At 34.7% G+C, this 60,414-nt stretch overlaps 3 protein-coding genes and 2 long non-coding RNA genes across 5 annotated transcripts; all 5 read left to right on the top strand.

Annotated features, from left to right (window-relative positions):
• Window positions 1–8,548: 8,548 nt before the first annotated feature.
• On the top strand, window positions 8,549–9,614 carry LOC123883624. The gene is made up of 3 exons (XR_006800335.1): window positions 8,549–8,617; window positions 8,878–8,957; window positions 9,416–9,614. It is a non-coding gene; the product is annotated as an uncharacterized LOC123883624 (long non-coding RNA).
• A 514-nt stretch (window positions 9,615–10,128) lies between these two features.
• Window positions 10,129–17,432, top strand: LOC123886410. Its single transcript, XM_045935728.1, has 10 exons — window positions 10,129–12,603; window positions 12,795–13,277; window positions 13,607–14,501; window positions 14,879–15,055; window positions 15,375–15,427; window positions 15,749–15,805; window positions 15,933–16,034; window positions 16,070–16,145; window positions 16,237–16,356; window positions 16,429–17,432. Exons 1-10 carry the CDS (start codon window positions 10,441–10,443, stop codon window positions 16,980–16,982), a joined length of 4,680 nt encoding a protein of 1,559 aa, XP_045791684.1. The 5' UTR covers window positions 10,129–10,440; the 3' UTR covers window positions 16,983–17,432.
• Window positions 17,433–24,908: 7,476 nt separating this feature from the next.
• Window positions 24,909–36,458, top strand: LOC123886409. The gene is made up of 17 exons (XM_045935727.1): window positions 24,909–25,152; window positions 25,252–25,324; window positions 27,014–30,115; window positions 31,042–31,533; window positions 32,178–33,093; window positions 33,414–33,628; window positions 33,730–33,804; window positions 33,915–33,980; window positions 34,077–34,119; window positions 34,202–34,254; window positions 34,390–34,473; window positions 34,599–34,658; window positions 34,765–34,818; window positions 34,951–35,052; window positions 35,151–35,193; window positions 35,283–35,432; window positions 35,511–36,458. The coding sequence occupies exons 3-17, from the start codon at window positions 27,014–27,016 to the stop codon at window positions 36,056–36,058; spliced, it is 6,003 nt and encodes a 2,000-aa protein (XP_045791683.1). The 5' UTR covers window positions 24,909–25,152; window positions 25,252–25,324; the 3' UTR covers window positions 36,059–36,458.
• LOC123883625 lies at window positions 34,072–34,818 on the top strand. The gene is made up of 4 exons (XR_006800336.1): window positions 34,072–34,119; window positions 34,202–34,254; window positions 34,390–34,473; window positions 34,765–34,818. It is a non-coding gene; the product is annotated as an uncharacterized LOC123883625 (long non-coding RNA).
• Window positions 36,459–44,887: 8,429 nt separating the features above from the next.
• Window positions 44,888–51,455, top strand: LOC123883612 (probable disease resistance protein At4g27220). The gene is made up of 5 exons (XM_045932508.1): window positions 44,888–45,157; window positions 45,396–45,474; window positions 46,315–46,381; window positions 47,089–50,118; window positions 50,361–51,455. Exons 4-5 carry the CDS (start codon window positions 47,089–47,091, stop codon window positions 50,892–50,894), a joined length of 3,564 nt encoding a protein of 1,187 aa, XP_045788464.1. The 5' UTR covers window positions 44,888–45,157; window positions 45,396–45,474; window positions 46,315–46,381; the 3' UTR covers window positions 50,895–51,455.
• The last annotated feature ends 8,959 nt before the right edge of the window (window positions 51,456–60,414 follow it).

Below are 60,414 nucleotides of genomic sequence, written 5' to 3'. Positions count from 1 at the left end.
ATTCTAATGCAAAAATAATCCAAAGTAGATACAAGGGAGATTGACAGAAACATCAGAGGATCAAAAAAACTCATAACAATTAGAAACATCAAAGTTATTAGTTTCATCATAGTGAGGGAATAGATACATTGTTTGGATTTAGAAACAGAAATAATCAGAGAATAATTATTAGTTTTCTTCCTTCTTCCTATAAGAAAACACATTTGAAAATTGTGTTAGAGAGGTTGGGGTTGGTGAAGAGGAGCAGTTGATGTGGATTTTTACGTGGAGGAGGCGGCTGTTCGATTATGCCTTCAAATTAATGTAAAAATCAGAAAATCATGTTTTTTGGTAGATTCTGCCTGCTCACGCCCAGACGTGGGATCTGGCGCCCAGGCGTGAAAAAACTGGGCTGCAATCTGACTGCTCACTCCCAGGCGTGGGAGGCTGCGCCCAGGCGTGGCTCTGCGTGCCTATATATATGTTATGCGTTTTTTGACTTTTTTAAGGTGTTTTTAGGGTTTCTAAAGCCAACAAAAGACTATGGTTTATTAGAGAACTTTTCTTGGGCATACTCTAGGGTTGGGAATTGATTCATCACCTTGGGAAACACTTTCATTGAAATCTCTTGGTCACGGGAAGAGATTTGGGAAAAGGGTAGAATTAGGGTTGAAGTCTAATTCTTGCAACTCTTGTATTGAATCTCTGTAATCAAGCTTTTTCATTGATAGTGGAACGGAGAGTGGCTCTCTCCCCCAGAGTAGGTCGGTTTTGACTGAACTGGGTAAACAATTGCTTCGTGTTCTTTACAGTTTTATCGTTATCTTTTGTTCGTGATTATTATTGCTATTTCCACGTTTTTGATTGCTTATTCGATTTGCTCCACACATCAAGATTATTGGTGTGATTCAATCCGAATTCACAACAATTGGCGCCCACCGTGGGGCAAAGGATCAAACGATTTAAGTATCATGGGTTCTAAGTGGGAGATTGAGAAATTCACCGGTAAAAATGACTTCGGTTTGTGGAAGGTGAAGGTACGAGCAATACTGACACAACAAAAGTGTGTTGAAGCATTGTTGGGCATATTGAATATGCCAAATACCCTCTCGAACGCAGAAAAGAGCGAGATGAATGATAAGGCTTTGAGCGTCATTATCTTGTGCCTCGCGGATAATGTGTTGAGGGAGGTAGCTAAAGAAAAAACTGCGGCGGCTATGTGGATCAAGCTGGATGCGTTGTATATGACGAAGTCTTTGGCACATAAGCAGTGTTTGAAAGAACGGTTGTTTTTCTTTCGAATGGTGGAGAACAAGCTTGTGGTGGAGCAACTTTCGGAGTTCAACAAGATCATTGATGGCTTGGCAAACATTGACGTGAATTTGGAAGACGAGGACAAGGCCTTTCATTTGTTGTGTGCTTTACCCAAGTCACTTGAAAATCTCAAGGATGCGTTGCTTTATGGCAAATAAGGTACTATCACCTTGGATGAAGTTCAATCGGCTTTGAGGACCAAGGAGTTGACAAAGTTGAGAGACTTGAGGGTTGATGATAGTGCGAAAGGGTTGAATGTGACGAGGGATAGAAGCGAGTTCGAAGGTAGAGGAAAGGGGAAGAAAAATTGGTCCAAGTCTAGGCCAAAAGGTGATAATGGTGGCAGGTTCAGATGCTTTCATTGTCAGGATCCGGGTCACTTCAAGAAGGACTGTCCTCAGAGAAGGGGCACTGGTAATTCGTCAGCTCATGTTGCTGTTGATGAGGAGGAAGGCTATGAGAGTGCGGGAGCACTCATAGTCACCAGTTGACAACCATAGTTTGCTGATCGGCCTGGAGAGGCGGTGGAATAATACTCAACCTCGGCCTGGAGAGGCGGTGGAATAATACTCAACATCAGCCTGGAGAGGCGGTGCTAAGAATACTCAGTTACAAGGTGGAAGACATAGTGGTTATACCGGTTTAAGACTTTGGTGGAGAAATCTCGGTTTGAGGTGGAGGTACACCAAAGTGGTATGGCTATGAAGACCTTGTGTGGAAGCAACGGTGATCAAGCTTGGTAACTTGTTAGACTGCTGGAGGAAGTTGGACACAAGGAGAGTTTGAGGTTGCAGCTTGTGAAACCACCAAAAATTCCAAGGTTGGTTGGAGGCAAGCATATCTTCAAGAGTACGGAAAGCTACAATCCGGGGTTTGAAGAGGGTACGGTGTAGCTTGTGGGTTGTCCTAAAAATCCAAGGGCAATTGGAGGCAAGCATTTTTCGGGAGTACGGAGAGGTAGACTCCGGGGGCCGAATAGGGTGGTGTAAATTTGGAGAGAGCGGCATGATGGTTGGTGGGAAGTTGACATCACCATCAATTTAAAGGCAAGGTGGAGATTGTTGGATTATGCCTTCAAATTAATGTAAAAATCAGAAAATCATGTTTTTTGGTAGATTCTGCCTGCTCACGCCCAGGCGTGAAAAAACTGGGCTGCAATCTGACTGCTCACGCCCAGGCGTGGGAGGCTGCGCCCAGGCGTGGCTCTGCGTGCCTATATATATGTTATGCGTTTTTTGACTTTTTTAAGGTGTTTTTAGGGTTTCTAAAGCCAACAAAAGACTAGGGTTTATTAGAGAACTTCTCTTGGGCATACTCTAGGGTTGGGAATTGATTCATCACCTTGGGAAACACTTTCATTGAAATTTGTTGGTCACGGGAAGAGATTTGAGAAAATGGTAGAATTAGGGTTGAAGTCTAATTCTTGCAACTCTTGTATTGAATCTCTGTAATCAAGCTTTTTCATTGATAGTGGAACGGAGAGTGGCTCTCTCCCCCAGAGTAGGTCGGTTTTGACTGAACTGGGTAAACAATTGCTTCGTGTTCTTTACAGTTTTATCGTTATCTTTTGTTCGTGATTATTATTGCTATTTCCACGTTTTTGATTGCTTATTCGATTTGCTCCACACATCAAGATTATTGGTGTGATTCAATCCGAATTCACAACAGCGGCTTTTCCAATGGGAGGAAGGTCAAGTCACTCAAGTTTTGGCAATCCTTCATAATGTGAGACTTTCGCAGAAAGTGGATAGTTGGCATTGGAATAAAGAGCCACAAGAGTGCTTTTCGGTGAAATCTGCTTACAGGTTGCTTGCAAAGGAACTCTTAGAGGTGGTTACTCTACATTCTTTTGAGGCTAAGATTTTCATTAACATTTGGGAGAGTCCGGCCCCCTCTAAAATTTTCATGATCGGATACCAACCAAGAATAATCTTCTTAAGACAGGAATCTTGCGAAATGAGGCTGATGGGGACTGTGTATGGTGTAACGGAATTTGGGAATCCTCAACTCATCTATTCCTCCATTGCAAGGTTGCCCTTGTGGTTTGGTATGAGATTTTTAGGTGTTGGGAGTTGTTATTATAATGCCGCCAAATTTGTTTTTTCTCTTTGATTGTGTGAGTGTGGCGGCGAAGAATAAAAAAGTGAGGAATGGATTTAGATTGGTGTGACATACTGCTCTTTGGACGATTTGGAACTCTAGGAACAATCACATTTTTAAATAAAAGCGGTTATCTTTGGAGGTGGAGCGCGGATAGATGGAAAATTCCTCCATGTCTTTTATATGAATCGTTATGGGATCCCGAAAATTGTTTCGAAAGATAATTTTGGTGCCATCGAGCTGTTCTGCGTTTTCCTGCTTTTGGGTAGGTTGCTGTGTGTTTTTTTTTCTTAGCCTCAATGTTGTTATTATTAGGCCTTCACTTGTCTTGATTTTGTTCGTAATAGTTGGTCTGTGTTTTTTGACTATGCCTTTGTGTTGGTTTTGTTTGGCAGGTGTTAAGGTTTGTCTCATGTCATTGCCTCCTTTCTACCTTGTGGTAGTTTTATTTCTACTTGTACCTCCAATCCAACCTTGGCATATGTCTTATGCTTAAGTGTTGTGTAGTAATAAATTTATTTGCGGTTAAAAAAAAAAATAACATTTGAAACTTTCAGCTTAATTTCTGCCACCGTACGTCTAAGTTTCAGTTTTGGATGAAAGCAACATAGAAATGACATAAAAAGCACAAAACCAAGTTGCTAGCAAAATGTTTGGGTGACAATTGAGAATCTAGACATCAGGCATAACTGGACATCTATAGATACTTGGAACCCTACTAATAAATGTTTCACCAATAATCTAGTTAAATTTAAGGATAGAATTAAGTGAGTTGCGATTAATTTAAGCTGCTATATACTATAGTAGCTAATCCCTCCGTCCCAAATTGAGTGACACAGTTGACTGTTTCACGCATGTCGATGCATAACTTTACGATTAATATTTTTAATTATATTATACGGTTTCAACAACTTTAGTTTTTCAAATATATATTAAATCTTATACGGTTTCAACAACAACTCCTAAATATTTGGAATTTACACGAGGATATAATAAACAAAATATAACCTCAACTAATTTTAAATAATTTTTTGGGTAAATAGTGTTATACCCCCTGCAAAATAGGCGAGTTTTGCGTTACCCCCTGCAAAATATTTTTTTGAGATTACCCCCCTGCAATGTCAAGATTCTTTGCGTTACCCCCCTGGCTTAACAAGTGGGCATATGACATGGAAGAATCTTGACGTGGCATGACACGTGGAAATTAATTTATTTTTTATTTATTTTTAATTGCCAACTCATTAATTAATGTGGGGTTTTAATTAAAAAAATGAAAAAAAAACTTAAAAGTTGTTATATTTTTATGAACTTACTTAAAAGAAAGTTTTGTTTTTTTTTTTTTTTGACTAAAAGTTGTTATTATATATATAAAAAAAATTCTTATATATATATATATATATATATATATATATATATATATATATAATAACTAATAATAGAGTAACAAAAAAAAAAACGAAGATGAAAAAAAACTAATAATAATAATAGTAACCAAAAAACTAATAATAATAATAATAATAACTAATATTATTATTAGTTAAAATATGTGATTGCAGTTTTTTTTTTTGGTTATATTAGTTAAAATATGTGACTGCAGTTTTTTTTTTTTTTATTACTCTATTATTATTATTATTATTATTAGTTTTTTGGTTACTATTATTATTATTATTATTATTATTATTATATATTATTATATATTATTATATATTATTATATATTATTATTATTATTACTATTATTATATATTACTATTATTATTACTGTTATTATATATTATTATTATTATTATTATTATTATTAGTTTTTTGGTTACTATTATTATTATTAGTTTTTTTTCATCTTCATTTTTTTTTTGGTTACTCTATTTTTAGTTATTATATATATATATATATATATATATATATATATATATATATATATATATATATAGAGTCAGGATCCGTTGACACCAACTAGTTTGACACCAAATGTTACACCTCTCAATAACGTTTTAACCGATATAAATTTTATAAAATCCACCGTTGGATTGAAAGTTTACATCATATAGATCATTTGTGTAAAATTTCAAATAAATCCAAAATCATTTGATATGTTATTGAGATACATCAAAATTAACGGTTTTTGTATTTTTTTAAATGCCGTTAATCTTTATGTGTCTCAATAGCATATCAAATGATTTTGGATTTGTCTGAAATTTTACACAAATGATCTATATGATGTAAACTTTCAATCCAACGGTGGATTTTATAAAATTTATATCGGTTAAAACGTTATTGAGAGGTGTAACATTTGGTGTCAAACTAGTTGGTGTCAACGGATCCTGACTCATATATATATATATATATATATATATATATATATAAGATTTTTTTTTATATATAATAACAACTTTTAGTCAAAAAAAAAAAACAAAACTTTCTTTTAAGTAAGTTCATAAAAATATAACAACTTTTAAGTTTTTTTTTTCATTTTTTTAATTAAAAACCCACATTAATTAATGAGTTGGCAATTAAAAATAAATAAAAAATAAATTAATTTCCACGTGTCATGCCACGTCAAGATTCTTCCATGTCATATGCCCACTTGTTAAGCCAGGGGGGTAACGCAAAGAATCTTGACATTGCAGGGGGGTAATCTCAAAAAAATATTTTGCAGGGGGGTAACGCAAAACTCGTCTATTTTGCAGGGGGTATAACACTATTTATCCTAATTTTTTCTTTGAAGTAATTTGAAACGGATGAAGTAGTTAATTAATCAGTGGAGTGAATGAACCCTTTCAAAAATATGTAGACTATCATTTTATTTTATTTTTGACCGCAAAATGTTAGAAAGAGGAGAGAGAAGCTCTGGTGAAAGTTCCCCTGTTCCACGCTAATCTCAAACCCTAGGCTATGTTTGGATTGATGGTACATAACGGAATGGAGCGGAATGGAATAAGATGGAATGGAGCGGAGCGGGATGGAATGGAGCATAAAATGTATTCCATTGTTTGGACATTTTGTATTCCATCCCATACACCCCAAATTGGAGGGGAAGAAAAATAAGAGAAAATGATGGAATGGGATGGAATCCATACCATCACATACCACTCCATTCCATTCATTTTTAAAGAATCCAAACAATGGAACTTCACTTCATACCACCACATACCACTCCATTCCATCTCATACCACCAATCCAAACAAAGCCTATTTCACACCTTCATCTTCTTCTGCTTCCTTCCTTCGGCTTCACCGTTCCTCTGTATCTGCTTATCATGTCTTCCATTGAGATCCCTTGGCCGTGTCTTGTTTCTCAATCGGCTCCCAAGGTCATCGATGCTTTGCGTAGTAAGCTATCTACTCTGTGGAAATCAATTGGTAAATGGGGAGTTACTTCATTAGGAAAGGGGTATTACGAATTTTGCTTTTCTTCTCCGGAAGATATGCAAAACGTGAGATCTTCAGGGTCATGGAACCTTAACCCAGGATTCGATAGAGAATTTGGTCATTTTGCCCGTGTCTTTAGTGGATATTGATTTGAAACTTGACTCTATTTATAGGGTGCTAGTGGAAATTTCACTTTTTTTGTGGATATTGAATATGAAAACATGCCTGCCTTTTGTAGTTAGTAGTTACTGCAAATATGCATTGGTCATGAGGTTAGTGTTTGCAAAAGAAATAAGGTCCCTCATGTTCAACATGATGGTGCAGCAAAGAAAAATGCAAGACAAGAGCACAAAGCAACTTACTTGGTGACTAAAGACAATAGGAATGAACAAAACAAAGTCACAGAACTCATTAACTTAGAAGGCTCAACATCAATTGGTGACAAGCAGGTTGCTAACAAAGAAACAATTGATGTTGCTTGCTGCAGGAAAACTTGTTTCAGTTACAGAACCAGTGGATTCAACAATTGTTGATACAAACAAGGGTAATTTGGAGATAAATCCGACGCAGTCAGATGATGAAAATAGCTGTTCTGAATTTGTAGAGGATATTCAAATTGTTAGTGTGAATGATGCTAACAATAAAGATATAGAAAGTCCTAACTCCAACACAGACAACCAACTTGATGAACCAAACATGACTGTTGAATTTTTGAAAAACTCATGGGCAAACATGACAGATCAAGCTGAGAAATTTAATGTAGATGTTGATGATCCACAAGCTAATGCTGATGAACAACATTTTCAATCAGTGAAGAAAAGAAACAAGAAAACTCCAAAAAAGAAAGGTAACCATGGTACTAGATCCAAGGTTGGTAATGCCAACAATTCCTCATGAAGTGCATCTTTTGGAATGTAAGGGGATTGGCCAATTCCCCAACAAAGTTGGCCTTAAAAAGGTTAATTAGAATTTACAACTTATAAACCTGATTTTTGTCTCATTGCGGCGCCATGGATGACTTTGCTAAGTTCCCTAAGACTTGGTTATCCCGTCTTAACCTCAGGTTGTTTGCCGTTAACACTAGGAATAATTTACTACCAAATATTTGGTGTTTTTGTTTATCTCATATTGTAAAAAACTATTTTTCCAATATTAATTTTGTCTTTAATTTCTTTTTTTATTATTATATTACCTATCACTACACATTATTATTACCTATCAGTATCACTAAACACTTTTATTTACTTTACCTTAAAAATAAAAATAAAACACTTTTATTTACTTACAATTCAAATATGGTTTTTTCTAATATATGCTTTCATAAATTGAGGGTATATGCCAACCAATGAGAATAAGCTATATGCAAATCCACATGTGCAAATTTAAAAGTTTGTTACAAGTTTATTGTAGGGACTACATGTAAATCCACTCATGTGGCTTGTTCTTATTGATTGATGGGCATATACCCTCAATTTATGAAAGGGTATAGTAGGCCTCACCTTCGAATAAAGGAGAGAAAAGAGGGACCTACAAGAAGAGAAAATTAGTGACTTTTTACTTTTTAGTGGGGCTGACAATGAACTGAGTGTCTATTTGATTACGCGTTTGTGGCACTAAAAATATTCCTGCAATAATTAGTTTGTTGTTTGTTGCTTTGTTCTGAAGCCTATACATTATTGGGATTAGTATATCCAGAAATGTTATAGTCTCTCTCTGCTACTATCTACTATTGTTTCTTTCGTGTTTCTGCTTGCAATTGGAGAAAGGGGAAAAGTTCATCTTTGTGCACTGAACGGAAATGAGTCATAAGTGGTAATCAAGCATTTCTTTCAGATCATATCTTTTTTTCCTGCTGTGTAAGCCTTCTTTTTTATAAATGCATTTTTTATGTGTATATTATCATTTATTTATATTATTAGTATTTTATTTGTGTTTCAGTAGATGTGATTTTCTCTTTTTAATTATACATGTTAGTAGTTAATCTGCATAGTTAATCTGGAAAATTTCTCTGGGAGAAAAAATTGATTATTTGTGATTTGCAAAGTTTATTTGCTGATGATTCAAGAAATCAATAAATCTAGTATTTATTTTTACTATTTTTGTTTAATTTTTTCAGGATCTGTAGGATTTGCTCTTAATTCAATATCTACCTCCACCGTTAACCAGTGCAGTTACTATTGGTACTATAATTAAAAGGTACAATTAAAAATAAAATAAACATATATTTTGTTAAACATCAAAGTTATGTGTAAAGAAAAAGATCAAAGTTTAGTGTGTTTCTGTCGAACCGTGGTCCTCCTCATTAAGTTCAGCGCCAATCACCACTGAACCAACTAACGATCGGTTAACTTGAACAAATCTTTAATGAATGACTTTTGCAAATTTTCCACTAAATTACTGAGTAGTGACTCATGGTTTTGCTCAATATAAGAAAGATTACTCACTCTTCACTTCAAGTTGTCCTTTATCTTCTCTTTACTATTTAATAATATTGAATGAAGGCCAAAAGTTATTATCCGCTTGCGTTTTTCTAACATTATTTGCACTGAAGATATTTGCGAAGTAAACACAACTGCAAATGTAGTGAATCATTATTTATATCAAATCTATCTGAAGTATATATACCTGACTTTGTTTTCTTGAAATTGATTTAGATGGCAAGTTTCCTCTGTGATTTGGTGAAGAAATATGTAGACAAATTGATTGATGGCGCAATAGCAGAAGCACGTTATGTATTTTGCTTCACATGCATTGTTAAGCAATTTGAAGAAGAAAGAGCTACGTTGGAACCACAAAGGATAACTATCGAGAAACGTGTCAAAGATGCAAGAGAAAGAGATAAAGATATTCAAGCTATAGTCAAGGTTTTAAATTGCGGTTGCGGTCGTGGATGCGGTTGCGGTTGCAGGTATTGCGATTGCGGCTAATGCGGACACTGCGATGCAATTGCGGTCGTTGCGGCGTGAAATAATTTTTTTATCCGCACAAACACAGAAAAAATACTATAATTATTGTAATTCCTTATATATCTTTTACTTATAATTCTATATAAATTTTAATTCATTTTTAAGTCATCGAGACATAAGAAGACAGAAACTCTAAAATGAAAGGACATAAAGGAAAAAATAAAGGTAAGATTCTCTGAATTTTTACGAAAAGGAATATTGGATTGAACCGTTGCGGCCGTTGCAGTCAAAACTCCGTTGTGTTGCGGTGAAATGCTGTTGCGTTGCGGTTGCGTTGCGGCATCACGTGTGATTTGAGTTCACACCGCAATTGCGGTCTGATGCGGTTGCAGTGCCTACCGCATCCGCAATATTGCGGCCGCATCAGGTGATGCGGTCCGCAATTTAAAACCTTGGCTATAGTTGGTTCTTGGGAAAAAGATATTGATGAGCTCAATCAAGTGGACACAAAAACAAAACAAACATGTTTTTTTGGATTTTGTCCTAATTGTATCTGGCGATATAAAAAGGGAAAGGAGTTAGCAAATAACTTGGAGAAGATCAAAGAGCTAAAGGGAGAGAAATTTGAAAATATTGAACTTCCTCGCCCTGTTCCAGGTGTTGAACGCTATTCATCCAAAGATTACATTTCTTTTGAAAGTAGAGAGGCAAAATACAAAGAACTGTTGGATGCATTAAAAGATGACAATAACTATATAACCGGATTGCAAGGGATGGGGGGCACTGGAAAGACAACAATGGCCAAAGAAGTGGGTAAAGAGCTAAAACAATCTGAAATATTTGCTTATGTCGTTGATACGACTGTGTCATTTACTCCTGATATAAAAAAAATTCAAGATGATATTGCTGGATCTTTAAGACTGGAATGGGGGGTTTGTAATGAATCAGACCGACCCAAAAAACTATGGAGTAGATTAACAAATGGTGACAAAATTCTTGTGATACTGGATGATGTGTGGGATCAAGGCCCACCCCTTGATTTTGATGCAATAGGAATTCCAAAACAAGACACACACAAAGGTTGTAGAGTTCTTGTAACCTCGCGTAATCAAGAAACTTTCAACAAGATGGATTGTGATAAGATAATTGAATTGGGTCTTTTATCAGAAGAAGCGTGGAACATGTTCAAAATGTATGCCAAGATAAGTGATAGCACCTCTCAAAAATTGATCGATAAGGGACGTAAAATTGCAAAGGAATGCAAACGATTACCTGTTGCAATTTCAGTTATTGCCAGTAGCTTAAAGGGCCACGAACATCGAGAGCACAAATGGGATGTGACATTGAAATCCTTGAAGAAGCCTGTATCCATGCATGGTGTTGATGATGATAAGGTTGGAATTTATAACTGTTTGAAGATTAGCTATGATAATTTGAAGGATGAAAAAGCAAAGGGGTTGTTTCTCTTATGTTCGGTGTTCCGAGAAGATGAAGAAAATTCTATTGAAGTTATAACAAGACTTTGCATAGGTGTGGGCCTTTTGGGGGAAGACGATTATGGTAGCTACGATGATGCTCGAAACCTAGTAGTTCTAGCCAAAGACAAGCTCGTAGATTCTTGTTTGTTGTTGGAGGACGGTGAAAAACGTCTAAAACTGCATGATTTGGTCCGTGAAGCAGCTCAATGGATAGCGAACAAAGAGATTCAATGTGTAAAATTGTTTGATAAAAATGAGAAGTCATCGGTTGAAAAGCAAACAAATATCAAATATTTATTATGTGAAGGGAAGCGCATGGATATTTTTAACTTAAAGTTTGATGGTTCCAAACTTGAGGCATTAATTATCAAGGCGGATAAAGATCGCGGATGTACAGAAGTTCCAAAGTCTATTTTTGAAAATGTTATCAAGCTTCGTGTTTTGAATTTTTCTGGCAATTATTTTGACTCGTCTTTATCATTACCAGATTCAATTCGGTCATTGACCAATATTCGATCTATGTCGGTTGATAAAGTGGATTTAGGTGACATCTCTATTTTGGGAAACCTACAAAGTCTGGAGACTCTTGATTTGGTTGAATGCACAATCAAAGAATTGACAGACCAAATTACAAAACTGAGGAAGTTTAAAGTGTTGAAGTTGAAATATTGTGAAATTAGAATGAATAATCCATTTGAAGTTATTAAAAGATGCTCATCACTTGAAGAGTTGTATTTCGAATTTAGTTTCAATCATTTTTGTAAGGAAATAACCTTACCTGAGTTGAAAAGATATCATATCAGTAGTAGAAGTTCCTTTTATTTGGAGAGAATTTCCAGATTTCCCAAATATGTTGTGTTTTGTGGTGATGAAAAGTGTCAATTTTCAGAAGAAACACTCAAGTACTGCATGCAAACAGCAGAGGCTCTTTTTCTAGAAGGAATTAAGGGGGAATGGAGAAATCTCATGCCTGAGATTGTTCCTTCAGAACATGGTATGAATGATCTTGTTGAACTTCATTTGGATGGGATTTCACAAGTACGGTGTCTCATTGACACCATTGGTTCTCATGTACCGATCTTGTCCAACTTGGTTGTACTAGAACTGAGATACATGGAAAATTTGGAACAACTATTCAATGGTAAGGTAAACCTCTGCAATCTAAAGAGCATCACACTTGAGAATTGCCCTATGTTAGTTTCTATACTAGCTTTTCTCTCTGCACAAGACCTTCCAGTACTAGAAGCTATCAGAATAAGAAAATGTGATGGATTGAAATATGTGTTTGGTCAATCCCAACATGTTGAACTGGTTTCACTAACTGAATTGAAGCTCTCTGAATTACCAAAGTTCATTGGTATTTTTGAAGAATGTGTGAAGGGATCATCTTCCAAAGCACAAATACAATTGGATCCTATGAGTGATAGGGATCAACCGCATGACTGTTCAGTGGCATCAGTAAGCCTTTCTTTCTAGTAGGTTGTATCTTATAGAGTTTGTGCATAATTACTATTAGTAAATAATCAATTATAATTACTATTATTACAATGTAATAATAACTTTTCCTTAATTTATGTGCACAGTATAACAATGTTTGCTTTGATTGAGTTGGATCCTTTTTTCATTGGGATTACATAAATACATTGCAGGAATCAAATTCATATGGTCATAACATATGGGAATGTCTTGGAATACAATCAAAGATCCTCTGCAATATTAAAGAGATTGTGCTGACTCATTTTCCGAAGATGAAATCAGTATTTATCCTATCTATTGATCTAATAATGCAGTTGGAAACTTTGAAAATTACGAACTGTGATGAACTGAAGCACATAATAATAGACACGGGAGATCATAACACTAGTGGCAACATCTGTGTCAATGTCTTCCCAAAATTGAAATACCTCCGTGTTGAAGATTGTGCACAATTGGAATACATCATATTTGGACCTGAGACTGATGATCATCAAAACCACATGGAGGTTCAACTTCATTTTCCGGAATTGAGACATCTCCATCTTGTCGGTCTACCAAGTTGGATCGCCATGTGTCCAAAACAATATCGAATAACATTTCCTTCTTTGAAAAGTCTTAAACTCGGGAAAAGTTCCCAGGATAGTACAATCATTAAGGTATCCCTCTTTCCATATATTTTTTTTTTTGTCAAAAAAAATATATCTTTTTTTGAACAACTTTCCATATATCTTTGTTTGATAATTTCTTAGCAATTAAAGTAAGTGAAATATGGCCTGACTAAGTGTTTATAAACTAGAGGCAATCCTCACTTTACAAGCCGGTTTTGTAAAGATGAGTTAGGCCCAATACTCAATTCTAAGACTTTTAACTGTTCATATTTAATTTTACAAATGTTTTTCTATTGAATTTTAGAAAATCTATTATCTTAAGTCAAAAAGAAAATCTATTATCTTAATGGTAATTTATTTTATGTACGTACATGTAGGATCATTTTCTCACTTTGGAACTGCTCTATCTCGATAATTCCAAAGTAGAAAATATATTTTCCCTGAATGAAATTGATGAACAGCAACTGGACTTAGCTTTGCGAAACATTATATTGACTGATCTGCCTATGATGACTTGTCTTTTTGTGGGTCCCAAATATTCATTTGCCCTCAAAAACCTTGCACGCATAGATATTGTGCGATGTGAAAAATTGAAAATTGCATTCTCCACTTCCATTTTAAGATTTCTACCACAATTAATTAATTTATGGATAGAAGAATGCAAAGAGTTGGAACATATTATTGAAGATGATTTGGAGAATAAACAAAATTCAAATTCCTTGTCTTCAACAACATGCTTCCCAAAGCTAGAAGAACTTGTTGTTAGAAAGTGCAACAAGTTGAAATTTGTTTTCTCCGCTTCCATGTTAAGATTTCTACCACAGTTGCGTTATTTAACAATAGAAGATTGCAAAGAGTTGGAACATATTATTGAAGATCATGATGGTTTGGAGAATAAACAAAATTCAAATTCTTTGTCTTCAACAACATTTTTCCCAAAGCTAGAAGTACTTGGTGTTATAAATTGCAACAAGTTGAAATATGTCCTTCCATTCTCCGTATGTAAAGAGCTTCCGAAGCTAAAGTTTCTGATGATAACAGAAGCAAATGAGTTAGAAGAAATATTCAAAAGTCAAGATGATCAGAATGTTCATATTCCAAATCTAAGTATTTTAGTATTTGATATGCTACCAAGCCTCAGTGATGTCCAGGGAAATCAATTTCAGGCTGTAAAAAGTCGCATCGTGCGGAATTGTGATAAAAAACTCACTCTCACTTCAGCATCAACAACCGACACCTTATCAGAAATTGGTGATTTACAGTTCTCCATAGGTACACGATATATCCAATATCTCAGTTTGATTTTACAAATATCTGATTTTTGTTTTACCATTATGTGATTTTAATCGCTTTCAATTCCATTAAATGGGGCGTGGCCTGCCCTTACTAGTTCCATGGCTGATTTTACAAATATGTGATTTTTGTTTTACCTTTATGTGATTTTAATTGCTTTTAATTAGTCCTTAACTACATTCTTGGCTGATTAAAAGTCATCTCTAATTGAATTTTATATAAAGTGGTAAATTCTAATGATTAGGCACACCTGGACTTCTTTAAATTTTAATTTACGATTGAAAGTAGTAGATATTTTGATTTTATAATATTAATGCTTATCTATCTAATGATGTTCATAATGTATTTTTCTATAGATTATGATTTGTTTGTGAAACTGGACGATCTATTTAAACAACTACGAAGTGCAGAATCCACCAAAGATTTTGATACCGAGTCGAATTTAGCAAGTGTTGAAATTGTTGAAAATGCTGGGATTGAACAACTGCCAAGTGCAAAAATCACTGAAGATTTTGAACTACCAGTTGATCAAGGTATATATTTTTTGGATCGATTTTATTTTCAAATATTAATTACCTCATCATTCTTTGAATTTTGAACTCCCTTCTTTTCCAAATGTTGTTCAGATTCTCTAAATAAATGATAATGTTTTCATGAAAATAAACTCAAATGATGTGGAACAATTTTCTAAGGGTGATGAAATAATTGTTTCCAAATCTAAACCCTCTCCTAACTTCACATCTCTTATTGCATCTATGTTCCCTTCAATGCCTTCCAAATCTAAGCCTTGTTTTATTTTTAATTAATTTGTTGTGCTCAACTTGGCATAATAATTCTTTCATATGCTTTCAGGGGATCCTTCTCAAAAAGTAGAAGATGTAGCAATACTACCAACAAAATCTGAAGTAAGTAATTTACAGGCCATATCAAATTACATAGTCATGGTGATTCTACTTCAGATTTTGTTACTTACTTAGTAATACATGTAATTAATAATTTTAATAATAATCACCATGACTATGTCTTTGAATCAAACATGCTATTTATTGTACAAATACAAATGAAACAAACACCAAAGACAGAGCATGAATTTGTTGAAAATGTTCCCGATTTAGCAATACTACCAACAAAATCAGGAGTAAGTAATTTGCAGGCGCCATGTCAAATTTATAGTCTAAGCCCTTACTTAGTGATACATGTATTTAATGATTTTGATCTTATTATAGGAGTTGCAGAATGAACAATCACTTGGAGAAACTGATACTACAGTCCAATCTTCTCAAGTAAATAATATAATATAGTACCACCACCTCATTTTGCATATAAAGCTAAGAATAAATATTTGAAAAACAATTTTATTTAAAATATTATATGCCGCAACTAATTTACATTTTTATGCTATGCAATTAGCTGGAGGTATCAACATCAGAAAAAACAGCAGTTGCAACTGTGTCTACCATTTCAGAAACAAAGAATGAGCCACCTATACAAAAGGCAATTTCCCTCATTTTATTCTTTTGACTCTTTTTCAAATGCCTGAATTGAATTACACTATAAACAACCTTTTAAATTTTAAGCAGGGTATTGAGATAGAAGGAACTTCTAAGACTAATAATGATCAAGGTAAACATTTTTTGGATCGATTTTATTTTCTTTTTATGTTACCTCATCACCCTTTTAATTTTGACTCTCTTCTTTTCCAAATGTTGTTCAGTTTCTCAAAATGATGTTGCTTTCATGAAAGTGACCTCAAATGCTGAGGAACAATTTTCTAAACCCTCTCCTAGCATCACATCTCCTATTGCATCTCAGTTCCCTTCAACACATTCTAAAGGTATCTTATTGCTTTGTTTTAATTAACTTGTTCTACTCAAATTGGCATAATTATTCTTTCCTATAATTTCAGGTGGCCCTTCTCAAAAAGTAGAAGATTTAAGTTCTTCTTTGCTTGTCAAGAGGGAGCTTGAGGAACTGGTCTCCAAGAAACATTTGGATTATGAGAACTTGTCTTTGTTAACTGATTTTCTTGTTAAGAATCCTTCTGTTCATTTAAAGGACACTTCACTTCCTAATAGATACAAGGGTTGTGCCTACAACTTACTGTCCGAGCTATTGAAATTCCTCGAAACCCATAGTTTGGTTGAAGTATCGGGCTCACGCCACTCTGAATTTGTGGAGCTATTACAAGATGCGCGCTACTTTGCTTTTGATAAGGAATGGTTGGATGGTGTCGAGAGGCGTGCTTTATTTCCAGAAACACAAGTATCTCCAGATGCCTTGGAAAAATTATTGGATTCCAAGAAACGGGTTACTAAGGATGTTGAAGAGTTGCGTTTCAAGATACACATTTTAAGTCAACATGTGGAAGATCTTAAGCATCATCAATTGATATCCTCTGAAGCTGCTTTGGAGAGTATCATTGAACAAGAAGCGGTTCTAACTGCCCCTATTGGCTATTAGACTATATTTTCTTGCATTTATATTCCTTCATTGCGAATTTGCTATGCTTTTCATTGTGTGTGCTATTGTCCTTCAATATTGTTTATTCCTTGAGTGTAAGGTTTCGTCATTTCTCATGAAATGATCTTATGAACCGTCTTATTATGTTTGTGTTGGGCGGGTTCACTCCTCAAGTGGAATCCACACAATTATATTTAAAAAAAAAAAAGAAAAAAAGAAAAAAAGAAAGAAAAAAAAAGAGAAAAAGAGAAAGAAAAAAAAGAGAGATGTATTTGTGTTTTAATAGGTCATTTGTGTGGAATTTGTGTTGTTAATTGATTTCTACCTTTGGTGTGTATTGTGGTTCCCTAGCGCTTACTAGGAAGACTATTGTGTACTCATTATTATTCATAGTGGAAGATTTATGTGACTCGGTCCCGTGGTTTTTTATTCTCTCATATCGGGAGGATTTTCCACGTAAAATTATGTTGTTTGATATTTATTATGCTGTCATTATTATACTGCTTTGGAATTTGATTTTTCGTTTTTTTTTTTTTTTGGTAAATGGAATTGGATTTTTCTAGTTGTCTATTTAATTTCACAAGTGTTAGCAACAATAATTTTGCGTTATATGAGACTCTTAAGTCTGATTTTTCCACAACAATTTTGTGTATTTAAAACTATGATTGATTGCTGTATGTAATGTTGATGAAATTATTTTCCCGGATTTTTCTTGCAGTTTGATTAGAGAATTGTATTTTGTGGTAAATTTTGCTATGTGTTTAGATGAAATCAGGGAAATCAGGGATTCTGTAAATCAAACAATCAATCAGCACGTGACACCTGTGACTGCTCATGTTTTAGATGAAAGGATCTTTAATATTCAATAGATGAAGATATGAACTAATGCTGGTTACATATGATGTTGTCATTTCTATATATATGTTGTCATTTCTGTGCAAATATGAATAATCAAAATCAGAATGTGATGCAAGAAAGAAGAATGAGTACATAAAGTCAAAAGGAAGCATGTGATGCAAGAAAGCTATAATAAGAAAAATCAGAATCAGAACATAATTGATAAGTATTTTACATAGTCTTACTCTTCGATTAATTCTATGTTGAAATTGACTGTCAAAGTTTTGCATAATCATATACTAGTAATTTGTTCTTCCAAAGCTCGAAGTCTTGGATAATTAGCAATCTCTTCTAAGGCTTGAACTTTTCCATTACTTGCTTGCAATTTCAACCTTTCAATTTCCGAGGAAGAAGCACCGCCAAGTTGACGACTTGCTTGAGCTCCCAAATACAGAAACACCTCAATCCATTAACAAAATGGATGAATCAAGTTTAATTCATTGCTCCACTTCTCGTGTAATACAAAATTCATATAATGTTTGTCTTCATAATAACACATACACGCTAACCGCTACACCAGCTAACTTTTTGTGTAATAATGTCTTAGCAAAACAACTTGACCAATACTTTATATATTGGGCTTGATTACCGGTGATGAAGAAATTTGTATATAGGACTGAAATTTACAAAAAAACAACTCAGTCAAACAAGAAAAACCATACAGTACTACTCCCTCCGTCCCAAAAAGAATGACCCAGTTGACCGAAACACGCATGCCAATGCATAACTTTGGCGACTAATATCTTTAATTGTATAATAGTAAAAATTATAAAAAATTGATATTTTGAAAATACTCATCGAGACGAATCTAACAACATCTTATATGTTAATATTTATTTTTATTTATTAGTAGAAAAATATGGTCAAAACAATATATATGAATAGTGCATATATTCAAAATGAGTCATTCTTTTTGGGACGGAGGGAGTACTAGTAATTTGTTCTTCCAAAGCTCGAAGTCTTGGATAATTAGCAATCTCTTCTAAGGCTTGAACTTTTCCATTACTTGCTTGCAATTTCAACCTTTCAATTTCCGAGGAAGAAGCACCGCCAAGTTGACGACTTGCTTGAGCTCCCAAATACAGAAACACCTCAATCCATTAACAAAATGGATGAATCAAGTTTAATTCATTGCTCCACTTCTCGTGTAATACAAAATTCATATAATGTTTGTCTTCATAATAACACATACACGCTAACCGCTACACCAGCTAACTTTTTGTGTAATAATGTCTTAGCAAAACAACTTGACCAATACTTTATATATTGGGCTTGATTACCGGTGATGAAGAAATTTGTATATAGGACTGAAATTTACAAAAAAACAACTCAGTCAAACAAGAAAAACCATACAGTACTATTAAATTTACAAAAAAACAATTAGAATGATGAAGAAATTTTTTTTTTATTTTAAAAGACTGAAATTAAAATTCACTGAATGCAAATTTTATTTAACTAAAAAAATTAATTAAGAACTAATTTAAAAAATATATATATACGTATATACTATTAGATCTACAGTTTTAAAAGATTTCAGCAAGGGAGAAGATGAGAACGCGAGATCCAAAACAACTGAGTCAAACAAGAAAAACCATGTGTGCACTCTGCAAGATCCAAAAACTATACTATTATTATTACTTGTTCACATTGGACAATGCACTGTGCAGCCAGCTAACATATTCTCTAGGAACTCATGGACGTTTATTCGAAAAAAATGATGTCTCAAGTTTATAATATACTCGGTTGAAATCTTTTTTTATATAAGAGAGACTTTATTTTTAATTTTTACATTCATTGAAAATCTATTTTTTTTATTTTTTTTGGTTTACAATGAGTGGGAATCGAACCCATGACCTATAACATACTACTCAAACCTCTCACCAATAGATCAAACCTAGTGGCTTAAAATCTAATTTATTTAGTCAATAATATAGATTAGATATATTACAGTATAAGAGACAAAAGAATAGGCACTGACGGTGTAAAATAATTTTACACTGCCGACCAATAACAACGATGTTTTCCACCACATCATCCAACTTTACACCACTTTCTCGATATGACATGACAAACTGGTAGTTTTTTATTGGATGATCGTATAAAACTATTTTACAGTATCATCTCCATCAAACTAATGTGTTTAAAATGTTATACATTCAACATAAAATACAAGGATTTTAATACAAACTTACAAATTTACACATGATTGAAAAGAATTTAATTTATATACACAGTCAATGTAAAGTTATTTTACACATGCGTTCAATAATATATCAACACATCAATATTTAAAAATACATGATGTGTATAACCAAAGAAGTATATTACTAATATATTAAAACCTTTTCTCTCTCTTTGAAAACCTCTGTTCTATCTCTTCTAGGGGTGATCGTATCCGAACCAATCCAAAAGTAAAACCGCAAATCGAACCAAACCAAACCGAAAACCGCAAAAACCGCATTTGGTTTGGATGTATTTGGACGACTTTCTTACTGAACCGCAAACCGCAAAACCGCAAACCGCAAAAACCGCAAAAACCGCGGATAACCGCAAAAACCGCATTAAGTTACTATTATATATTTATATTCCAATATCGTAAAAGAAAATATATTTATATTCCAATATACATGCCCAATTACCAAGTCAGTCGACCAAATTAATCGAACTTCAAGTTGTTTTTATTTTTTGTACTGAAATTTTATTTTGGTGTTGTAATGTTATTTTAAATAAACAAATTTTATCGGTACCGTGATGTTATTTTGAAAATTCAATTTTTTTATATATTTAAAATTGTAAGTTACTATAATGTTATTTTGGATAAATAATTTTTATTGGTACTACAATGTTATTTTGGAACTTCAATTTTTTATTTTTTTTTATGCTTAAAATTGTTCGGTACAATCGTTATGTTTTAAACCGCACCAACCGAACCGATCCAAACCGCATTGGTTTGGTTTGGTTTGGTTTGGATGACTTTTTAAAAATCAACCGAACCAAACCGAACCGCATACATTTTTATCTCGCGGTTAGGATGACTTTTATGCTCAAAACCGAACCAAACCGCACCGCGATCACCCCTAATCTCTTCAACCTCAAACTCAGATCCGCCGCCCCCAAACTTCCTTCTTCTCCAAAATCCAAAATATCCATTCAAGATGTAGCTACCAAAGTTGGTGGTGCGACGAGGTGTCTTGTCCCTCCGCATCACCTGCAAACCCCATCGGGGGGTGTGTTTCCGATGAGGTATGATAACCGCCGTCGGCGGCGGCGCGAGGAGCTCTTTTATCTAGCCCGGTTGTGGTGTTCGATTTTGGTTTGTGTGGTTGTCCTGATGCAGTCTCGTGGTGGTGGCAACAGGTCTGGTGATGGTGTTTTGTTCGCCGGATCTGGTTGTAACAGTGGTGGTGTTGGTGGTTGTGGTGAGGTGATGTTGCGGCGGGTTGAGGGTGGTAGTTTGGGGGCTGGCTTGGTGCTCGTGACTGTGTGGGGTGGTTGGGGTGGTTGTTGGTACTCTCCCGGTTCGTTTCTACTTTGGCCAGATCGTTGGGTTGTGGCGTGTTTTGGTATTTTGGTTGTGTTTTTGGTGTCTGGATCCTGGCATTGGTGCTTCAGTCTTGGTGGTTTTGTTTTGTTGTGGTGGTTTTTGGAACAGGATGTGACGAGTGGCTTTCTTCCGTTGCTCTCGGTCCGCCGGCGTTTTTTCTATTCGCCGGCGTTTATGGTGATCCAACGTTTGCCGACGGTTTTGAAGGTTGCAGCTTGTTTCGGTTTGTTCTGGTCTCCACATCGAATGAACTGGGGTTCTGTATTTGTTTCTATCACAGATATGGGAGTGTGGTGGTTGTGACGGTTCTAAGTTGGGATGGTGGTGGCTGCGTCAGATCAGTCATGGGGCGGTGTGACGGCGGCTGCGACGGTTCTAAGTTGGAGGTGTTGCGAGGGTGTGGTGGTAAGGTGTTGAAACAGAGGAGTTGGTTTTAGCGCCGCCGGTGGGAGGTTGATGTTGTGTGTGACTGGTTTTCTCGATATGAGATTCTCTGACCGCTTACAAATCTGTTGAGATTTGCAGGACTCGTTTTTGAGTCTCTAAGGGTTTCCAAATCTGTTGAGATTTGCAGGTTTCTTTGTATCTGGTCGACCTTTTTCGCATTGATGTTGACTGCAAGCTGGAGATTTAGCTGCCTAGGTTTTCATTCTGCTGTTGCCCCATTAGTTTTTGGCTCTCAAAGCTGCTTTTTGTATTCTGATGGGCCGGTCACTTTTGATTCGAGATCGGGAGTTAGAGTCTTAGGGCTTCTTTTTGGGTCGGATTGATGGTTCTCTTTGGTGGTTTGGTGTTTGTGGTGTGTGCACTAGGTGGTCTGGTGACTGTGGAGTGTGTACTAGGTGGTGTCTGTCTTTTAGCTTTTTCATCGGTGTTCCGCATATATATGGCGCCTTTTGTTTTGTAATTCCGCTTATCCCGGCCTCTGTTCGTCTTGTGCAGAGACCGGTTCTTATTAATAATATTTTGCGTTCAAACAAAAAAAAAATACATGATGTGTCATGTTCATTGAATGATATGACAACACATCATTGGATGCATGTGTAAAGAATATTTACACCGACAGCACACAAAAACCCTTAAATTTTCCATATATTTCAAACAAATATTTCGCAATGGGAGAACGTGTGCACATGTACTAGGTTGCTAGTTTTACTAGCAATAAAAGACCGGGAGGAACATTGTATACATTTATTTAATGGGTTGCCACTTGTGAAGTCTACATTATTGGGGTTAGAATTTCTTTCATGTTTCTACTTGCAATTTGAGAAAGGGGAAGGAAAATACTTTGTGCACTGAACGGTAATGACTCATGAGAGGTAATCAAGTATTTCATTCAGATCATTTTTTTTATTCTGTTGTTGATATATATATATATATATATATATATACCTCCATTTTTGTAAATGCATTTTTTCATAAGTATGTTATCATTTATTTATATTGTTAGTATTTTCATGAGAATATATATAATGCATGACTTAGGAGTCAGGACGATTATTTTTTTTTTTTTAGTAATACATGTTAGTGGTGTTTTTTGTTTTTGGTGCATGTTAGTGGTGTTTCTATATGGGGTTGATTAGATCAACTGAATTGAACTTAAGAGATATAAAAAAGTTGAAGGAGCGAAAGGACGGGATTTTGATCACTTGTGATTGTGAAGAATAAAAATACTAACACAATAACTAATATACGAAATGAAAGGAGAGTGTATGCAAGTAGAAAATTAGATGATTTTTTAGTTGTTTGAATTTGGAAAATATTCAAGGGAAAAGCAATGAAGACAACTATTGATATTTAATCGAACGGTTTATATTACATATGAACAAAAGTAATTAAAAATCATCTTAACCATCAATTCCAAAATTAACGGTTATGGTGAGTATATGTGTGACGCAGTTACTGCATATAATCTCATCCCAAATATGACTTATATAAAATTTGGACAAACCTCACCTCCTAACTCCTAAGTCGATTTTATAGGTTTAAATTAGGTCAAATTCAACTAGTCTACTTGTGTAAATGCACATTTTAAAAGATAAATAAATTGTTTCAAACCAGCTATGAAGTCCTATTGATATTTTCTCAAATAATTATTTTTTCTTCTCAAATTGATTTCCGAATTTTTGTTGATTGAACTCTAAAAGTAATTTAACCTCAAATTTTTGTTGACAGAACAAATAGAACTACCACATATACGCATCATCGGATGCCATGTGTACTCATTTAGTGACATGGGATACACGTGCCATTAATTTATTTTAGAGTTAAATAATTTTTTTGTCCTTAAAAAATTTATCAAATTTTATTTTCTATCTCTATAAAAAAGTGACATATTTTCGTCCTAAAAAATTTGAATGCACACAATATTTATATTAGTCCTATTATTTTTCAAATTTTTTAAATTGTTTAATTATTCTTAAACTTTTAAATCTTTGAAAATATAAAGTTAATCTGAAAATATATTTGTATAGTTAATTAATCTGAAAAAATTGGGTTTGTGAGATATGCAAAGTTTACACATAGTCCAACTTAGTTTATAAGCCATAAGACAAAAGTTAAAAACTAACTTTTTTGCCTTGCCAAATAGACCAATAGATGATTCATGAAAGCAATATATAAGGTTTACTCGCAGATGATTCAAGAAATTTGCAAAGTTTATTTTTTTAATTTGTTTTCTGTATTTGATTTCCATTTTTGGTCCACACTCCTATTTGATTTATTTGATTGTTTACGTATAAATTGCATATACATAAGAACTTATTTTTAATACCAACAGTATAGTTCTGGGTCATGTTAAATGATATGTTTTGACAGCTTATTGTTTTATGGACTCGATTTGGGTTGAGCTTGCTAAGTTGGACTAGGCAATAGGTTGATTGCTACTAGTTGATAGTGTTGAGTTAAGTATTGCGGTTTTGTTGTTCGGTTTTCTAAAATGAAAACCGCAAACCAAACCAAATCGTGCAGCTTAGATGAAAAATTATCCGTGCGGTTTAAACTAAATGCGGTTTTGATTTGAATTGGTTTGATTTGCGATTTTACTTTTGGATTGGTTCGGATACGATCACCCTACTATATATACGCACCACCGGATGCCATGTGTACTCATTTAGTGATGTGTGATACCACATGTCACTAAAATTTTAACTAATATTTAATTTTAAAATTTAATATTTATTTTAGGTTAAATAAATTTTTGGTTCTTAAAGAATTATCAAATTTTATTTTTCGTTCGTATGAAAAAAAGTCACACGTTTTTGTCTTACAAAATTTGTATGCACCCAATTTTAATCCTATTATAATGTACTAAATATGACCGCTACAATTTTTTTTTAAATTTCAAATGATATATACGAGTAAAAAGTAGGGAAAAAGAATCATGATAGAACATGCATTATTAAAAAAGTTACTGAAATTTTTTATACAGCGGTGATTAAAAACGAAATTTTATTTATTACCCTCCATCGTTGCCAACTACCTCTGACCCTCCCACATCTGTAATTTCTTCCTTCATCGCCATTTAAACTACCAAACCCATTCCAAAACCTGCAACGCTAATTCGTTTATAATCTCTTCGTGTTCTATCTCATGGAGGTTCAAATCAGAGCACGAAATGTTGATGTAGCGATTGGTGTCACCAAAATATTCACAGTACTCTCACCAACTCTCCTTCTCTCGCAATCGTATATGTTCAAATTCAAATCAAATGGAGTTAGAAGGCTTCATGTAATGTCTATTTTATTTATTTTTTTGATATAAGTGTCTATTGTTTTTGCTTACTGCATAACTTCAATTGCATTAAACATTACATGATTCTTTGTGTAGATTGGAGAAATTAGAAGAAGAAGACTGTTCATAAAACTTGATCATAATATGCACTGAAACTTAGCAAAACAAGGTATACAAATATTCTTGTTTTCCTTTTACTCTTTTAGCTTTTCTATCTGCAGATTTTTTTATAAGCAACAAATAATTGATTTAGGACCCCTTTGAATTGACTTAGGGCCCGTTTGGATTAGCTTATTTTTGAGCTTATGTAAACAGCTTATGCAATTTTTGTGTATTATAAGTTTGACAAGGTAGTTTATGATAAAATAACTTATAAAAATAGCTTAGAAGGAGGAGAGGTGAGTTGAAGGCTTCATGTATTGCTTTTGCTTACTGCATAACTTCAATTGTATTTTTATAAGCTAGTTTATGATAAAATAGCTTATAAAAATACAATTTTCACTAGTGTGAACTTATAAAATAGCATAAAACCTAATTTATTGAAGAGGTTACAAATATTACAAACACTTCAGCATTAAAACTCATTCTTTCATCTCATGAGATGTCACTTTGCATGAGAATACCTTTCCTTTTCATAACTTACCTACTGCCTCTCCCATACTAAACCTTTTTCCTGATGTAGTAATTTCCCTTCCCGCACTAGATACACCTTCTGAGGCTGATCCTCACGATCAACATCCTCCCTATCCACCTTGTCAACCTACCAACCCTGAACCTACTGCACATGTACCAGTTAGAGAATCAACTAGAACTTCAAGTTCTGGATGCTCCCTAGTGTTATCAATTACTCATCTAGCTGTGTCGATAATATAATTTTAACTGGCCCAAAATTAGAAAATTGCTGAAATTCAAGTCCAGTTGCAATCCTAGTTAACATTGAAGGTCATTGGAAACTTTTAATATTTCTTAGATTTGGAAATTTCTCATTCCACCAAGGGCTTATCATCATCTCAGATAGAAAATTTTGGTTTCTATGGATGCAAGCCAGTTTCCTTACTCATGGATCCCAACCTAAAATTATCTGATGCTACGAAAGGCTCATTGGATATTTAATGTACTTAACCATTTCAAGGCCTGATATAAACTTCACTGTGCAACAAGCTTAGTCAATTTATGCATCCGCCTAGGAAGCCTCATCTCCTTGTTTTTCACCATCTTCAACAAGCTTAGTCAATTTATGCATCCGCCTAGGAAGCCCCAAATCTCCTGCCAACAGATCTCCGATTCTCTCAGCATATGCAGATGCTGATTGGGGCAGTTGTGTGGATAACAGATAATCCACTACAGCTCAATTGGTAGTGGGAATGGATTGAACATGTACTTGAACCCCAGGGTATGTGGTTCGATTTCCACGAAAGGCAAAACCCTACTAGAGAGGGGAGTAGAGAATATCGTGTGGTGGCAGCGCCGGGATTACCTACTAAATACATAGAAAAAGGGCCCGGGCTGTTAACACTAACTTCTCTAACTTCGTTCACAAGTTGGAAATAATTAACATATTCTTTACCATGAAGTGGGTTTTAGAATATACACGATAAAGTTAGACCAGTTAGTTGTTATATTCTGTTTTCAATTGCTAAATAAGGTGGTTTGGGCATGTAGAGAGAAACCTAGAAAAACTATATGAAAAACTATTAAGAAAGACTTAGAGATTAATGAGTTTGGATATAAATAAGATTTACGATGGAGATTATTGATCCTAATACCTTTCATTCTATATTTATTTCTCATAGAATTTAGGCTCAAAATTAAACTAAGTCTATCTGAACCTGACTTTGTTTTATTGACATTGATTTAGATGGCAAGTTTCCTCTATGAATTTGTGAAGCCATATGTGGCGAAATTGATTGATGGGGCAATAGCAGAAGCACGTCATGTATTTTGCTTCACATGCATTGTTAAGGAATTTGAAGAAGAAAGGGCCAGGTTGGAACCAGAAAGGATAACTATGGCGCAACGTGTCAAAGTGGCAAAAGAAAGAGGTAAAGATATTCAAGCTAAAGTTGGTTCTTGGGAAGAGGAAATTGATAAGCTCAATCAAGTGGACACAAAAACAAAACAACCATATTTTTTTGGATTTTGTCCTGATTGCATATGGCGATATAAAAAGGGAAAGGAGTTGGTAAATACAGTGAAGAGGATCAAAGAACTAAAAGAAAAGGGAGAGAAATTTGAAAATATTGAACTTCCTCGCTGTCTTCCAGATGCTGAACGCTATTCATCAAAAGATTACATTTCTTTTGAAAGCAGAAAGTCAAAATACGAAGAACTGTTGGATGCACTAAAAGATGATAACAACTATATAACCGGATTGCAAGGGATGGGGGGCACTGGAAAGACTACATTGGTCAAAGAAGTGGGTAAAGAGCTAAAGCAATCTGAACAATTTGCTTATGTTGTTGATACAACCGTGTCATTTACACCTGATATAAAAAAAATTCAAGATGATCTTGCTGGATCTTTAGGATTGAAATGGGAGGATTGTAATGAATCAGACCGACCCAAAAAACTATGGAGCAGATTAACAAACGGTGACAAAATTCTTCTGATACTGGATGATGTGTGGGATCGAGGCCCACGTCTTGATTTTGAGGCAATAGGGATTCCAAAGCGAGACAATCACAAAGGTTGTAGAGTTCTTGTAACCTCGCGTAGTAAAATAACTTTCGACATAATGGATTGTCATAAGACAATTGAATTGGGTCTTTTATCTACAGAAGATGCATGGGTCATGTTTGAATGGTATGCCGGGATATGTAATAGCTCCTCAGAAATATTGATCAATAAGGCACGTGAAATTGCAAAGGAATGCAAACAATTACCTGTTGCAATTTCAGTTATCGCCAGCAGCTTAAAGGGCCAACAAAATCGAGAGCATGAGTGGGATGTGACATTGAAATCCTTGAAGCAGCCTGTATCCATGCATGGTGTTGATGATGATATGGTTGGAATTTATAACTGTTTGAAGATTAGCTATGATAATCTGAAGGATGAAAAAGCCAAGGGGTTGTTCCTCTTATGTTCGGTTTTCCGAGAAGATGAAGAAAATTCTATTGAAGTTCTAACTAGACTTTGCACAGGAGTGGGTCTTTTGGGGGAAGATTATGGTAGCTACGATGATGCTCGAAACCAAGTAGTTGTAGCCAAAAACAAGCTCGTAGATTCTTGTTTGTTGTTGGAGGTCAATAACAATCGTCTAAAAATGCATGATTTGGTTCGTGATGCAGCTCAATGGATAGCGAACAAAGAGATTCAATGTATAAAATTGTTTGATAAAAAGCAAAAGTCATTGGTTGAAAATCAGACAAATATCAAATATTTATTATGTGAAGGGAAGTGCATGGATTTTTTTAACTTGAAATTTGATAGTTCCAAACTTGAGATTTTAATTGTCTCGGTGGATGGAGATGAAGACCGCGCACGTCTAGAAGTTCCAAAGTCTTTCTTTGAGAATTTGATCAAGCTTCGTGTTTTGTATTTTTCAGGCAATTACAACCAATTGTCTTTATCATTACCAGATTCAATTCGGTCAATGACAAATATTCGATCTATGTCGGTTGAAAGTGTGGCTTTAGGTGACATCTCCATTTTGGGAAACCTAGAAAGTCTTGAGACTCTTGATTTGAAATATTGCAAAATAAAAGAACTGCCAAACCAAATTACAAAACTGGGGAAGTTTAAATCGTTGAAGTTAAAATGTTGCGAAATTAGAATGAATAATCCATTTGAAGTTATTGAAAGATGCTCATCACTTGAAGAGTTGTATTTCAAAAATAGTTTCAATGATTTTTGTCAGGAAATAACCTTACCTGAGTTGCAAAGATATCATATCAATAGTGGTGTGAATTCCTTATATTCTTCTTCAATGGAGAGAATCAAATTCCCAAAATATGTGTTGTTTGACTGTGATGATGATGATGTAGCGTGTCAATTTTCAAAAGGAACACTCAAGTACTGCATGCAAACAGCAGATGCTCTTTCGCTACATGGAATTGAGTGGGGATGGAGAAATCTGATGCCTGAGATTGTTCCTTTAGAACTAGGTATGAATGATCTTGTTGAACTTCATTTGTATTGGATTTCACAACTACAGTGCCTTGTTGACACCATTGGTTCTCAAGTGCCAAATGTTTTGTCCAAGTTGGTTGTACTACAACTGCATGGAATGGAAAATTTGGAAGAACTATTCAATGGACCCCTTTCCTTTGAATCTTTGAACAATTTAGAAAAGCTATCAATCAAGGATTGTATACATTTACGAAGCTTGTTTAAAGGTAAGCTAAACCTCTGCAATCTAAAGACCATCACACTTGAGAATTGCCCTATGTTAGCTTCCCTATTTGAAGCGTCTACTTCTCGAAGCCTTGTGCTACTAGAAGAATTGGAAATATCTGACTGTGAGGGACTGAAAACCATAATAGCAGATGAAAGAAGAGAGGATGAAGAGATAGATGACAGTGGTAATAATAACAAGAGTCATGGTTCAATGTTTTCAAAACTAAAAGTTATTCGTATTGAGAGATGTCACCTATTAGAATCTATGCTATCTTTCCTCTCTGCTCAAGGCCTTCCAGTAATAAAAGCTATCAGAATAAGAGAATGTGATGGATTGAAATATGTGTTTGGCCAATCTCAACATGTTGAACTGGTTTCACTGAGTAAATTGGAGCTCTATGAATTACCAAACTTCATTGGTATTTTTGAAGAATGTAATCATCGCATGTCGTCATGTGTGAAGGGATCACATTCCACTTCCAATTATGGTTCCAAAGCAGAAATACAATTGGATCCTATCAAATGCAATGCCTTCTCTTGGTGGATTCGTTTATGTTGTCAAACCACAATCCCATTGGTTGATGATGTTGATAGGGATCAACCGCATGACTGCTCAGTGGCATCTGTAAGCCTCTCATCTTTTTTCTATTACTCCCTCCGTCCCTAATTATAAGACCCTTTTACAAACAAAAAAAAAGTGTCTCTCTAAATATAGGACCCTTTACAAATTTTTAGATGCATTTATTACACTTTTTACAAACATACCCCTTATTAATATTACCAATTTATCTTGGAATATGAAAAATCAACAATGAATGTATTAATACACAAGGCTAATTTAGTAATAGTAACACAATTTTATGACAATTATTACTTCAACAACTTTTCTTATTACCCGTGATTTTCGAGAAGGTTCTTATAAAAAGGGACGGATGGAGTATCTTTTTATACACTTTCTCTTTTTACAAGCTAGTAGGTTGCATGTTATACAATATTTATTTATAGATAGAGTTTGTGCATAAAACACCCCAAAATTGAATACTACTGTTAGTAAATACTCCCTCTCTGCCCCAAAATGAGTGAGTCATTTTGACTATATGCATCGGACGAAGCGGACGAAGCGGTCCCTTCGAATCAAATGAAGGGGTCAGACTAGCAACGGATCAAAGGAAGGGGTCAGACTAGCTTAATGATTGTATTAGTGCACTATTCACATATAGTATTTTGCTTTGACCCTATTTTTCTATTAATAAATAAAAATAAATATTAACATATAAGATGTTGTTGGATTCATTTCGATGAGTATTTTCAAAATATCATATTTTTATAATTTTTATTATTATATGATTAAAAATATTAATGGTCAAAGTTATGCATTGGCATACGTGACACAGTCAACTGGCTCACTCATTGTATTGGAGTATACAATTTTGGGCATCAATACTATTATTACAAGTAATAATAAATTTTCCTTAATTTATGTGCACAGTACAACAATGTTTGCTTTGATTGAGTTCCTTTTTTCATTGGCATTACATAACTACATTGCAGGAATCAAATTCACACCGTCTTAACATATGGGAACGTGTTCAATGTCTTCCAATACAATCAAAGATCCTCTGCAATATTAAAGATATTGTACTGACTCATTTTCCGAAGATGAAATCAGTATTTATCCTATCTATTGATCTAATAATGCAGTTGGAAACTTTGGCAATTATGAACTGTGATGAACTGAAGCACGTAATAATAGACACTGGAGAGCATAACACTGGTGGCAACATCTGTGTCAATGTCTTCCCAAAATTGAACAAGCTCTTTGTTGAAGATTGCGCACAATTGGAATACATATTTGGACATGACACTATTATTAATCATCAAAACTACATGGAGATTCAACTTCATTTTCCGGAATTGAGAGATCTCCATCTTGTCGGTCTACCAAGTTTGATCGCCACGTGTCCCAAACAATATCGAATAACCTTTCCTTCTTTGAAAAGTCTTGAACTCGGGAAATGTTCCCAGGATAATACAATCATTAAGGTATCCCTCTTTCCATATATCTTTGTTGTTTGATAATTTCTTAGCAATTTAAGTAAGTGAAATACATCAATCCCTCCATAAAAATGAGCTTGAAAAAATTGATATTTTGGTTAACATGGCCAACCTATTTTACAAGCTCATTTGCTATTATCAGATTATTTTAAATTTATAAATAAAAATACTTTCTAAACAAAACATTTAAAATATCATGAAATAGATATATCCATAAATCCTAGAGATGAAATTTTTGAAATAGCTAAGAAAATATGATACTAAGTTAATCAAGTTACTCCATGACTTGTATTTTTTAATTTTATAATTTTTCATGGGTTTTAAAAAATAAATTTATGAATTTGATGTTGACAATGATGAAATGACATATCATAGAAGTATGCAAAGAGTTGATATTCATATATGGGTTTTATAACTTTAACTAGTTGTTATAATCTAGCCAAAAAAAAAAACTAGTTGTTATAATGAAGATTATCTTTAATGGAAGAAATCTATGAAAAACCAAAAAAAAAAAAAATCATGGCCAAACAATACTGAATAAATTCCTATGATCTTTTAACTGCCTGTAATTGCTATGATATTATTTAATTCTATTATCTTACTGGTAATTTATTTTATGTACGTACATTTAGGAACTGAGTGGGAACGTGGATTATTTTCTCACTTTGCAAGGCATTATATTATCCAGATGCAATGTAGAAAATATATTTTCCCTCGATGAAATAGATGGACAACAACTGGACTTAGGTTTGCGATACATTATGTTGTATGATCTGCCTATGATGACTTGTCTTTTTGTGATTCCCAAAAATTCATTTGCCCTCAAAAACCTTACACACATAAGAATTTTGCGATGTGACAAATTGAAAATTGCATTCTCCACTGCCATTTTGAGATTGCTACTAGAGTTGGTTAATTTAAGTATAGAAGAATGCAAAGAGTTGGAACATATTATTGAAGATGATGATGGTTTGGAGAATAAAAATAATTCAAAGTCCTTGTCTTCAACAACATGCTTCCCAAAGCTACAAGAACTTGCTGTTATAAAGTGCAACAAGTTGAAATCTGTCTTCTCCACTTCCATGTTAAGATTTCTACCAGAGTTGGTTTATTTAAGAATAGAAGAATGCAAAGAGTTGGAACATATTATTGAAGATGATGATGGTTTGGAGAATAAACAAAATTCAAATTCCTTGTCTTCAACAACATGCTTCCCAAAGCTACAAGGACTTGCTGTTATAAATTGCAACAAGTTGACATATGTCCTTCCATTCTCGGTATGTAAAGAGCTTCCGAAGCTAGATGTTCTGTTGATAACAAAAGCAAATGAGTTAGAGGAAATATTCAAAAGTGAAGATGATCAGAAAGTTGATATTCCAAATCTAAATGTTGTAGCATTTGATATGCTGCCAAGCCTCTGTTGTGCTCAAGGAAATCAATTTCAGGCTGTGAAAAATTGCTTCGTGCGGAATTGTCAAAAACTCACTCTGACTTCAGCAGAAGCAACCGACATCTTAGGAGAATTTAAAGGTTCAGAATATGGCACAGGTACACACTATATCCAATATTTCAGTTTGATTTTACAAATATGTGATTATGGTTTTACCATTATGTGATTTTAATTGCTTTTAATCAGTCCTTAAATGGGGTGTGGCCTTACTAAATTCATGGCCGATTAAAATTTATCTCTAATTGAAGTTTGAATTTATATAAATATAACAGTGATAAATTCTAACGATTAGGCCAATGTGGACATCTTTAAACTTTAATTTACGATTTTTTTTTTTATAAGGTGAAGTAGTAGATATTTTGATTTTATATAATAATGCTTATCTATCTAATGATGTTCATAATGTATTTTTCTATAGGTTATGATTTGTATGTGAATGTGAGCGATCTATTTGAACAACTACAAAGTTCAGAAACCACTGAAGATTTTGATACCGGGTCGAATTTAGCAAGTATTGAAATTGTTGAAAATGCTGGGATTGAACAACTGCCAAGTGCAAAAATCACTGAAGATTTTGAACTACCAGTTCTCGAAAATGTTCCGGATTTAACAATACTACCAACAAATTCAAAAGTAAGTAATTTGCAGACCATGACAAATTTAATATAGTACTACCTCATTTTGCATATAAAGCCGAGTGATACATGTAATTAATAATTTTGATCTTATTACAGGAGTTGCTGAATGAACGATCAATGGAACAACAACATTCACTTGAAGAAATTGATACTATAGTCCAACCTTCTCAAGTAAATAATGTAATAAAGCTAATTAACAAGAAATACTTGAAAAAGATAATTTTTTGCTTAAAATATATTATAGGCTTCAACTAATTTACATTTTCATGCTGTGCAATTAGTTGGAGGGATCAACATCAGAAAAAACACCAGTTGCAACTATACAAGTCGTTCCATCTAAGCAAAAGGCAATTTCCCTCATTTTCCTTTTATTGTTTTGACTCTTTCAAATGCAAAAATTGAATTATACTATAAAAATAAACATTCTTTTAAATTTTAAGCAGGGTATTGAGATAGAAGGGACTTCTAAGACTAATAATGGTCATGGTAAAGATTTTTTGGATCGATTTTATTTTTAATTAACTTGTTGTGCTCAAATTGGCATAATAATGCTTTCGTATGCTTTCAGGGGATCCTTCTCAAAAAGTAGAAGATTTAGCAATACTACCAACAAATTCCGAAGTAAGTAATTTGCAGGCCATGTCAAATTTATGTCTAAGCCCTTACTTAGTTATACATGTAATTATTAATAATTATAATAATAATAATAACATGACTAGCTATGTCTTTGAATCAAACATGCTATTTTTTGTGCAGATACAAATGAAACAAACCCTAGAGGCTGAGCACGTATTTATTCCAAACGATCCAGATTTAGCAATACTGCCAACAAGTTCAGAAGTAAGTAATTTGCAGGCTGTCATATTTATAGTCAAAGCCTCAACTTAGTAATACATGTAATTAATAATTTTAATAATAATCACCATGACTATGTCTTTGAATCAAACATGCTATTTATTGTACAGATACAAATGAAACAAACACCAGAGACAGCACATGAATATGTTGAAAATGTTCTGGATTTAGCAATACTACCAACAAATTCAGAAATATTTAACAGGCCATGTCAAATTTATAGTCTAAGCTCTTACTTAGTAATACTTCTAATTAATAATTTTGACATTATTATAGGAACAATCACTTGGAGAAACTGATACTATAGTCAAACCTTCACAAGTACATAATGTAATATAGTACCACCTCATTTTGCATATAAAGCTAACAAGAAATATTTGAAGAAATAATATAATTTTATTTAAAATACTACTTAAATATTAATTGCTGCATCTAATTTACATTCTCATGCTATAAAATTAGTTGGAGGAATCAACATCAGAAAAAACAGCACTTGCAGCTGTGTCTACCATTTCGGGAACAAAGAATGAGCCACCTTTACAAGTAGTTACTTCTAAACAAAAGGCAATTCCCCTCATTTTCCTTTTATTATTTTGACTCTTTTTCAAATGCAGGAATTGAATTACAATATAAACATAAACATCCTTTAAAATTTTAAGCAGGGTGTTGCAATAGAAGAAACTACTAAGAATAAGAATGATCAAGGTAGAGATATTTTGCATCGATTTTATTTTCTTATGCTACCTCATCATCCTTTTAATTTTGAATTCTCTTCTTTTCTACATGCTGTTCAGTTTCTCCAAATGGCGATGCTTTCATGAAAGTAAACTCAAATGTTGAGGAACGGTTTTCTAAGGATGATGAAATAATAGTTTCCAAATCTAAACCCTCTCCTAGCATCCCATCTCCTATTGCATCTCAGATCCCATCAATGCCTTCTAAAGGTATCTTATTGCTTTGTTTTATTTTTAGTTAATTTGTTCTGCTCAAATTGGCATAATAATTCTCTCCTATAATTTCAGGTGACCCTTCTAAAAAAGTAGAAGATTTAAGTTCTTCGCTTGTCAAGAGGGAGCTTGAGCAACTGGTCTCCAAGAATCATTTGGATTATGAGAACTTGTCTTTGTTATCTGATTTTCTTGTTGAGAATCCTTCTGTTCGTTTAAAGGATACTTCACTTAGTAATAAATACAAGGGATGTGCCTACAACTCACTAGCTGAGCTATTGAAATTCCTCAAAACCCATACTTTGCTAGAAGTATCAGGCTCAAGCCACTCTGAATTTGTGGAGCTATTACAAGATGCACTCAGCTTTGCTTTTGATAAGGATTGGTTGGATGGTGTCGAGAGGCGTGCTTTATTTCCTGAAATACAAGTATCTCCAGATGCTTTGGAAAAATTGTTGGATTTCAAGAAACGGGTTACCAAGGATGTTGAAGACTTGCGTTTGAAGATAGATTTTTTAAGTCAAGTTGCGGAAGATCTTAAGCATCAATTGACATCCTCTGAAGCTGTTTTGGAGAGTATCATTCAACAAGAGGCAGTTTTAATTGCCCCTATTGGTTATTAGACTATATTTTCATTGCTAATTTGCTATACTTTTAATTGTGTGTGCTATTCTCCGTCAATATTGTTTATTCCGTGAGTGTAAGGTTTCGTCATTTCTCATATGAAATGAACTTAATAACCATCTTATTTTGTTTGTGTTGGGTGGATTCACTCCTCATGTGGAATCCACACAATTTATATTAAAAAAAAAAAAGGAGAAAAAAAAAAAAGAGAAAAAAAGAAGGAAAAAAAAAGGAGAAAAAGAGAAAACAAAAAACAAAAAATAGGTGTATTGTGTTTTAATAGGCCATTTGTGTGGAATATGTGTTTTTAGTTGGTTTCTACCTTTGGTGAGTATTGTTTTTACTAGGAAGACTATTGTGTACTTATTATTATTCATAGTGGAAGATTTATCTGACTTGGTCTCGTGGTTTTTTATTCTCTCACATTAAGAGGATTTTCCACGTAAAATTTTGGTGTTTGATATTTATTATGCTGTCATTATTATTCTGCTTTGGAATTAGATTTTTCTAGTTATCTATTTAATTGCACAAGTGTTGGGAATGGGAAAAATGATTCTGCGTTAAAGAGACTCTTTAAGTTTGATTTTTCCCCAACAGTCAGTTTGTGTATTTAAAACCATGATCGATTGCTGTATGCAACGTTGATGAAGTTATTTTGCCGAATGTTTCTTGCAATTTGATTGCCAATTAATGGCAAGTAGGTTTGTGGTTGTGGAATTCTGTTAGAGTCAGTTTGTATAAAATGTATATTTGAGTCAAACTCAAGCTTTGTATTCATTCTTCAATATTCAATAGGTGAAATCAGAGATTCTGTAAAGATATATAGTTAGAAGGATCTTTGTTGGTTACATATGATGGATGATATAGAGCCTTTAGGAATCTATATATATATGATTCCATTTCTGTGCAAATGTGAATGGAAAACCATTTCAGAATGAAATTGATACTCTAAATACAAAGAACAATCATATATACGTAGTTACTGATTTTTCTCTAAATTTGTATAAATTTTGCATTTGTTGTTCTTGTTCATTTAAAAGAGACTAAAACAAAGTATGTCTTAAAATATCTTCTTCCCTCTATGTCTCTGACTAAGAAACATCACTTAAAGAATTCAAGTTGAACAAAGTCAACACTACTAGTACTACTACTTTTATTATGGGCAGGTGGAGCATGCGGGCATGGGAATTTGTATAGCCATGGATATGGAACCAACACAACAGTTCTAACAATGGTGGTTGGTGTAACTCTCTCCTTTGCAACATTCTAGGTGAGTGGATCTTTATTATTGTCCTTTTTAAGAAAAATATAATTCATGCAATACATACATATATAAGATAATCATAAAATGGATTGATATTAAATTACAGGGGATAAGGTTTTGTCGAAAAGCTTATGGCTACAAAATGAATCATGATGAAATCTTCAACTGTAAGATAGAACTCTATCATGTTCATGTCAACAACATCTTAGCATTTCCAAACTCTTTTATTTGTTCCCAATTATTTCAGTAACTGTTTCCTTTACTTTCTGTACAAGTTCTTCCCTGTTATTCCATTGAACATGTTTAGATACATAAGTATTACTCATGTGAACCTTGTTGGAAAACAACAAACAAGAAGATAATACATTGTGATAAATTGTGGTAAGTTATTCAAAACAAATGGTTCATACCTTTCTGGTTTGAAAACAAGGTTCTTGTATGCAAACCACTGCAATGAGAAACATACAAGATATGAATAATAGGCTTTCTTAGAGAAGGTATACATTACAAGGCTATACTATGTCTCCAAAATTGTATCATATATATAATAAAAATAATACGATAGAAACTATTGGTAAAAACTCTCACATTAAAATAGATAAGTCTCTCGAAATGAGTTTGTAAAGAGTGACATTAATTATCGTAAAAGTTAGTTTTATTATGATGGAAACTGTTTGGTGTCTATGGATTGCAGGAAATTAATTAGTGTTTCATGGAATAACTCTTGATTTTGGTTGTTTCAGCAGTTAAGACCTTTTGTGTGATGCAGATATTAGTCCCCCAAAAATTGGATAACTTTAAGTATACATGCAATACTGTTACTGCCCTGTTTTTTTGAAGTAGAAAATTCACTTTAAGTATCATAGATATGGTCATGATTTTATTTAATTTACTTCAGGCCTAACTGTACATTCCAGTCCCTTTTAAGTATGTGGAATTGATGTAGCTTAAATATGGTCACGTTGTACTTGATTTTCACAGTTCCTACTCCTGATGTCTTTCTGATTAGGTACATCAAAGCCTTGACTCCCCTGATAAAGAGGTATATATTTCTTAATAGTTTGATCGTGAAAATTGTTCCAAGTTCTATGTGGTTATTGATTGTGGAATGGTTTTATTTAACTGTAAAACTTTGTAATACCTGGTGAATTTCCTAGCTGAGCTATCTATGATGCATTAAGCTACTGTCTCCTCGTATTTCCCTTCAATGATCGTTGCTTCTACTGTTTATGCGGCAAGATCTACCCTCGAAAGGAGCCCTGTTTGGACTGATACTCTGAAGCACTACACAGGCTACTCCGAGGAACAACTAAGGTAATATAATATCAGCAAAATCATACGTTGAAGTAGCAACTAGATGTTTATTTACTGTGTGTTTCTCTTGTGACAATGAAAGTAGCATTTTGTTTAGGCTAAATTGCACTTTTGGCCCCATAAGTTTCAGAAAGTTGCGATTTTGGCCCCCTATGTTTCAAAATAGCACTTCTAGCCCCTTAACTTTACCCCCTTTTGCAAAAGGTCAATTTTGACCAAGTCAACGCTGATGTGGCAAGTCACTTTAAGTGACTCAGCTACCACATCAACTATTTTTTAAAAAAAGGAATATGGAAGGGGTAGTCACGTGAGATCATCTTCAACCTAACATCATCTTCAATTTCAATCTCAAATCCTTATCAACTTCAACCTTAATCTTCAATTATTTGACCAAGCCTAAAGTAATTTTTATCGGTTGGTAAATACGAATATGGTTGGCCTTTTTATTGGTTGGTTGAAAATCTTGTCGATGAATCTAACATATTGTTTTGTTCTCTTTGTTGGCCATAAATAAGGACATAGCCAGGCCTTAAAAAGTGGTATTAGTATTGATGAAAGAAAAGAATAAGAAAAACTGCTCCTATAGACACAAAACATGATATTTTGTGCAAAATATATAATATGGCACAATTTTAATTTGGTATTTTGGTCTATTTAAAATATAGAGTTCTCAAACAATTGAAAAAAATTGATAGTACAATTCCATACATTATCATCACCAATATTAAATCTAAAAATTGTTTCCAAGTTAAGTGAATTTGAATGATTTTTTTGTTGTTGGTGAGTATGTGAATTTGAATGATTGTATCAAAAGCATAGTCTTTGCTGATGATGATTTTTCTATTCTTTTTCTCCACCTTGAAGCGTGTTGAATAAGGCCAATGAAAATTCTTTGTTCTCATTCTTAATTTAACGATTTGGGATTGAAATTGAAGATGATGTTAGGTTGAAGATGATCTCACCCCATATTCCTTTTTTTTAAAAAAATTATTAGATAAAAAAAAAAGCTGATGTGGCAGCTGAGTCACTTAAGTGACTTGCCACATAGTGTTGACTTGGTCAAAATTGACCTTTTGCAAAAAGGGATAAAGTTAGGGGGCTAGAAGTGCTATTTTGAAACATAGGGGACTAAAATTGCAACTTTTTGAAACTTAGGAGACCAAAAATGTAATTTAGCCTTTTGTTTATTTATGATGTTAAGTATGTGGAAATTGATGTAGCTTTGTTGACTAGACATCATCTTTGAATTTAAAGCAGCTTAATCATTTGTTATATATCATTAAAGCAACTTAATCATTTGCTGCAGGGGAACATTTTCGCTCGCGTCCTTAGTTTTCTTACTTTGATGGGTCTAAATAACATATAAAATGATTTTTAATTTTTTTAAAAAAATTATGAATGATTTATATATGATATAAACTTTCGATCAAACAATGAATTTTGTAAAATTCGTATTCAATATAATAATATTTGCAATTGTATACCATGGAAGACTTGATGAAGTCTATTTGTTGAAATATTTCCTATTTAGTACTATTTATTTTCTTATTTAAGAGTCATTATACTTATTTAAGAGTCATTATGTTACTCCTAAAATAAAGGAGCTGGTTTTGTATTTTCTCTCCTATAAAAGGAGCCATTTGCATCATAATAATATATTACAGTCAGTTATCACCCATATGCTTTTCTACATGGTATCAGAGCTCTATTAGGGCTAGGGTGATACTGTAAAAAAAAAAAAAAAAAAAAATTTCTGACGACCTGTTCTTAATCCGACCCGACCGATCCAAACTATGGTGGACCCTACACAAACACCACCTCCTCCCGGAGGTCGTGGAGGCGGAGGCGGCAGCGGCACCAACATCAATTCCGGCGGCTCCAACAACAATTCCGGCAGAGGAAGTGGATTTACCATGCCAGAAATGCCCAGTTTCATGACAAACAACAATTTTAACAGTGGGATTGGTTATGGCAGAGGAGATCCCAACAACAACTTTAACGGTGGGATCGGTTATGGCAGAGGAGATCCCAACAACAATTTTTTTGGGTTCGGTTATGGCTACCCATTTGATGGTGGTTACAGTAACTCAGGAGGTGGAGGTCAAAATAACTCTCTTCAGGTTAATGTTCAGAAACTGGATGGCTCAAACTACCCTGAATGGTCCCAAACTGTTCGACTTATTCTAGAGGGCAAAGGGAAGTTGGGCTTTCTTACAGGTGATGTTCCGATGCCTGCAACAACATATCCTAATTACAGGTTCTGGAAATCTGAAAACTCTTCTATTATTGCCTGGCTTATTAATAATATGGAGATAGGTATGAGAAAAACATACATGTATCTGCCTACAGCAAAAGATGTTTGGGACGCTGTAAAACTGTCTTACTCTGATATTAAAAGTTTCTCTCAAATTTATGATCTAAAATCAAAGTTATGGAATTCTTGGAAATAATCCGCTGCCAACCATCCGAGAAACTTTTTGAGAAATCAGAAGGGAGGAGGCTAGACAAAGAGTGATGATGGGAAAGCCAAATTCAGCAACTGATGGTTCTGCCCTTGTCACAAACAACACCAGTAAAGACAGCAAGAAATATGGTAAGAAAAATGGTAAACTCTAGTGTGATCACTGTAAATTCTGGTGCTATCACACACATGAGACTTGTTGGGAACTTCATGGAAAGCCTCCTAATTGGAAAAAGAAGGGTGAGGGTCGTGCACTTCAAGCAACTTCTGATCAAGAGCCACAGTCTTCCGCAAATGCATTTCCATTCACTAAGGAACAACTAGACCAAATGTACAAACTCCTCGAGTCTCAAACACCTTCGTGCTCCATAGCCCAGAAAGGTAACTTTCCAAAATCAGCCCATCTTAGTGTCATTCCTAATCGTACATGGATCGTTGATTCTGGAGCCACCGATCATATGACCGGTGAATCCAGTTTATTTTCTTCATATAAACCATGTGCAGGAAATTTCAAAATTAAAATAGCAGATGGCTCTCTTTCAGCCGTGGCAGGAAAAGGTTCTATTGTTTTGTCTCCCTTACTAACCATCCAAGATGTGTTACATGTCCCAAATTTGTCTTGCAACTTATTATCTGTCAGTAAGCTAACCGCAAATAAAAACTGCCAAGCTCATTTCTTTGATACTCATTGTGTTTTTCAGGATTTGATCTCGGGGAGGATGATTGGCACTGCTGAGGAAAGTGGTGGACTCTACTACTTGGAAGATGAACCAAAAACCAGACATCAAATTGGACCAATAAGTTTTTCTCCTGTTAAATCTTTTTTTGTTTCAAATAATAAGGATGACATTATGTTGTGGCATTTAAGATTAGGCCACCCTAGTTTTAAGTATTTAAGTTCATTGTTTCCTAAACTTTTTGTTGAACAAGACATTTCGTCACTGAAATGTGAGGTTTGTGAGTTTGCTAAACATCATCGAAGTGTTTTTCCAATTCAATCTTATAAACCTTCAAAACCCTTTTCAATGATTCATAGTGATGTTTGGGGGCCTAATCGAACAAGTACTTTATCCAACAAAAAATGGTTTATCACTTTCACAGATGATCATACTAGACTTTGTTGGGTATACTTGTTGAAAGAAAAATCTGAGGTAGGTCAAATAATTAAAAACTTTTGTAAATTGGTGCAGACACAGTTTAACACCCAAATACAAGTGTTTAGAACTGACAATGGTACTGAATTTTTTAATAAAATTGTTGGAAATTTTTTTCTTGAAAATGGAATTGTGCATCAAAGTTCATGTGTTAACTCACCCCCACAAAATGGGATTGCAGAGAGGAAAAACCGGCACCTTCTTGAAGTTGCACGAGCACTACTCTTCTCTACCAATGTCCCTAAATATTTATGGGGTGAAGCTGTCTTGACAGCTGCACATTTAATAAACCGTATGCCATCCCGTGCTTTGAAATTTCAAACTCCTTTGCAAAGTTTCTTGAAATATTTTCCAATTGCTTCAGTTCTATCAGATTTACCACTTAAAATATTTGGATGCACAGCTTTTGTTCACGAACACAAGCATCTTGGTAAACTTGAACCTCGTGCAATCAAATGTGTTTTTATTGGTTATTCATCTTCTCAAAAAGGTTATAAATGTTTTGATCCTAATACAAAGAAAATATTTGTAACAATGGACGTTACTTTTTTTGAAAACAAACCGTTTTTTGGTAATGATCATCTTCAAGGGGGGAAAACAAATGAAGATTCTCCTGAATTGTTTGAAAACTTAATTATCTCAGAAGATGTGTATATATCACATAATTCTGTTCCATGTACATCTGCACCTAAAGAAAATGCCTTGGAAAAATTAGATGAACCTACTTCTTCCATGAGTAAGGATCAATCAGAATTCGAGGCAACAAATCAAAACAAAGACCAAACCAATGTTTTTTCTGAAATTAATCAAAATGCACCAAATAAAGATCCTTATAATGAAACAGAAAAAAGATTTGAGGAAGGAAATCCAATTTGGAAAGGCAAATTTTATGTCAGAAGAAACAATGATCAAGTAGTAGAAGACCTTGTTCCTCAACTCAGCCAAGAATCTGAACCGAGTGAAAGTCAACAGACTCAGACAGGTAAATCTCTCCTTGATCCTAATTCTTTATATACCGACCTTGATGTCCCCATAGAACTTAGGAAACAATATACTGATCTTAATGTTCCCATAGCCCATAGGAAGCCAGGTAGGCCATGTACTAAGCACCCCTTGTCTAACTTTGTATCATATTCAAACTTGTCTCCCTCTTTTGCTGCATTTACTTCTAATCTATCTAGTGTCAAAATTCCTAAGAATGTACAGGAGGCTCTAGAAATTCCAAAGTGGAAGGAAGCTGTTTTTGAGGAGATGAAAGCTCTTGAAAAGAATAAAACTTGGAGTGCCACAACTCTGCCGGCAGGTAAAAGAACTGTGGGATGTAAGTGGGTGTTCACAATAAAATGCAATTCTGATGGATCAATCGGAAGTTACAAAGCTCGATTGGTTGCAAAAGGATTCACTCAGACCTATGGCATAGATTACTCAGAGACCTTTGCTCCTGTTGCAAAACTTAACACAATCAGAATACTGTTATCCCTTGCTGCTAACTTAGACTGGCCTCTCCATCAGCTAGATGTCAAAAATGTTTTTCTAAATGGTGATTTAGAAGAAGAAGTATATATGGACTGTCCTCCAGGTTTTGAAGAAACCTTTGGGTCACAGGTGTGTAAACTAAAGAAGTCCTTATACGGATTGAAACAATCTCCGAGAGCTTGGTTTGAAAAGTTTACTCAGTCTGTAAAGAAACAGGAATATACTCAAGGACAAGCAGATCATACTTTATTCACAAAGTCAGGTCAAAATGGAATGATAACTGTTTTGATAGTCTATGTTGATGATATTATTCTTACAGGTAATGATGAGATAGAAATGGAGAGATTAAAAAGGAACTTAGCAGCAGATTTTGAAATCAAAGACTTGGGTCCCCTCAAGTATTTCCTTGGCATGGAAGTAGCAAGGTCAAAGAAAGGAATTGTTGTTTCTCAGAGAAAATATGTTCTTGATCTCCTACAAGAGACCGGTATGAGTGGTTGTAAGCCTGCTGACACACCGATGGACCAAAGTGCCAAACTTTGGGAGAAAGGGGACACACCAGTTGACACTGGAAGATATCAGAGGTTGGTTGGAAAATTAATATATTTGGCTCATACTCGTCCTGACATTGCTTTCTCTGTTAGTGTTGTGAGTCAATTCATGCATGCACCATATGAAGAACACCTTGAAGCGGTGCACAGAATCTTGAGATACTTAAAAGCAACTCCTGGGAAAGGGTTATTCTTCAAGAAGACCAATGATAAAAATGTGGCAATATTCACCGATGCAGATTGGGCAGGGTCCATTATTGATAGAAAATCAACTTCAGGTTATTGCACATATGTGTGGGGCAATCTTGTGACTTGGAGAAGCAAAAAACAAGGTGTAGTTGCAAGAAGTAGTGCTGAAGCTGAGTTTAGAGCAATGGCTGAGTTTAGAAAATACAAAACCAGCTCCTTTATTTTAGGAGTAACATAATGACTCTTAAATAAGTATAATGACTCTTAAATAAGAAAATAAATAGTACTAAATAGGAAATATTTCAACACTATTGCATACCTAAAAAAAAGTTATGTCACACAAAAATTTAATATAATTAATTGATCACTACACACTTTTTATTTACAATTCAAATAAAGGAGAGACAAGAGGGACCTACAAGAAATGAAAATTAGTGACTTTTTACTTTTTAGTGGGGCTGACAATGAACTGAGTGTCTATTTGATTACGTGTTTGTGGCACTAAAAATATTCCTACAATAATTAGTTCGTTGTTTGTTGCTTTGTTCTGAAGCCTATACATTATTGGGATTAGTATATCCAGAAATGTTATAGTCTCTCTCTGCTACTATCCACTATTGTTTCTGCTTGCAATTGGAGAAAGGGGAAAAGATTATCTTTGTGCACTTAACGGAAATGAGTCATAAGTGGTAATCAAGCATTTCTTTCAGATCATATTTTTTTTCCTGCTGTGTAAGCCTTCATTTTTATAAATGCATTTTTTCATGTGTATATTATCATTTTAATAATACATGTTAGTAGTTAATCTGGAAAATTTCTCTGGGAGAAAAAATTGAGTATTTGTGATTTGCAAAGTTTATTTGCTGATGATTCAAGAAATCAATAAATCTAGTCTTTATTTTTACTATTTTGTTTATATTTTTTCAGGATCTGTAGGATTTGCTCTTAGTTCTATATCTACCTCCACCGTTAACCAGTGCAGTTACTTTTGGTACTAGAATTAAAGGTACAACTAAAAATAAAATAAACATATTTGTTGTTAAACATCAAAGTTATGTGTAAAGAAAAAAATCAAAGTTTAGTGTGTTTCTGTTGAAAAACCAGATTAGTGGAGTTGAACACTTCAACTGTTGTTACAAAATTACCCTTTAGTTAATATTGGTTTAAAATATTAGAAAATGGTTTTTTTGGTCAAATTAGAGTGAAAGTTCTTGAAGATGGCAGGGAACAGAGAAAATTGAGAGAAATTCATACATTGAACAAAGAAGCTTACAATTCACTTATATACAAGCTAGTTCTAACTAACTGAAATGAATCAGTTATAACAAACTTATTACAGTTGTAAGTTGTAACCAACTATAGTAAGCTATGCTAGTCTAAGGAAGGAATATGATATGCTACTGTGTGTCTTCAAGTTGGTTATGATCTGTTGCTTCATCTACAAGTGATAACTTGTCTTCTGATTTCAATAAGATAGTAGTGTTTCCACGGCTTGAAAACTGCTTAATACTTATCCAGTAGTTATCCATACTTCAATTCAACTGATAAAAAAATAAAAATTTCAACACATATGCTATACTACATACAAGAATCTGCTATACAATTAGCCAGTTTCACTCAGATCTGTTCATGTGTTACCTTTTAGAGCCACCTCATTATATGTATATGTGAGTCAAAGTGACTAATGAAGAAAAATTAGCAAGTGATTAACGCTTACAACTTATTTTTTGTTTGTTCGTGAAATTTTATTCGCGACAAATAGCATTTTTCAAATATTATAGTGTCTATTGCTTTTGTTTACTGTATAACTTCAACTACAGTAAACATTACATGATTCTTTGTGTAGATTGGAGAAAGAAGAAGACTGTTCATAAAACTTGATCATAATATGCACTGAAAGTACCCAAAACAAGGTATGTGCGAGAGTCGCTTTACAATACCAATGAAACATTTAATGTTATTTTTCCTATTATACCCTTAACTAGAGAGTTTGAGAAAACGCTTGCAAGTGAAATTGTTTGGTTAAAACGTTAACTCGTGCATTATGAAGTGCTCACTACTTCTGTTATGGTGTTTTGTGACAATCAATCTGCAATTAAGATGATTTCTCATCCTGCTCTCATCATGACTGTTCTAAGCATATTGACATTGATTTTTATTTCATTTGAGAACTGGTTCAATCAAATTTGCTGAAGTTGTTCCATGTCAACACACAGCATCAGCAAGCTGTCATCTTTACCAAAACACTCCATGGTCCTAACTTCTCTAACTTCATTCACAAGTTGGGAATAATTAATATATTCTTCACCTTGAAGTGGGTTTTAGAATATTCGTAACGAGTTGGATGTAAATATGATAAGGCTAGACTGTTGTTGATTAATTAATATATATAAAGATGATTTTTTAAATTATAAATTGTTATATTCTTTCATCTTTTTAGAAAGACACTAATTTTAGAACAAAGAGTATGTTACAATGAGTCATTATTTATATTGATCCTAATACCTTTAATTCTATATTTATTACTCAGAATTTAGGCTCAAAATTAAATTAATTCTATCTGAAGCTAATGACCATTTATATATATATGCCTGACTTTCTTTTATTGAAATTGATTTAGATGGCAAGTTTCCTCTGTGATTTGGTGAAGCCATACGTGGAGAAATTGATTAATGGGGCAATAGCAGAAGCCCATCATGTATTTTGCTTCACATGCATTGTTAAAGAATTTGAAGAAGAAAGAGTTAGGTTGGAACCAGAAAGGATAACTATGGTGCAACGTGTCAAAGTGGCAAAAGAAAGAGATAAGGATATTCAAGCTGATGTTGGTTCTTGGGCAGAGGAAATTGATAAGCTCAATCAAGTGGACACAAAAACAAAACAAACATGTTTTTTTGGATTTTGTCCTGATTGTATATGGCGTTATAAAAAGGGAAAGGAGTTGGCAAATAACTTGAAGGATATCAAACGACTACTAGAAAAGGGAGGGACATTTGTTGATATTGAACTTCCTCGCCCTCTTCCAGATGTTGAACGTTATTCAACCAAAGAGTACATTTCTTTTAAAAGTAGAGAGGCAAATCAAAAAGAACTTTTGGATGCACTAAAAGATGACAACAACTATATAACCGGATTGCAAGGGATGGGGGGCACTGGAAAAACTACATTGGCCAAAGAAGTGGGTAAAGAGCTAAAGCAATCTGAACAATTTGCGTATGTCGTTGATACGACAGTGACGTTTACTCCTGATATAAAAAAGATTCAAGATGAGATTGCTGGACCTTTAGGATTGAAATTGGATGGATTTAATGAAGTAGACCGACCCAAAAAACTATGGAGCAGATTAACAAATGGTGACAAAATTCTTGTGATACTGGATGATGTGTGGGATCGAGGCCCACCTCTTGATTTTGATGCAATAGGGATTCCAAAACGAGACAATCACAAAGGTTGTAGAGTTCTTGTAACCTCGCGTAATAAACAAACTTTCAACAAAATGGATTGTGATAAGAGAATTGAATTGGGTCTTTTATCTGAAGAAGACGCATGGCTCATGTTCGAAATGTATGCCGGGATACGTGATAGCTTCCCAAAAAAATTGATCGATAAGGCACGTGAAATTGCAATTGAATGCAAAAGATTGCCAGTTGCAATATCAGTTATTGCCAGTAGCTTAAAGGGCCAACAAGATCAAGAGGTTGAATTGGATGTGACATTGAATTCCTTGAAGCAGCCTGTATCCATGCATGGTGTTGATGACGATATGGCTGGAATTTATAAATGTTTGAAGTTTAGCTATGACTATTTGAAGGATGAAAAAGCCAAGGGGTTGTTCCTCTTATGTTCGGTTTTCCGAGAAGATGAAGAAATTTCTATTAGCATAGGAGTGGGTCGTTTGGGAGAAGATTATGGCTATTATAATGATGCTCGAAACCAAGTAGTTGTAGCCAGAAACAGACTCGTAGATTCTTGTTTGTTGTTGGAGGATGATAAAAAACGTCTAAAAATGCATGATTTGGTTCGTGATGCAGCTCATTGGATAGCAAACAAAGAGATTCAATGTGTAAAACTGTTTGATAAAAAGCAAAAGTCATTGGTTGAAAAGCAGACAAATATCAAATATTTATTATGTGAAGGGAAGTGCCTGGATTTATTTTTCTTCAATTTTGATGGTTCCAAACTTGAGACTTTAATTTTCAAGGTGGATAGAGATTATGACAGCGAATGTATAGAAGTCCCAAATTCTTTCTTTGAAAATGTTATCAACCTTCGTGTTTTGTATTTTTCTGGCAATTACTTTCAACATTTATCATTACCAGATTCAATTCAGTCATTGACCAATATTCGATCTATGTTGGTTGATGAAGTGGATTTAGGTGACATCTCTATTTTGGGAAACCTACAAAGTCTGGAGACTCTTTATTTGGTTAAATGCACAATCAAAGAATTGCCAGACCAAATTACAAAGCTGAGGAAGTTTAAATTGTTGAAGTTGAAACATTGTAAAATTAGAACGAATAATCCATTTGAAGTTATTAAAAGATGCTCATCACTTGAAGAGTTGTATTTCAAATATAGTTTCAATGATTTTTGTCAGGAAATAACCTTACCTGAGTTGCAAAGATATCATATCAGGAATCATTGGAAAGCCTTCTATTCGGACAAAACCAATTTATCCAAATATGTTGTGTTTTGTGGCAATGAAAAGTGTCAATTTTCAGAAGAAACACTCAAGTACTGCATGCAAACAGCAGAGGCTCTTTCTCTAGAAAGAATTAAGGGGGAATGGAGAAATCTCAGCAGAGGCTCAGATATGAATGATCTTGTTGAACTTCATTTGAGGGACATGCCACAACTACAGTGCCTGATTGACACCGTTGGTTCTCAAGTACCAATTGTGTTGTCCAAGTTGGTTGTACTAGAACTGAAAAACATGGAAATTTTGGAAGAACTATTCATTGGCCCCTTTTGCTTTCAATCTTTGAACAATTTAGAAAATCTATCAATCATGAATTGTAAACATTTGCGAAGCTTGTTTAAAGGTAAGCTAAACCTCTGCAATCTAAAGACCATCACACTTGATGATTGCCCAATGTTAGTTTCCCTATTTGAAGTGTCAACTTTTCGAAACCTACTGCTACTAGAGACATTGGAAATATTTAACTGCGAGGGACTGGAAACCATAATAGCAGATGAAAGACGAGAGGATGAAGAAATAGATGACGGTGGTAATAATAAGAATCATGGTTCAATGTTTTCGAAACTGAAAGTTATTAGTATTGAGGAATGTCACCGATTAGAATCTATACTACCTTTCCTCTTTGCTCAAGACCTTCCAGCACTGGAAACTATCAGAATAACAAAATGTGATGGATTGAAATATGTGTTTGGCCAATCTCAACATTTTGAACTGGTTTCACTAAGTCAATTGGAGCTTTCTGAATTACCAAACTTCATTGATATTTTTGAAGAATGTTATGATCCCATGTCTTCAAGTGTGAAAGGATCATCTTCCACTTCCAAAGCACAAATACAATTGGATCCTATCAAATGCAATACCTTCTCTTGGTGGACTCGTTTATGTTGTCAAACCAGAATCCCATTAGTTGATGATGATGGGGATCAACCGCATGATAACTCAGTGGCATCAGTAAGCCTCTCATCTTTTCTGTTATATTTCTGTTTTTACAAGCTAGTAGCTAGGTTGGATCCTAAATTGAAGATTACTGTTAATATATTGGCAAATCATCAATTATAATAGCAGTGTAATGTATAGAATTTTGGGCATCAATACTATTATTATAATTATAAGTAATAATAACTTTTCAGTACAATAATGTTTGCTTTGATTGAGTTCCTTTTTTCCAATTGGATTACATAACTTCATTGCAGGAATCAAATTCACATCGTCTTAACATATGGAAACGTGTTCAATGTCTTCCAATACAATCAAAGATTCCCTGCAATATTAAAGAGATTGTACTGACTCATTTTCCGAAGATGAAATCAGTATTTATCCTATCTATTGCTCAAATAATGCAATTGGAAACTTTGAGAATTATGAACTGTGATGAACTGAAGCACGTAATAGTAGACACTGGAGATCATGAGACTGGTGGCAATAACTGGGTCAATGTCATCCCAAAATTGAAAGAGCTCCTTGTTTTTAATTGCCCGCAGTTGGAATACATATTTGGACATGACACTAGTGATCATCAAAACCACATGGAGATTCGGCTTCATCTTCCAGAATTGAGAGATCTCCATCTTTTTGGTCTACCAAGTTTGATCGCCATGTGTCCCAAACAATATCGAATAACATTTCCTTCTTTGAAAAGTCTTAAACTCAGGAAATGTTCCAAGGATAATACAATCATTAAGGTATCCCTCTTTCCATATATCTTTTGTTGTTTGATAATTTGTTAGCAATTAATGTAAGTGAAATACATCAACCTCTCTGTTGGAATATATTTAGTTTCCTAATTTGTTATTTCTAGAAGATTCTAAACATATCATTATTTCCTTTTATTTCTCCTAAATCAAGGAGATATCTAGTTGTACTTTTATTATAAATACCAGCCTTGAGCTGAAGAATAAAATTAATATAGCATTCACACATATATTTCTACATGGTATCACGAGACCTAGGTTAGGGTTAGAGTGCTATTGTGAAGCTTTCCACAACTAAATTTCTGTTCGACCCGTTCTTTTACCCGACCCATTCCCATACCCGTTTGTCTCTCATGGCCGACAACAAGTGGCCTCCCATAGGCCAGGCCTATACCGGGTCCTCGGTCAATAACGATGGCCAACCAACAGGTGCTGGCCGCGGAAACGGAGGCGGTGGCCGCGTAGATGGAGCTGGCCGCGGAGACGGTGGTGGCCGTGGTGGTGGGATACCAGACTTCGGAAAGATACCAGACTTTATCGCTAACAGTAGCGGTAATGGCGGCAACAACGGAAATCGGAACAGAACTGTTTATGGTGACAACGATTTCAACACAGGCTTCAAAGACAAAGAGGGTTCCTCCCTCAAGGTCGATATTCCTAAGATGAACGGGAATAACTATAATCAATGGGCCCAAACTGTTCGCTTGGTATTGGATGGCAAAGGAAAACTTGGTTTTTTGACGGGAGCATTCGCTGAACCGGCACAAGGAGACCCACTTCACCAACAATGGAAGTCTGAAAACTCCATGATTATTGCTTGGTTAGTAAGCACTATGGAAACTGGCATAGGCAAGCCTTACATGTTTTTGCCTTCCGCAAAGGATGTGTGGGAAGCTGTCAAGGAAACATACTCTGATATCCAAAACGCCTCTCAAATCTTTGGTTTAAAGTCACAGTTATGGCATGCTAAGCAAGGTGACCGGAATGTAACTACTTATTATAACGAGTTGCTGACCTTATGGCAAGAGTTGGATCTTTGTTATGATGACAATTGGAAATGCGCAGAAGATAGTGTGTTATTTCTAAAGAGACAAGAGAATGATCGTGTGTTCATGTTTCTCGCTGGGCTGAATAAAGACCTTGATGAGGTAAGAGGTCGAATTTTGGGAAAGGTTCCATTGCCAACTCTTCGTGAGACTTTTGCAGAAATAAAAAGGGAGGAGGCACGACAAGGAATTATGATGGGCAAGACACCTCGAAGCTCTGAATCTGAAGGCTCGGCTTTGGCAACTAGAAACCCCTATGAAGGAAAAAAACCAGATGAAGTTCCTCGATGTGATTACTGCAACCGCGAATGGCATACGCGTGAAGATTGTTGGAAGCTCAAAGGCAAACCTCCTAACTGGACTCCTAATTGGAAGAAGAAGAAAGGTGGTCGTGCATTCCAAGCAAGTAATTCTGATCAAGGACAACAATCTACTTCAACTCAGGGTCCATTCACTACGGAACAACTAGAGAAACTGTTCAAACTCCTCGAGTCTCAAAATTCTTCTTGCTCTGTAGCAACAAAAGGTAACTCTGTTTTTTTTAGTGTCAGTCCCAATCATACTTGGATAGTAGATTCAGGTGCCTCTGATCACATGACAGGTGAATCCACTTTGTTCTCTTCATATAGTCCATGTGCAGGTAATCAAAAAATAAAAGTCGCAGATGGCTCTTTTTCAGCCATTGCCGGCAAAGGGTCAGTTGTGTTGTCTCCAATGTTAACTCTTAAAAATGTCCTTCATGTTCCAAACTTGTCTTGTAGTCTAATGTCCGTTAGTAAGTTAGCCCAAGATATAAATTGTCAAACTAATTTTTTCCGATCTCATTGTGTCTTTCAGGATTTGAACTCGGGAAAGATGATTGGCAGCGCTGAGGAGAGTGGAGGACTCTACTACTTTGACATTGGATCTGCATCACAACTACCTTCTGCCACAATAAGTTCCTGCTTTGAGTCTTTTTCTGTTTTGAATAATCATGATGACAATATTATGTTATGGCATTTACGATTAGGTCATCCTAGTTTTCCCTATTTAAAACACTTGTTTCCAAAGTTATTTCGTAATAAGGATATTTCTTTGTTTAAATGTGAAGCATGTGAATTTGCGAAACATCATCGTTCCCATTTTGCAATACAGCCTTACAAACCATCAAAACCTTTTTCTATTATTCACAGTGATGTTTGGGGCCCTAACCGTACAAGTACACTATCTCTTAAGAAATGGTTTATCACCTTTATCGATGACCATTCAAGGGTATGTTGGGTGTACTTGTTAAAGGGGAAAAATGATGTTTGTCAGGCTGTAAAAGATTTTTGTACAATGGTGCAAAACCAATATCAAACTAATATTCAAGTCTTTAGAAGTGATAATGGCAAAGAATATTTTAACACTAATTTGAGTGATTTTTTTCTTAAAAATGGAATTATACATCAAAGTTCATGTCCTAATACTCCCCAACAAAATGGAGTTGCAGAAAGAAAAAATAGACATTTATTGGAGGTAGCTAGAGCCTTACTTTTCTCAAGTAAAGTACCAAACTATTTGTGGGGTGAAGCGGTTTTAACTGCTGCCTATTTAATTAACAGAATGCCTTCAAAAGTTCTCAATTTTCAAACTCCAATTGATACTTTCAAAGAATGATTTCCTAGTACTCGTGTTTCAAATGATTTGACATTAAAAGTTTTTGGTTGCACAGCCTTTGTACATGAACATAAGAATGTTGGAAAACTTGAACCACGTGCTATAAAATGTGTTTTTGTTGGATACTCCCCAACCCAGAAGGGATATAAATGTTTTGATCAAAAAAACAAGAAAATGTATGTCACTATGGACGTTACATTCTTTGAAAACAAATATTTTTTTGATGATACTCATCTTCAGGGGGGGAAATTAAAGGAAGACTCGTTTCAAACCGAGGACATGAGTTTTTTTAATAATTTATCTTTGCCTGAATCAGAAAGTTCTAAGACTTATAATTTTGCACCAACAGAAAATGGCCATGGTTCTTTATCTGAGCCTACTCCTGTTATGAGTAAGGAACTTGGTGAATCTGAGCCTACATTCTCTCATGAAGAAAACCATGAGAATTTTGAAAGTAATAATGATGATCTAATTGAAATGCCACAAAGTAGTGAGTCATCTAAAGAGAATAGGTTTGAAGCAGAAAACAACATTTGGAAAGGAAAGGTTTTTGTGAGAAAGAATCACAAAGAAAGTGATGAGTCCACATCTCAACAGTGTCATGAATCTGAACCGGGGAATGATCAGCCTCCTAAAAACCGAAAAGGTAAGTCTATCTCTGTTTCTGAGAGTCGTATCTTGTATCCCGATATAGATGATCCAGTTGCTGTCAGAAAACCTGTTAGATCTTGCACTAAACATCCCTTGTCTAATTTCATATCATATTCAAAATTGTCTTCATCATTTTCTGCTTTCACCTCAAAATTGTCTAGTGTAGAAATTCCAAAAAATGTACAGGTTGCTCTAGACGTTCCAAAGTGGAGGGAAGCTGTACTTGAGGAGATGAAAGCCCTTGAAAAGAACAAAACTTGGAGTGTTATGACACTACCGGATGGGAAGAAGACGGTTGGATGCAAATGGGTGTTTACTGTGAAGTATAATTCAGATGGGTCGATTGAAAGGTATAAGGCTCGATTGGTAGCTAAGGGGTTTACTCAGACTTATGGTATAGACTACTCAGAGACATTTGCTCCTGTTGCTAAATTGAATACTGTTAGAGTCCTTTTATCTGTTGCAGCTAACCTGGATTGGCCCTTACATCAGTTAGATGTTAAGAATGCCTTTCTCAATGGTGATTTAGAAGAAGAAGTATATATGGACATTCCTCCTGGTTTTGAAGACAGGTTTGGATCAAATGTATGCAAACTAAATAAGTCTTTGTATGGATTAAAGCAATCTCCTAGAGCTTGGTTTGAAAAATTCACTCAGTCCATGAAGAAACAAGGGTACGTTCAAGGGCAGGCTGACCACACCTTGTTCACAAAGTTCTCTCAAGATGGGAAAATAGTTGTCCTGATTGTTTATGTCGATGATATTGTTCTTACTGGAAATGATACAATTGAAATGGGAAGAGTAAAAGAGAAATTAGCAGTAGACTTTGAAATCAAGGACTTGGGATCCATGAGATATTTTCTTGGTATGGAGGTTGCTCGATCAAAAGATGGTATTGTTGTTTCCCAGCAGAAATACATCATTGATTTATTGAAAGAAACAGGAATGAGTGGATGTCGACCAGCAGATACCCCCATGGATCCTAATGCAAAACTTTGGGAAAAAGGTAGTGTTCCTGTTGATACTGGAAGATACCAGAGATTGGTTGGGAAATTGATTTATCTGTCACACACCAGACCAGACATTGCTTTCTCAGTTAGTGTAGTAAGCCAGTTTATGCATTCTCCTTTTGAGGAACATCTTGAGGCAGTCTATAGGATATTGAGATATTTATAGGCAACTCCCGGAAAGGGATTATTTTTCAGGAAGAGTAATGAAAGAAATGTGTCTATCTTCACCGATGCTGATTGGGCAGGTTCAATTACTGATAGAAGATCAACCTCTGGATATTGTGCCTATGTTTGGGGTAATCTTGTGACATGGAGGAGCAAGAAACAAGGAGTTGTAGCAAGAAGTAGTGCAGAAGCTGAGTTTAGAGCTATGGCTCAAGGTATCTGTGGAGGATTGTGGATCCATAGAGTCTTAGAAGAACTTAAGATGAAAATTGAGCTTCCGTTGAAATTGTATTCTGACAGTAAAGCTGCTATTAGCATAGCTCATAACCCTGTTCAGCATGACAGAACCAAGCATATTGAGATTGATCGACATTTCATAAAAGAGAAGTTAGATGCTGGAATCATATGTTTACCTTTTGTAACTTCAAGTCAACAAACTGCGGATATCTTAACCAAAAGTTTGGCAAGACCCACCTTTGAGCATTTGATAGGCAAGTTGGGCATGACAGATATCTATGCACCAACTTGAGGGGGGGGTGTTGGAATATATTTAGTTTCCTAATTTGTTATTTCTAGAAGATTCTAAACATATCATTATTTCCTTTTATTTCTCCTAAATCAAGAAGATATCTAGTTGTACTTTTATTATAAATACCAGCCTTGAGCTGAAGAATAAAATTAATATAGCATTCACACATATATTTCTACACTCTCCATAAAAATGAGCTTGAAAAAATTGATATTTTGGTTAACATGGCCAAGCTATTTACTAGTTCATTTATGAATTTCATGTTGACAATGATGAAATGACATATCATTGATGAATGCAAAGAGTTGATAGCGAAATCAAAGTTTGATGGAAGAAATCTATAAAAACCAAAAAACAAAAAAATTATGGCCTAAGATGACAGAATAAATGCATATGATCTTTTAACTTCCTGTAACATATGTAATCTAAAATGCAATTTTTTTTTTTACCTTCTTATTTAATTTTATAAAAGTTTTTCCATTGAATTTGTTGTGGAGTCCGGGGGAGCTCGGGAGAAACAATGGAGTCAATGCTCCACGATTTCAAAGAGAGGAAGACACCACATCTCCACCCAAAACCTTAAGGCAATTGATTAATGAATCACCTCTCTTATAAATCCACCATTCTTCCCATACATAGTCGATGTGGGATTTAACCACTCACACTTGAAACCCAACAGAATTCTAAAAATTGTGTTATCTTACTGGTAATTTATTTTATGTACGTACATGTAGGAACTGAGTCGGAACGTGGATCATTTTCTCACTTTGCAAGACATTGTGTTATTCGATTCCAATGTAGAAAATATATTTTCCCTCGATGAAATTGTTGGTTTATAGTAGAATAATATTGAAAACTAAAGTAAAGTACGTTGAAGAGAATAATACTGAGATGAAATAGGGAAATTCAATTTATTAATGACTGCAGCAATACACTAAATAGTAAGTTCAAAATATCAAAACAGAACACAACCACATCACCATAGAATTAGGAATGTGGGATAATAAAAGCTACTTTCTCTCCTAAGATGTAGAACCACTTATTGACTCAAATAAAAAAAAACTGAAACAATAGAAAATAAAGCCACGTAATGCAGTCCAAAAGCAATAATTAACACTCCTCCTTGCTTTAGGATCTGCAAACTCCAATTTTCTGCCTTAAAAACTCAAACTTGCTGACAGGAAGTGGCTTTGTAAACAAATCTGCCAGTTGATCCTCTGACTTGCAATAAACCAAAGTCACTTCTCCATTTTGCTGCATTTCTCTTAAAAAATAAAGCTTGATGTTAAAATGTTTAGTCTTTCCATGACATACAGGATCCTTTGAAATTGCAATTGCTGCCTGGTTGTCAATAAATAGCTCTATCTTATGATTTTGTTGGAGATGTAAATCAAATAAAATCTTTTTTAGCCACACAACTTGATTTACAGCCGCTGTTGCTGCTATGAATTCAGCTTCTGCAGTGGATTGTGCTACTGTCTCTTGCTTCTTTGTGCACCATGAAAAAACTCCTGAGCCTAGATTGAAACAATATCCAGAGGTACTTTTCATGTCATCGATGGATCCAGCCGAGTCACTATCAGAGAATCCACACAACTTGAATGTTGGACAGCTCTCAAATTTGACACCATAATCAACAGTGCCCTTAATATATCTCAGTATTCTTTTTGCTGCTTTTAAATGCATTTCACTAGCACAATGCATAAATCGAGAGAGAATACTTACAGAAAATAGAATGTCTGGCCTTGTTGCAGTGAGATACATTAAACATCCAATAAGACTCCTATAGTATCCTTCATCAACTTTGTCAAAACCATCTTCCTTGCTCAACTTCTCCTTTTGGTTCATTGGTGTGCTAACTGTTTTGCACTCCTCCATCTGAAATTTTTTCAATATTTCCCTTGCATACTTCTTTTGGTAGATGAACACATCATTCTCATTTTGCTTGATCTCAATTCCAAGGAAAAATGTCATCAAACCAAGATCCGTCATTTCAAAAGCTTGCATCATTTCTTGTTTGAATTCCTCAACAAGCCTTGTATCATCTCCGGTTACTAAAAGATCATCAACATAGAGGGAAATTATGAGAGAATTTTTACCCTTATGTTTCACATAAAGAGTGGACTCAGATAAGCTTTTTTCAAAACCTATGCTCAATAAGTAATCATTTATCTTGCTGTACCAAGCCCTTGGTGCTTGTTTTAAGCCATAAAGGGCCTTCTTAAGAAGATAGACTTTATCTTCTCCACCTTGCACCGCAAATCCCTCTGGCTGCTCCACATATATCTCTTCTTGTAAATCTCCATTTAAAAAAGCTGATTTAACATCTAACTGGAATACTTTCCAGCCTTTTTGTGCAGCAATTGCTAACACCAATCTAATTGTATCTAATCTTGATACAGGTGCAAAAGTGTCAGAATAATCAACACCAAAAATTTGTGCATACCCTTTAACTACGAGTCTGGCCTTGTATTTATTGATCGAGCAATCTGCATTAAGCTTTGTTCTGAAAACCCATTTAACTCCAATGATTTTTCTATCTTCAGGCTTGTCAACGAGTTCCCATGTCTTGTTTTTTTGAATCATTGACATCTCCTCCTCCATTGCTTTTTTCCATTTTGGATCTTTTAGTGCTTCTTCACAGCAAGCAGGTTCACATACAGCAACATTGCATCTTTGATAGATATCTGACAACAGCCTTGTGCCTCTAATGGGAGGATTATCTTCTAATTCGTTCTCACACAACTCTGTTGTTTGCTTTTCAAGATAATCATCTTCAATATCATTGAAAGATCCAATTGTTTTTTTAGGATTCTTCCAGTCCCATTGTTGATCTTCATTAAAATGCACATCTCTAGAGACAGTCATCTTTCCACTTTGAGGATGATACACCTTGTAGGCTTTTGAAACAGAACTATATCCCACAAAAATTCCTGGAGTTGCTTTCTTGTCAAGTTTATCACGCTTAACTTGTGGAACATGTGCAAAACAAACACAACCAAACACTTTAAGAAAGGTTAGTGAAGGCTTATACCCATACCAAGCCTCAAAAGGAGTTTTATCTTTCAAAACCTTTGTGGGGAGTCGATTTTGAAGATAAACAGCTGTGTTGGCTGCTTCTGCCCAAAATTGTTTTGGCAAGTCCTTCTCATGCAACATACATCTAGCCATCTCCATTATGGATCTATTTCTCCTTTCACTAACTCCATTTTGCTCCGGAGTGTATGGAGTTGTGAGTTGATGTACAATGCCAGCTTCTTCACAAAATAAATTAAACTGTGTTGATGTATACTCCTTCCCATTATCGGATCTTACAAATTGAATCTTGCAGCCACTTTGAGTTTCAACCATATTCTTGAACTTTACAAATACTCCAGCCACTTCATGCTTAAATTTCAAAAAAAAAATCCAGCACATTCTTGTAAAATCATCTATGAAGAGAACAAAGTACAGACTACCTTGTAATGACGGTGTTCTTTGAGGTCCTGCCACATCAGTGTGAATGAGTTGCAGCTTTTGAGAGGCTCTCCAAACAGTTTTTGGAAATGGTTTTCTGATTTGTTTACCAAATTGACAAGCATTACAATTTGGCAAATGATTAGAAAGCACCGGTAGACCTCTTGTCATATTATTATTCTTCATGTTCATCATTCTTTGAATATGACAATGACCAAGTCGCTTATGCCACAGTTCAGTGGGACTGACTTCACTGAAATAAGCAGCCTGCTCCTCCTCAATTGGATCAAATGAGAAGCTTTTACCTCTCATCTTAACCCTTAGAATCTCCCGACCAGTGGTGTCGAAAATTAGACAAAGTTGATTTTCAAAAGATACTTTAAATCCTTTTTCAATCAATTGGCCTACACTAAGCACATTTTGGTCAATATCAGGTACATAAAGAACATCTGAGATTGTCTTTATACCTGAACTCGTTGAAATTACCACAGTTCCTTTTCCTTTTGCAGAAATATAGCCACCGTTCCCAATTTTGACTTTTGAGATTTGAGTAGGCTTCAAATCTTTGAAGAGAGTTTTATCATATGTCATGTGGTTTGTACAACCACTATCAATCAGCCAGCATTCTGAACTACTTTTAGTTGAAAAGCACGTTGCCACAAAAATCTGATCTTCTTCATCTTGCTCTACAACCTGGGCATTGACTTCATGTTGTTGAATTTTGCTTTTGCAAATTATAGCTTCATGTCCAAGCTGATTGTACTTGCTGCACTTTGCGTCTGGTCTTCTCCAACATCTAAACGGTGGGTGACCGTCAAAGCCACAGTGCTTGCAAGGGGGATAATGATAATTTTTCTTTTTACCTCTGTCTTTTCTTGGGCTGTTTGTGGTACTTCCAACATCATGATGCTTGGCTTGTAAAGCACCTTCCACCACATGATCTTGTCTCATAAGCCTTCGTTGCTCCTGGGCTTGCAAGGCGTGTAACACTGCTGCTAAAGTGATTGTGGACAGATCTTTTGTGTTCTCCAAAGCCGTTATTGATGCTTCGTATCTCTCTG

This window comes from Trifolium pratense, linkage group LG5 (assembly GCF_020283565.1).
Source record: "Trifolium pratense cultivar HEN17-A07 linkage group LG5, ARS_RC_1.1, whole genome shotgun sequence".
Taxonomy (NCBI): Eukaryota; Viridiplantae; Streptophyta; class Magnoliopsida; order Fabales; family Fabaceae; genus Trifolium; species Trifolium pratense.
Note: the sequence above shows the minus strand (reverse complement) of the source record. Positions and strands in the feature narration are given on the sequence as shown.

Coding starts and splice junctions, on each gene's coding strand:
- LOC123886410 (XM_045935728.1), top strand. CDS start 10,441: ATGGGGGGCACTGGAAAGACAACAATGGCCAAAGAAGTGGGTAAAGAG. Junction 13,278..13,606: donor AGGATAGTACAATCATTAAG/GTATCCCTCTTT, acceptor ACGTACATGTAG/GATCATTTTCTCACTTTGGA. Junction 16,146..16,236: donor TAAGACTAATAATGATCAAG/GTAAACATTTTT, acceptor AATGTTGTTCAG/TTTCTCAAAATGATGTTGCT.
- LOC123886409 (XM_045935727.1), top strand. CDS start 27,014: ATGGCAAGTTTCCTCTATGAATTTGTGAAGCCATATGTGGCGAAATTG. Junction 33,094..33,413: donor AGGTTCAGAATATGGCACAG/GTACACACTATA, acceptor ATTTTTCTATAG/GTTATGATTTGTATGTGAAT. Junction 35,053..35,150: donor TAGTTACTTCTAAACAAAAG/GCAATTCCCCTC, acceptor AATTTTAAGCAG/GGTGTTGCAATAGAAGAAAC.
- LOC123883612 (XM_045932508.1), top strand. CDS start 47,089: ATGGCAAGTTTCCTCTGTGATTTGGTGAAGCCATACGTGGAGAAATTG. Junction 50,119..50,360: donor ATGATAACTCAGTGGCATCA/GTAAGCCTCTCA, acceptor ACTTCATTGCAG/GAATCAAATTCACATCGTCT.